Source organism: Nomascus leucogenys, chromosome X (assembly GCF_006542625.1).
Source record: "Nomascus leucogenys isolate Asia chromosome X, Asia_NLE_v1, whole genome shotgun sequence".
NCBI lineage: Eukaryota > Metazoa > Chordata > Mammalia > Primates > Hylobatidae > Nomascus > Nomascus leucogenys.
The window spans coordinates 68,912,269-68,984,357 of record NC_044406.1 but is presented as its reverse complement, the minus strand read 5'-3'; the positions used below and the strand labels follow the sequence as shown (position 1 = coordinate 68,984,357).

Sequence of the window (72,089 nt, the reverse complement as noted above, 5' to 3'; positions counted from 1 at the left end):
GAATATATATTCTATTCATCAGCACATGGAACTTTTTCCAAGATAGACCATATGATAGGTCACTAAACAAGCTTCAATAAATTTGAGCAAATTGAAATGGTTTCAACCACTCTCTCAGACCACAGTGGAATAAAACTTGGAATCAACTCCAAAAGGAACCTGCAAAGATGGAAATTTAAAAAATTCTTCAAACTGAACGAAATAGTGACACAATCTATCAAAACCCCTAAGATACAGCAAAGGCAGTGCTAAGATGAAAGCTCATAGCCCTAAGCACCTACATCAAAAAGTCTAAAAGAACACAAACAGAAAATCTAAGGTCACATCTCAAGGAAATGGAGAAACAAGAACAAACCAAACCCAAACCCAGCAGAAGAAAGAAAATAAGGTAGATCAGAGAAGAACTAAATGATATTGAAACAATAATATACAAAAGATATATGAAACAAAAAACTGGTTCTTTGAAAAGATAACTATTTGCAAGATTAACCATAAAAGCAGAGATAAAATCCAAATAAGCTCAATTAGAAACAAAACGGGATATATTACAACTAACACCACAGAAATAAAAAGACCATTCAATGCTACTATGAATACCTTTACATGCATATACTAGATAACCTAGAGGATATGAAAAAATTCCTGGAAAGATACATCCCTCCTAGCTTAAATCAGGTTAAATTAGATACCCTGAACAGACCAATAACATGCAGTGATATTGAAATGATAATTAAAAAAATACCAACAAAAAAAGAAGTCCAGGACCGGTTAGATTCACAGCGGAATTCTTCCATACATTCAAAGAAGAATTGGTACCAATCCTATTGACACTATTCCACAAGATAGAGAAAAAGTGAATCCTCCATAAATCATTCAGTGAAGCCAGTATCACCCTAATACCAAAACCAGAAAAGGACATAACCAAAAAAAGAAAACCACAGACCAATATCCCTGATGAACATAGATGTAAAAATCCTTAATAAAATACTAGCTAACCGAATCTAACAACATATCAAAAAGATAATCTACCATGATCAAGTGAGTTTCATACCAGGGATACAGGATGGGTTTAACATATGCAAGCCAATTAATGTGATACAACACATAAACAGAATTAAAAACAAAAATCACATGATAATAGATGCAAAGCACGTGACAAAATTCATCATCGCTTTATGATTAAAACTCTCAGCAAAACTGGCATACAAGGGACATGCCTCATTGTAATAAAAGCCAACTATGACAAACTCACAGCCAACATAATACTGAATGGGGAAAAATTGAAAGCATTTCCCCTGAGAACTGGAACAAGGCAAGGATATTCACTCTCACCACTTCTCTTCAACATAGCATTGGAAGTCTTAGCCAGATCACTCAGACAGGAGAAAGAAATCAAGGGCATCCAAATTATTCAAGAAGACAAACTGTCGCTATTTGCTGATGATATTATTGTATACTAGGACACCCTAAACACTCCTCTGAAAAGCCCCTAGAACTGGTAAAAGAATTCAGCAAAGTTTCTGGATACAAAATTAATGTATACAAATCAGTAGCTCTCCTATACACCAACAGTGACCAAGCTGAGAATCAAATCAAGAACGCAACGACTTTTACAATAGCTGCAAAAATAAAATAAAATTAAATAAAATATTTAGGAATATACCCAGTCAAGGAGGTGAAAAGCCTCTACAAGGAAAACTACAAAACACTCCTGTCAGAAAACAGACAACATAAACAAATGGAAACACATCTCATGCTCATGGAAGGGTAGATTAAATATTGTGAAAATGACTATACTGTCAAAAGCAATCAACAAATTCAGTGCAATTCCCATCAAAATACCACCATCCTTCACAGAGCTAGAAAAAAAATCCTAAAATTTACATGGAACCAAAAAAGAGCCCGCATTGCCAAAGCAAGACCAAGCAAAATGAACAAATCTGGAGGCATCACATTACCTGATTTTAAACTATACTATAAGGCCATAGTCACCAAAACAGCACAGTACTTGTATAAAAATAGGTGCATAGATCAATGGAACAGAATGGATAACCCAGAAACAAAGCCAAATTCTTACAGCCAACTGATCTTCGACAAAGCAAACAAAAACGTAAAGTGGGGAAAATACATTATTTTCAACAAATTGTGCAGGGATAATTGGCAAGCCACATGTAGGTGAATGAAACTGGATCCTCATCTCTCACCTTATACAAAAATCAACTCAAGATGAATTAAGGACTTAAATCTAAGACCTGAAACCATAAAAATTCTAGAAAATAACATCAGAAAAACCCTTCTAAACATTGGCTTATGCAAGGATTTCATGACCAAGAACCCAAAAGCAAATGCAATACAAACAAAAATACATAGCTGGGATTTAATTAAACTAAAGAGCTTTTGCATGGCACAAGAAACAGCAGAGCAAACAGGCAACCCAAAGAGTGGGAGAAAATCTTCACAATCTATACATCTGCCAAAGAATAATATCCAGAATATATAACAAACTCAAACAAATTAGCAAGAAATAAAACAAACAAACAATCCCATCAAAACATGGGCTAAGGACATGAACAAACAGCTCTCAAAATAAGATATACAAATGGCCAGAAACATATGAAAAAATGCTCATTATCACTAAAGACCAGGGAAATGCAAATCAAAACCACAATGCAATACCACCTTACTCCTGCAAGAATGGCCATAATCAAAAAATAATAGATTTTGGCACAGAAGTGGTGGACGGGGAACATTTCCACACTGCTGCTGGGAATGCAAACTAGTACAGCAGTGTGGAGATTCCTTAAAGAACTAAAAGTAGAACTAGCATTTGATCTAGCAATCCCACTATTGGGTACCTACCCAGAGGAAAAGAAGTCATCATACAAAAAAGATACTTGCACACACATCTTTAAAGCAGCACAATTCACAATTGCAAAAATGTGGAAACAACCCAAATGCCCATCAATCAACACGTGGATAAAGAAAGTGTGATATATATATATATTCGCACATATACATATATATAAACATATATGTTGGAATGTGTGTGTGTGTCTGTGTGTGTGTGTGTGTGTGTGTGTGTGTGTGTTGGAATACTACTTAGTCATAAAAAGGAACGAATTAATGGCATTCACAGCAACCTGGATAGAGACTATTATTCTAAGTAAAGTAACTCAGAAATTGAAAACCAAACATCGTATGTTTTTACACACAGGTGGAAGCTAAGCTATGAGGATGCATAGGCATAAGAATGCTACAGTGGGCTTTGGGAACTCAGGGGGAAAGGGTGGGAAGCAGATGAGGGATAAAAGACTACAAATTAGGTGCAGTGTATACTGTTTGGGTGACGGGTACATCAAAATCTCACAAATCACCACTAAAGAACTTATGGAACCAAACACCACCTGTTTCTCAATAAACTATGGAAATAAAAATTTAAATTAAAAAAAGAGACTTATGTTTAAAAAAAGTTGAGATTTGAACTCAGGTCTGTCCAATTCTAAGGTGGGTTCTCTTCCCACTGTTCTTTGCTGCCTCTCACCTGGTGGTCAATTAGCAGTAGATTCATAAGCCACGTACACTGCTCTGGCTGTTGTTCTTCCCAGAGGAAAGGTAATGGTTCCCTTCTGCATTCCAGCAGCAATACCTTTTGTGCTGAATGTTTTCTTTCACCAGATCAGTAGAGCCACCTTTCATTGCCTGAACCTTAGAAATGCTTCTGATAGAGTAAATTTCTCACCACAGAAACATTTTTTACTGAGAGATTTGATGTGTAGAAGTATCTGTAACTTGCCTTGAAAGAAAATGCACACACTATCGACAGTTTATGATGCAAATCCCACAGGCTTATGACAAGATTTTTAGGAGTTTCTTGAAAATGCTTGGTAGTTACATTATTTGCCAGGAGAAGGCAAGGAGATCAGAGTGGGATGGAGGGACTACTCGTGCTTTTTTTTTTTTTTTTTTTCAATTTTCACAGTTCTCTGCTCCATTCCTGTGCTATGTTTGACTAGGCCTTCTCCTTTGTCCACTCAAATGGAAGAAGGAATATGTTTCTACAATTAGAAATACAAAATACCATTTGACCCAGCCATCCCATTACTGGGTATATACCCAAGGGACTATAAATCATGCTGCTATAAAGACACATGCACACGTATGTTTATTGTGGCACTATTCACAATAGCAAAGACTTGGAACCAACCCAAATGTCCAACAACGATAGACTGGATTAAGAAAATGTGGCACATATACACCATGGAATACTATGCAGCCATAAAAAATGATGAGTTCATGTCTTTTGTAGGGACGTGGATGAAACTGGAAAACATCATTCTCAGCAAACTATCACAGGGACAAAAAACCAAACACCGCATGTTCTCACTCATAGGTGGGAATTGAACAATGAGAACTCATGGACACAGGAAGGGGAACATCACACTCCGGGGACTGTTGTGGGTTGGGGGGAGGGGGGAGGGACAGCATTAGGAGATATACCTAATGCTAAATGACGAGTTAATGGGTGCAGCAAACCAACATGGCACATGGATACATATGTAACAAACCTGCACATTGTGCACATGTACCCTAAAACCTAAAGTATAATAATAAAAAAATTAAAAAATTTAAAAAAAGAAATACAGAAGACATTTGTTTCTCAAGAAGGACAAACTTGCAGACGTTTTTTGCTTTTCCTTGAGGCAAGCAGTGGACAAACATGAGGCAAACACGAGCTATTTACACAAGGCAGGGGGATATTCAGAAGCAGAATTTGGAGTGAGTGAAAGCACATGTTGGTTTCCACAGGCCTTGCGCATATATAAAGGGTTCCACACATAGCTCATAAAGCTGCCTCCAGAGAAAAGTATAACTAGCAGATTTTCAGAGGCCCAGCACTCAATCTCTTCTCCACTTCTCACTCCCCATGATCCCACTTGCACGGTGACATTTAGAAGCAACCTCCAGATCCCACCAGAAAACATGAATACTCACTGACACTTCTGATTACTTGCTGAGGTAGCAGCCTGATCTCAAGCTGCAAGAGTCCTGGATTGCTGTTTTTTCTGAGAGCTCTTTTCCTGACAACTCCAGTGTTAGAGGGGTGGCAAGTTCATGTTTTACAGGTCTTGCAATCTGGATGGCAGTAGATATATAGTGAAGTGTGTCATTTGCAGTATCAATGGCGGGCTTGCTCCTGGGCATTGCTGAGAAATGTGTGAGTCCTGTGATAAAAGGGAGGGAGTCTATTATGGAGGAGGCAACCATGGCCTGGCCCCCTTTGGGTAGAAGTAGAAGAGGGGACACGTGTGGGCTGAAAATATACCCAAGAATGGCTGGGATTTGAAAGAAAACACAGTAAGTGAGTGTCTGTGTCAAGCATTAGAGTTATTACGCACCAACTATGTGACTTAGACTAATTATCTAACTTTTTTTAACCTAAGGGACCTCAGTTTCTCTGGCTATAAAATTCAGAAAATAATATATACCTTGCAAGATTGTTTTGAGGAAGTGTATTAAATGTGGTAAGCTACATAAAAATTTCTACCAATGTGTTTAATACATGGTAATGTCTGGCCCAGAGACTGTAACCATCTCTTTGGCAACCTCAGCCCTTCTTTGACCCTCATCCTGTCAGATAGATTCTCTAAGAAGGAACCCCAGATCCGGCCGCATGCCTGTCTTGTCTGCTCTTGACCATTTGCTTTTCAATATATAGACTTGTATTAATCCAATTCGTTAAGCAGTCACCAAAGTGCAACGGATAGATTACGAACCTTGAAGTAATATAAGCCTAACTTTGAAGTCTACCTCTACCCTTTTTGCAGTTATTCAGGCTGAGATGGAATCCCAACTCCAACCCTCTCAAACCTTGGTTTAGCCATTTTCAAAAACATGATTATATGTGTACCACAAAATGGTTGCAAGGTAAAATTACATGACATAAAGTACAGTAGAGTCTAACTACAGTGCTGGGCACATAATAGGCATGCAATAAATATTAACCCCTCCTCCTGTCACATCCGCCAAAGCCTGTGGCTGTCTGACTGATTGGTGAAAATGTATTTTCTGTACATGCAGAAAATAATGTATGTTATCCTTTCTATGTAAAAATATTCCAAAGAGTGAATTTTATGTCATCTGGGCTCACTCCATGTATTTCTGTACTACACAGTCCATGACTACAATATCCCTGGAGCATTACCCATCTTTCTGGGAGAATAACCACCAGCCTTCACCCTACAATGGAGGATTGCTCACATTTATCAGATCAAGTGCATGCTCTCTAATCTAAGCATTCTTTAGATTCTGTTTCTATGGCAGCCATACATATCAGTTTTTCCAGGACAGACCCAACTTCAAGTATTGTATCCTATGTCCTTAAAAATCACAGAGCAGTCCTGGCAATTACAATGCGTTGTCTGTCAAAATACATCTCCTACCTCTGCCACTTTTCCCCAGAAGCAGCATAAAATCATTTGATAGGCCACAGAAATTATGGTCACTGTGCCCAGACTTTTTTGTAGTATGTGCCACATGATGTAACACCTTCCCACTCACTCATTCTTTCACACAACAAGCATTTAGTGAGCAGTCACTATTTGCCAGGTGAATGGTCCCACAGAGGTAAATATGTTTTACAAGAGAGGCAAATGTAAAAGAAAATAAATTGTAATATAATATGACAAAGAGGATGCTGTGGTAATCAAGAGTAGAGAATGGCCAGCTAGTTCTACCTGAGGATAATAAAAAGACTTTCCAAGAGGAAGAGACATTTGGACTTGGACTTAAATGAGAATTATAAATAATAAATGAATGATAATTAGCTACAATTTTGCTAAATAGATGCTGTTGGGGAGTTGACTTGGGAGGTATTCCATTATATTATTGACTTTCATTTTAAAAGCTCATATAATATTTTATGTAATATTTGTTTCTTTAGAAAGCAACGCAGCAGAAATATTCCCATTATAATAGCCCTACCCTCACTCCTATCTTTCATTAAAGACGAATTTATAATACCTACTGTTTGTGGCCATCAGGTAGCTGAGCTGAAGTTGCACTTCTGTTAGAAACTGTCCTTTTCAAATATCATTACCTACTCACAAAACATGAGTTTTAAAGAAAGACATATGATATACATACCTCATATGGAGATACATATGTCTGTAACATATAATGGGTATTCTATGAGTACGTGCACATACTACATATACACATATACACACACACACAGTAAACTCCATGTGCAGAAACAAAATTGACAGCCAGGACTTCTTGAGTACAGTGTTTTAATTGGGGCTTAAACAACACTGAAGTTGATTGTTAAATGCTATTTAAAATTTTTAAAGGTTAGCTAAAAACAGTTACATTCACTAAAACAGTTTTGATGCCTTTGAACTCTGTGACTTTATAAAAAAAAGTATTAATTTCATTGCTGTTTAACTCACCATCTGTTAATTGAATGAAGATGGCCCTTCTTGTTAGCCTTAATTGTCATGCCCTGTTTTCCAACCTAGTAAAAGGGTTTTCTTCATTTACTTTTTTCTCTATAGCCTCAGCCCCAGCTTGCTGCCTAGCAAAGGCATGCCATTTGTCACAGGGGGCCAGGCAAGACAGAGTGAACGGCTCGTTGAAATCCATCTCAGCTTGTGAGAACAGCTAATCCCCAGGCATGCCCTGCTTTAGGGCGGGGTGTGTCAGGCACTCCCTGTATTAAGGCTTAAATGTGAAGCCAAAAATGCCCCAGAACAAACCAAAGCTGTGGACAGAAACATAACTGCAAGTGTTTCAGCAGGAAAAAAACCGGTGAATTAACAGTGGAATAAAAAGTCTTCATGACCAAGAAGATACTACTATTGGTTTTGCAATTTTCATCTTTTTCTTCTTGAGAATGAATCCGGGAGCAAATTTGGAGACTATGGTCAGAAATGAGTTAACTCCTGGCCAACGTTCAAAAGCCAAGCACCTTCAGCTGTCTGCAGAGATAGCCAATATGGAAGGTGAAAAAATAACAAAAACACATCCAGCTCTGCTTAACCAACACAGAATTTCTCTGTCCTTCAAGCCTTGGTCTGCTCGCACAATTCACCTTTGTTAGGAAACAGGCAGCTATACATATCCCATATAAATTCCAACTAGCCACTGCTCATTTGCATCTCCTCCTTCAAACTCAGTAATTCCAATTCCTCTGAGGTTAGCTGACCAGCAGCTGAGAAGAGACCTTTTCTCTATGAATGCATAACTGGTCATTGATGAACAAACAGACACTCAGTCTATCTGACCTAGGAAAAAAATCCCTGACCATCATTCCAGATGTCCCTGTCGGTCAACACAATCTCCATATAATTTATAAGGTATTAAATATCAAAAATAATGGATCTTTTCACTTAGCATCCTGGCAGATGATGATAGCAGTACATTTTATTTGAGAAACCAGCACAGACTTCTCCTAGTAAAACTGCAAACAGAAAACTGTGAGGACTGGCCCCAGAGCCTCCTAGAAAAAGGCTGCCATTATACTCCATTACAGTTAAAGCTATGTAAGCACTTCCTGGATGACATCCAGTCACATAGCACTTTCTCCTTCCTTCTTGCTCACTTTTTCTTTTTTTTTTTCTTTTTTAGTAAAAATATGTTCTTTCAATGGCTAGACAGTGGTTTCTAGCAAAGAAGTAGACTGCAAATCAACCAGGGGAATGTGTGCTGAAAGGAATGACAGATTTTTCAGAATCACCAGTAACAAGATACTTCTTTGTAGTCAACTTTATGTGCTATGTGACATGCCATATGGACCAAGAGCTCTAATATATAACTCAAAAGTGCCAACAAATACCAGAGGGCACAAATTAAATGACAGGAAACTGCAAAAGGAAAAGTGGAGTTTTTTACTTGGGACCTGAATATAGTTGAAGAGTTTCAAATATGTTCAAGGTCTGTCTTCTTTCTTTGATATCTTCCTTGAACATTTGGATATTTGGGAACCCCTATAATCTGCAAAATACCCCAAAGTAAGAAAAGATTGTGTGACGAAAGTAGCCATCTAGGAAATTAAGTATGTACTTTGCCAATTGTATTATAAAATGAAAACACTTTGCTCTTCAATGTTCATATTCTGCTGAAAGCTTGCATAAAGCCATGTGAAAAGATGTCGCATTTTGGTGTAAAGAGAAGGCTCAAGTGATAAATTGAGAGGCAGTAGAGTATAGAGCTAGAGGATTAAAGCCATACAGATGTGATTTCCCATCCCAGATATGCCACACTGATTCACTAAACAAATATTATTTGAGTGTCTATTTACTAGATACCGTATTGAAAAAGTAAAATGTGGTTTCTACCCTGATGGAGCTTACCTTTTATGTAGGGGGAGGGAGTGATGTAGACAGACACTGAACAAATAAATCAAAAAGATGAATGTCACAGAGTACTATGAAGAAAATTAAAATAAGGTAATGTGGTAAAAGTAACTGGGTGTCTACTGTAGATTGGATGATCAAGGAAGGCCTCTCTGAAGAGGTAGCATTTGAACCTAAATGATGAGAAGAAGCCAGCCACATGAAGACCTGATGGGAAAGTGTTCTAAACATAGGAAACAGCAAAGGCAAAGACCTTAAAATAAGAATGAGCTTCATTTAATATAATAAGAGAATGGAAAGAAGACTAGTGTACCCAGAGTTCAAATGTGAAGGACAGAGTAGTAAGAGATGAGGCTGACGACTTTTTAATGTTTTTTTTTCTTGTAAATTTGTTTAAGTTCCTTATGGATGCTAGATATCAGACCTTTGTCAGATGCATAATTTGCAAATATTTTCTCCCATTCTGTGTTTTGTCTGTATTTACTCTGTTGATAGTTTCTTCTGCTGTGCAAAAGTTTTTTTAGTTTAATTAGATCTTTTTTATCCATTTTTGCTTTTATTGCAATTGCTTTTGGCGTCTTCATCGTGAAATCTTTGCCTACTCCTACATCAAGAACGGTATTGCCTAGGTTTCCTTCCAGGGTTTATACAATTTTGGGTTTTACATTTAAGTCTTTAATCCACCTTGAGGTGATTTTTTTGTCTACAGTGTAAGGAAGAGTTCCAGTTTCAATCTTCTGCCTATAGATAGCCAGTTATTGAATACAGAGTCTTTCCCCATTGCTTGTTTTTGTCAGCTTGGTCAAAGATCAGATGGTTGTAGGTGTGTGGCCTTATTTCTGGGCTCTTTATTCTCTTCCTTTGGTCTATATGTCTGTTTTTGTGTCAGTACCATGCTGTTTTGGTTACTTGATCCTTGTAGTATAATTCGAAGTCAGGTAATGTGATGCCTCGAGCTTTGTTCTTTTTGTTTAGGTTTGCCTTGACTATTCGGGGTCTTTTTGGTTCCATATGAATTTTAAAATAGATTTTTCTAGTTCTTGGAAGAATGTCATTGGCTGTTTGATAGAAATAGCATTGAATCTATAAATTACTTTGGGCAGTATGGCCATTTATTTATTTTTTATTTTGAGACGAGTCTCGCTCTGTTGCCCATGCTGGAGTGCAGTGACGTGATCTCAGGTCACTGCAAGCTCCGTCTCCTGGGTTCACGCCATTCTCCTGCCTCAGCCTCCCTAGTAGCTGTGACTACAGGTGCCCACCACCATGACCAGCTAATTGTTTTTGTATTTTTAGTAGAGACAGGGCTTCACCATGTTAGCCAGGATGGTCTCAATCTCCTGATCTCGTGGTCCGCCCAACTCAGCCTCCCAAAGTGCTGGGATTACAGGTGTGAGCCACTGCACCCAGCCCAGTATGGCCATTTTAACGATATTGATTCTTCATGTCTATGAGCATGGGATATTTTTCCATTTGTTTGTGTCATCTCTGAATTTTTGAGCAGTGTTTTGGACACTTTTCAAAAGAAGACATGCATGTGGCCAAGAAGCATATGAAAAAAGCTCAACATCACTGATCATTAGGGAAATGAAAATCAAAACCACAATGAGATACCATCTCACACAAGTCAAAATGGTTATTATTAAAAAGTCAAAAAATAACAAATGCTGGTGAGGTTCCAGAGAAAAACGAACACTTATATACACTGTTGGTGGAAGTGCAAATTAATTCAACTATTGTGGAAAGTAGTGTGGCAATTCCTCAGAGAACTAAAAACAGAACTAGAATTCAATGAGAAATCCCATTACTGAATATATACTCAATGGAATGCAAATCATTCTATCATAAAGACGCATGAACATGTATGTTCATTGAAGCACTACTCACAATAGCAACAATACGGAATCAACCTAAATGCCCACCAATGGTAGACTGGATAAAGAAAATGTGGTACATATACACCATGAAATACTATGCATCCATAAAAAAATGAGATAATGTCCTTTGCACAAACATATATGAAGCTGAGGCCATTATCCTTGGCAAACTAACACAGTAACAGAAAATGAAATACCACATGTTTTCACTTATAAGTGGTAGCTAAATGTTGAGAGTACATGGACACATTGAGGGGAACAAGAGACAGTTGTGTGTGCCAGAGGGCGAAGGGTGGGAGAAGAGAGAGGCTCATGAAAAATAACTAATAGGTACCAGGCTTAATACCTGGGTGACAAAATAATCTGTACAACAAACCTCCATGGCACAGGTTTACCTATATAATGAACTTGCACATGTACCCATGAGCTTAATATAAAAGTTAAAAACAGAAAGATGAGGCTGAGCAATAGGTATGGGCCAGATCATGGGGCCCTTGCCTTGATTAGATGTTGTATTTCATATCAAGACCCATTTACTATTTATGATACTTTGGGCACATTTCTTACCTCTTTGTCTCAGTTCCATCACTTGTAAAGTGGAGACAGTAAGACTACTTACGCCTAAGATTGTTCTAAATATTAAAAGAGACAATATATGTAAAACACAAAGTCTAAGACATAGAAAGCATGCAATAAATGTTCGTTCTTGTTATTATTTATTAGAAACAGTCTATCCATGGCTGATAGGGGATTCGAATCAGATAGCCTGTGTTCAAGTCTTGGTTTTGCCACTTACTGGCTATGCAAGTTACTTAGGCTTCCTAAGCCTCATTTTTGTCATCAATAACAATAACGGTATTAATAAATACATTTTCAAATGCTCAATATGCATCAGAAAGTAGCACACAAAATTCTATGGCCTCATATTGAGCATTTGAAAATGCATTTATTAATATGGTTATTGTTATTCAAACTCCTTCTGGTCTCACCTATAAGTGAGAATAGGTAGCCATTTTTGTGAAATGTTTTCCAAAAAGTTTGACCTCAGAGATCACTGAGTCCAATCTGCTTATTCTGCTAATAGGGGAACTCAGGCACAAAGAAAGGAAGGGACTTGCCCAAGCTTACACAGTGAGTAGGAGAACTGAGTACAAAACCAGATTTAAGCTTCCAGCCCAAAGCTCTTTGTTACAGCACAGAGTTTGCACTCAGATCCTTCCCTGGGAGCATGTTCTACTGAGAGGAAAGGTGGGGAGACAGCAAGGGAAGGAAGAGTGGAGAGAAAAGAGACAGCAAGAAGGGGGAGGGTGTGTGTGTGGGAGTGGGGGTGAGAGAAAGAGAGAGAGAGAGAGAGAGAGCATCTTGCCTAAAGCAAGAGAAAGCACAAGAAAGGTGATGCTGAGGCCATTACATGATCAGCATTGCTGACCAGAGGTTGCCTAGGCTTGGGCCTTCATTAGTCTTCTGGAATCCCTGTGGCTTGAACCAGAGCATAAAGACCCCAAAATGTATTAACTAAGCACAAATTTTGGACAACAGCACTTCAGGCCCTCATAACCCATTTAAAAACAAATATTAGAAATGCGATATTTAAGAATCAACTTTTTTTGTACTTGCTTACGTGCATTGATAAATTTAGTATTGGTTTTCATTTTATGTATTTATTGAGAATGGAGCATCTTCATCTTATGAATGCTTACAACCATTAAAGTTAAACCCAGTCCTGCTGTGGAGCATGGCATTTTGATTCATGTATGTGTTTGCTCTATTTTTGCCTATAGCACTTATTATCATCTGTTCTTATTACATTTTTTATTTCAATCTGAGAGCAGGTACTGCTTATTTACTGACCAGATTAGAAAAAAATAATCATGGTAGACACCTTAGTTCATTCTCCTAATAAAACTGTTGATCTAGTCCTCCTGTTGCCAGCATCTTCACCTTCTACAAAATAGGTGGTCTTTTTCTTCATTCCACCTCATGGAGAGGATAATTTGAAGGGCCACGGAAAGTTATTTGCTTCTTTGAAGCATTTTTCAACAGTATAGATCTCATGAATCAGATCCTCCATGCAAATGATGCCATATTTACCAAGAGATCAAGCAGTCAAAGTGTTATCTGTTAAAGCAATTTGCTTCTTACTGATTTTGCCATAAGCACGCTTGTAGATTAGTTCATTTACTGACTTCAGATTTGGGTACTCTCATGCAATATATGGTTCTACAATCCTCAGCATGTTAATTGAAGCCTTGTTGAGCTTCACAAAGGTTCCGTTGAAGATGTGTTGAAGGCAAAGAAGCTGCAACACCTTTCAGACCTTTGGCCTCATACCATTAATACATCTGATCCTGATGACAAATGCCAATTTGGGTTCTGCAGGTACATAAAATTTGCCAGTTTTTCTTGCCATCCTAGTCATTTGAATTTCAGTTCTGTACACCTGCGTATATTCCTTGTGATAGTGCTTCGCTGTTTCATAGATAAGCTTCCTCCTTGTTTTTCAAAGCATCTTTGTGTAAACTTCTTTCTCAGGTGATTGATCTTCAGCTTTGCGAAATTACTTTACTTTTTCTTAAGGGTTTCTGGCACAACAGAAACCTTCTTCTTCTCTTTGACACTCTCCATGGTTCCAGCCAGAAAACACTGTTATTACTTTTTAACTTGTTTATTTGTTTGTTGGTGGCTTTGCTTGCTCTGACTCCAGAGCATAAGTTTTAAAATGACAAGGATTTTTTTTCTGTTATTGTCACCATTGTACCCCCAATGCCTAGAAGAATGTCTGACACATGGTTGGTATTCAAGAAATTTGTTGAATAAGTAAATGAATGAATTTTGGATCCCTAGGAATTCTCCCAGCCAACTTGTTTCTCAGGAACTTCAAACTGCCTTGAACTGGGTCTAGGCAAGAAGTTCCAGGTTCCCAATTGAGGAAATCGACCCATAGTTTTGGCTTTGCTACCACCAACGTGAGGAGGGAAAGCGACAATGTGAGGAGGAGACAGCTTACCTTGGAACATCAATATAAGGCATGAGGCCTCTTTGTGACTACCTTTCCATCTATAAGGTCTGAGCTGCTGCATGATAAACAGGAAGGAAAGCTGGCTGCTAGGGCCACACAAGGCATGTCAACTTGAGAACCTGTTTGACTTCCTTCACTGCCACATTTTAGGCCTCACACTAGACCTGCTCCTCTGAGGTCCTGAACTCAGTATCTCTCTGGATATTTGGTAAAGAAGAGCTTCATTCCCAGGCCCTCAGAGAGGGAAGGAAGCAAAACAGTAGGCAGTACATGGTTCTTAAAAATCTGCATACGGTGGAGATTTTGACTCAGTAGCCTGCGCTCTTTTGCTTCCTTGTTCATAAAATATAAACAATCTGCTTCTTATTTTACCTAATTTCACCAAATCCACCAGAATCGGGAGACATTTGAGGGAAATAATCCATGCCTTTATGAAATGAGAATACAGGCTCCCAGTCACTTCAGGTGGTTTTGGAAAAGAGGGCTGTCTAGAAACAGGTGGTATATGGTTTGGACTCAACAGAACACAAAGTGAGCTCAAGGGAGCAGGACAAGAAAGTCTGCAGTGCAGAAGCTCCACCGCAAGGCAAGAGAGGCTGAGGCTTAACAGATGATTTACCATTTACCAGGACAATCATCTCTTCCCATCCTGACCCTGCTTCAGTCATTTGAATTAACCAGACTCCTTTTCTAAGACACGAACACCAAAAGGTTAAAAACAGTCAAGGAGAGAAAAATGGGGGATCAATCATTCACACCTTAATGTAAATCTGTTCAGCCTGTCACTGTCTTGATAGAGCTTTATGTGTTGTGTTTTTGTTCAGGAAGAAACAATATTTCTGGAGAGGTGGGAAGAGATGTTGGAGAACACAAAGACCACAGGAAAAACAGGTAGAAAGTATGAAGTTTGGGAAACCATATTAAATATAAGGTACAGGGATTGGGAGTGAAGACAAAAGGTAGAAGAGGGCAGGTAGGGATGTGAAACCTACAGCTTCTGTCCCTATGTTTCTGGGGACCTGACCTAGGACATCATTAATGGCAAACTTCCTCTAGTTTTAAATGTAGCCTAGGGCTGATCATGCTAGTCATGATCAGAAAATGCAGAGTTTGCTGTCATCTCATGGGGAACTAACACAGCATATGGTGCTTGAGATGCTGACATTGCCTTCCCTGAGAGTTAGAGGCATGAGCATGATGACCAGAAATTCCCTGTCTTGCTACCTCGGGACCATCACCTGTTCTAGGTATTAATCTGTCAGCAGCTTAGCTCTACATTCATCTTATTGTTGTCAAGATGATCTGTTCTCCCTATCTTTTCCCAGGCTTCCCAGTTGTTGTCCTAGAATATTTTGTCAAATCCTAGAAATTAAAATCTGAAGTCAGCTTGGCTAGCGACCCCAAATAAATCAAACCCAAGTTAGAAAAATCAGGAAAAGAGGTCATCAGTCTTTCATCTTGATCCCTGAAAAGTTACCCAGGAATTTGCCATTTGCCAATTCTGCATTAGTCTTCAGATAGCCTCAGAAATGAATTATTGAAATTAATTTGAGAGCAAATATAGTCTAATAATTCCTTTATGAAAAGATGGAGGGAAGATAAAGGATAGATGCATTTGGGTGGCCACAAATAAAGTTGAATAATTGATCAAAGTATAACTGCTGGATAATTCAAATATATTTTATTACATTTAATAAACATTTAAAATCCAAGTTGCAATTACAGCTGCAAAATTGCTTTTCCTTTCGATGTAACATAGTCGCTTTTATATTTAGTTATACTTTACATTTTCTTGGTTACATTGTTAATGTGACAAGTTTTATTATTAGCAATTTATATTAACTATAAAAATGGAAATTTGAAAAGTGAACTATAAAAAAATTAAAACTAAACATGGAAATTACACAAGAAACATTTAATAATATATTTTATTTCAACTTAGTTAATATCCCATTAAATGGTTTGGTGTCATAATCATAACATTTTATAATGTTAAGAGGCAAGGGCACAAACAAATGTTCACATATATTTTATACTTAACAAAAAATGGAAAAACATGAATACTGAAAGAAACAAAAGATTATTCATGCTTTTATTACTGATTTGATCTTACCATATAATCTAACAACTGAACTTACCTTAACCTAATTTGATTTAACTGAATCTAATGCCTTATATATTCCATCTATAGCCTCTTTTCATAAGACTACATAATGCATAATTACTTTTAGGACTTTCATTGGGAAAAAGTAACGCCAGTTTTAAGAATTTATTTTCACTATTGTTTTAGCATTTTTTCACTTCGTTCCTAACCCAGACACAGATTTTACAGTTTTTAAAGTTACACTATGCTCACAGATTTTTACTTAAAAGTCTCAGTATTTTTAAGTCTGTATATCATCAGAAAGAAAAACAAGTTAGTGAGTTTTAAAAATTTGCTTATTGTTTTAGAAGTTTTACTTTTTTGTTATTGTTCTGTGCTTTATAATTGTTTAACCACTTTCTGGCACAAGTTCAGCAACTTACAGGATACATTTTTCCTCGAAGTTTTATTTTAAAATTCTTAGCATTTTTAAACTGCCATGTTATCCAAATATTTTAAAAATTGATTAATGCACATTTTAAAATATTTTTGTTGTTTTTCAGGGTTTAACATTTAATTTTGGTTTTTGTTGTTGCTGCTGCTGTGTATGTGTGTATACGAGGGTTTATTTCCACTGCTCCTGACTTGAGCACAAATGTAGCATCTTTCAAGTTCAGAAGTTATATTTACAAGTTTTAATATTCTTAAATATCGACTTTAGTTTAAAAAATAGTAAGAGTTTTAAAGATTTTTGCTGTTTAAGTAAATTATAAAAATATTTTCTCTTTTTTTGTAGATTTTAAAATACTGTTTTTAATTGCTTTTAAACTGGGTGCCATTTTAGCAGCTTCTTAGTTGCATTTTGATCCAAAGCATTATATGAATGTTATAGTGTTTTGTAAGTTTTGCAGATGCTCAGAAAATGCAAGCTCTAAATTTTGTTTGTGCTTGTTTTGTTTGTTTTATCGCAGTTTGATTTTTTACCTTTTTTTTCCCACAATTTGTTCCTAACCAGGAGACGAATTTAGCCACTTTGTAGCTGCGCTGTGCTTCAAAATTTTATGCAAATGACATAGTATTTTTAAATTTACAGAACCTCAACAAATAGTAATGAAAATGTTACAAATTATTTTTGAGGTTTTATTTTTATTTTTCTTGGGGTTCTGTAGTTTTTTTGTTTTGGTTTAGTTTAGTTTATGTGTTGTTTTTTTTCGATTTGCTTCCAATCCAGGGGCACAAATTCAGCAGCTCCTGGCTATATTATGCTCCAAAATTCGATAAGAAAGAATAAGTATTTTCAGGTTATATATCTCTACTCCCTCCAAAAAGGATCAATTCAGGTTTTAATAAATGTTTTTGCTTTATAGTTTGATTTTTTTGTATTACTTTAGTTTTTTTTTTTTTTCAATTTGCTCCTGACCTGGGCACAAATGCAGCCCCTTTCTGGCTGTGCTGTGCTCCAAAGTATAACAGGGAGGATAAATATTTTACAGAACCTAGTTTCCCAAAATGAAGATAACGTGACATTTTTAAGAAAAAAATAAATGGTGGTGTTGCTCAAGTTTTTTTATTGACACTTTCCTGTTTTAAGTAATTTTCCAGCTTTTACCTGCCAGACACGTATTTAGCAGCTTTCTGGCTTTGAAGTTTGATGTGAAATTTTAATTTGGTGTAAAAACAACGAAGTTTTTAAAACTCACACTGCTGGTGATTATAATTGTGTAAATCCCGTTAATTTCCTCTTTCTTCCCACCCACGTACATGCCAACTCAATTTGTTTTCTGTTTTCAAAATGCACATAACATATTTTACCAATGTTAAAAATTTGACGCATTTCTTATTAATAATGTTAGGCTAAAAATATTCTTGTGCTAAAATAAACTCAACAACAATTCAAAAAAAATAAAACTAGCATATATCAGTAGTAACACAGTTTTTTAAAAATCCCTGAATTTGTTCTATATTTATAGGCCCAACCTAATTACCAAATATCATTGGAATAGAAAAACCTTTTTGAAAGTTTCAAAGTCATCTCTATATTATCAAATGCCACTGGCCACCTGGATAATGCGATACAATGAAATTCCAACCAAGCAGAAGACTTTGGCAATCCATCTTGGTTGTTGTAATTAGACTTGACCTATAATTACTGAACAAAACAGCAATAAAAACTCTACAGTATACCTTCAAACAAATGTATCTGACTGGATTTGGTGCATTATTCTCAGTATCATTAGCTTCAAATCTTTAGTTTATAGCATAGGAAAAATTATAGGAGAAACCATATCTGGACCTGAACACATTTCTCATACTTAAAAGGTGGATTCTAGCATTAATTCACCACCATTATTTGTTGTTTGATCACTCACTTCCTCTTGAATAGCTGGAAGGGAAGGCTTTGTGGTCAAAGGTGTTTCGGTCTTAAACAGGGACTCCATTCTGATGTGGGTATTGATGTAGAAGGACTTCTGAAAGGACTCAAGGGTGAAGTAATAGATGAAAGGGTCAAAACAACAGTTCAGAGTTGCAAGGCACAAGGTGATTGGGTACATGATCTTTGCAAATCTTTCCAAAAAGCAATTAGTAATAGCTTGGGAGCGCACCAGGGCATACAGGAAGAGGACAGAGTTGTAGGGTACAAAGCATACCACAAAGACTGCCATATGTACTGTGATCATTTTCAGAACTTTTTTCTTATTGGTCCCAATTTGAGACAGAGTAGCAGGCTTGCGAAGAGTTCTCAGCACCACAGAAGAGCAAGAGACATTCAATATTAGAGGAATGATAAACCCAACAACTTCAATAAATATTGTGATCTTGGATAAATAAGTCTTCCAGACACGTTTGGAGAAGCCTTCAAAGCAGGTGGTGGTTGCATTGTTGACATTAGTGGTGGAAAACAGAGAGGCTGAAATACCGCCACTGAGGACTAGGATCCAGACACCAGCACACACAATGGCAGAATTCCTCCTAGTCCTAATAGTACGAGATCGAAAGGGATAGACAATGGCCAGGAAACGATCCACACTAATACAGGTGAGAAAGAGCATGCTCCCATAGATGTTGGTGAGGAATGCAGTTCCAGAGATCTTGCAGAGGGTGTCACCAAAAGGCCAGTGGCGGTTGAAGTTGTAAAATATTTTAAAAGGTAGGGTGCAGACAAAAAGCAAATCAGAGACGGCTAGATTGGTAATAAAAATAGCAGTCTCACTTCTCATTTTCATGCGGAAACAGAAGACAAACAGAGAGACACTGTTGGTTATCAGACCCAAGATGAATACAACACTGTAGACAGCACCATTGAGATTATACTTGAAGGAATCATCAACAATGCAAGTATTATTGGCAGTAGCATTGCCCAACCTGGGTCTGAGGCTTGAATTTGAATCTTGGAATTGGAAGTCAATGAATCTTCTGTCACCCATGGACTTTTCTTTTCAGGAGGCCTGCTGGCTGCAGGGGTTCACCACTCTGACACTAGGGACCGGTAGGAAATATTTTCCTCCTATGAGAGACAAGATGGAACAAATAATCAAGTTTGCCTTCCATCCATGATTTCTGTGTAATAAGATATTCTGTCCACCCAGATTGGAAGAAAACATGCACATTCCGTTTGGTTTGACAAGTATTTTTTGAACATCTATCATATATTTAAAGGTACTACAAGAGTATGTTGCAGGAGCAGGAAAGCTCGCACTCAATACGATAAGTGCAATACTATAGCATTGCAACGAATGTGACTAAGGTGTAGGTCACCCAAGAGTCCAAAAATATAAAATGATAGTTAAAACAGCATTTATCGGACTGCAAAACTTCTAACATTAAAGTCAGGCTTTATTCACTATGATTGGCTTGAACTTATCTTCTACAGTAAGTACTGCCAGTACAATTATTTTATTTGGAAAATGCTTTTATAATGGAAGCCTTTTCCCTTCTGCCCAGAGTCCCTCCAGTCTGCCCACTAGTGATCCTTTTACACAGCATGATTCTAGCTCACTGGCTATATATTATTTTGTGAGTCTCAAGTTGATACATTTCAAATAGATCTCCCCAGTTTTCCATTCAGATTTTTTATGATTTCAATCATTTTATTTTTTATTTGCATTATGTTTAACTGACAAATCATAATTGAATTACATGTTTTAATATATGTATACTACATGGATGATTATGTCAAGCTAATTAACATATCCAACCCCTCACTTCAGTTTTATGCTTCCAGGAACATATATATTATACCCACAGCAAGCAGCCTGCAAATGCCTGGCATTTCTGCTCTGCTGCTCTGAGTAATCAAACTTTGTGGGAGAGAAAGGACAGACAAGAAAGCATTACATTCTCAATCCTGAAGAGAGGGCATGGGAAAACTGCCACTGTGGCCCTATTCATAGCTCCCGTTGCTTGAACACACAACCACCTTTGCCGTCTAGAAGTGAGGGTGTGGTGCTGGGACTTAACACAGCATTAGAAGCAAGGAGTTCTATTTCTGACTCAGACACTGGTTCACTCTGTAACTTGGCTATACTCTCTTTCTTCCTTGTATAAACTTTACCTCTAAGCCTCACAGCTAAAGCTAGGAAGATTCAAAAGGGCTTGTGAATTGCTTTATGAGCTTGCCAGTATTCGGCCCTACCTAACTACAGAGAAACATTATATAAGTTTGTTTCCTCCTCCCTTCCTGAAACAACTGTAACTTTATATTTCTGTCTTTTTTGGTACGCTGAAGTTCACATTAGGAACACATCCTTCTAGTGTCATGTATATGTTGTGCCTCAGAAAGCTCCCCTTGAGTTTCAGCCTTAACTACATAATTTACTCAAACAGGACAATCCAGGAGTGGGCCCTCAAGGTAATATCTCCCATACAGGTATGATTAAAAAAACAGAAAGGCATTTGGCTCTTGAGATGATTCTGAAGAAGAATCAATATTAGCCTCTTTTCTTACTGGCTTCCTTTCTTTTGACTAAAAGAAACAGTGTTTCGAACTATTAGATCTTCCTAAATAGCCAACATATTGTGCACTAAATAGAGGCAAAGGACCAACACTTGAGCTTCAGATGAGATGAAGAAGGAAAAATATATGCTGATGCAGTTAATTACATTTTCCACTGCAAGAAGCATTAAACTACTGTCTTCTGCAAACCTCTGCTGCCAATTATTCTGACAATTAATCACCTAAGGGTGTCAGAGAGTGTTGGGTAGCTGCATTTTTATTGACAATGGACAGGAAGCAGGTCCCTTGGAGGTTGACCAAAAAGAAATCTGACCCTCAACTTTTAACTTCAATCTACACCTGGAGCTAATTCAGAGTGGCCACAATTGTTTCCTCTTTTTTTTTTTAATTTCTAATGATAGTAAAATACAGGTATACCATACTTGGGGTCCTTAAGCCCCCTGGAAGAAGTAAAGTTAGCCTTTTGACCCTATAAGGATGAATAACCAAATCACTTCACTTCGTGAAGTGCTAAACTTTCAGATGATACATTGAAAACAAAGCTCCGACTTCTGGCATAAATATGCCCAGTACCCTAGAAAAGCTGACTTGCTTTTGCTCCCTACAGAGGACAGTCCAGAGCTTAGGAAGATAAGGCCTTGAAGGAAGAGTATACTAAAATTATTTTTGCTTTGCTCCATTTTTAATAAGCGCAGGCCAGGTCAGAGTGCTTCTGATCCCCAGAGCATTTCCTTGTTCTACTCTGGTCAAAGTTTATGAAAGTTGACACAATAGTTTTCAGAGGAAGATGAAATCTATTGTGTTCTTATCTATAGATACTTAGCAGTGAAGCAGATTTAAAAATACACAAATGTTGTGAAAAATACAGCTCAAAACAATCCTGCTGGAGCAATAGAGAATATGTTCAAACTGTTGCTTCTCAAATTAGCGGTTCCTAACAGATAAGACTCCTTAAGGAAATTTTCTAGGTCAAGTCACAGGCATCGGTCACAATCATACAGGTTTTATATCAATGTTCCTATACATTGGTTGATGCTTCATAATAGTTTTTAAAACAAAACCTAGCTTTATGGCATTCCATATGGAGGGAACCACAGATAAATGTTTCACTCAAGAATGGAACTAGGACATTGATCTATATCAACCTCTTTTATTTTTGATGCAAGAAATATCCTTTTAAAAGTGGCTTATCTACACCTAATCTGGTTTTCACTAAGATTATTAAGGCTGCTTTGTCCCTCCATTTTATTTGAGGAAAACAGGAAACTGATATGGGCCTCAATTTGCTAAAATCCTGTTCTCAGTGATTAACTTAATATTTTTTTCCTTTCATCAAAAAAGAAAAAAATATTTCAGTCTCTCATTAACACTTCACTTGATAACATAGTCCAATCTTTGGGAAATAATGTGGTCTGGTGCTCAACATGATGGGGCCAAAGATTGCATCAGCCCTACTGAAGTAGAATTTTCCCTAGTACTTAGTTACAGAGTAAGACAACTACAGTTAAATTGCTCAACCTAATATTATAAAATTGTCTTGAGTCTTGAGACTCAATATCTCGTCTCAGCAGAAGCCCCAGATCTTTGGGGACAATTTTTGGGTGTTCCCCAAATAACTCATTTCCAATTTCTGTAAGGGTCATATATACCAGCCAGGATTTTGACATTATTCTATATATTTGAGCAGGCAAATCAGTTATCAAGTTGGACACCAATTCATGTGATATACTTAGACATTGAAACTGATAATAGCAATAAAAAGAGTCTCCCATATCTAAAGGTAAATCCCAGTGGCAGAGAGGGGTTGAGCTAAAGAATCAATATTCATCTTCATCAAAATTGCCTGGATTATAACAAATTACAATTCCTCCATCCATTCTAGATCTTCGGATGATACAATCTTTAAAAAGTTGGAACTATTTGTTACAACAAAAGTTGGAGAATTAAATTAGGAATTTGTAGTTTCTCTACAAATTTTCAGGTTATTATTATTATTTCAGTAATTTTCAGGCGGGTAGGACTCACCACATTAGTTCGAACCAAATCCTGGCACCAATTTTATCTAAGACTGGAATAACCAATGAGCTTCCTAGAGGCACTGTAGTCAGAGATTTCCTCCAATGGGTGCTGTGAAATAGAAATAGTCATAATAGTGTGCCATAAAGAGAGCTGATAGCTTTTCAATAAAATGTATGTTTTCAATAAAATGATCTTATAGAAGATCATAAGATAGAAAAAGTATTATATGATATAAACCAGAGTAAATGAGACCCAATAAATTTTAAAATACTATTTACATGCATTGGATTTCATTATTACAGAATTGCAGATAACAATGTATTTTCCAACCTGTCACTGCTGTGCTATATTTTATTAGTAGTATTGACTAAACACTAATGCATAAAATCCATATGTGGTAACCTATAATAATTTAAAGATAATGAGTGACAAAAGACATAAAAATACTTCCTCCACTTCCATAAGGTAATGCATTACATTAAAAATACCAAAACAAAGGAGAATTTTGTTTTGGCGTGAACTTACATTGGGTCTTTTTTTTTTTTTCTTTTTTTCTTTTCTTGGCAACAACTGTTACCATTGGGCAGGGTCCTTAATAAGGGAAGAGGGAAGAGGAAAGATGACTGGAACGACAGGGGGAGACTCCACTGTCTTGTTTTTTACCTACACACCACACAATTTCTCTCTCCACTGAACTACAGTGATATGATCAAGGCTTCAATTACTGGGTATTAGCAGACTGACTGACAATCACTGCACCTTTACCAGGATGTCCCAGGCCTACCCAATATAGCATGTCTGTAACATCTCCAATTCAAACTCTGCACAAAATATTTGTATAGAACCAGAAATACTCTGCGATGGAATTCTTACGAGTAGCAACCGCATTTAGAATTTACCCATTACAGTGCTTCCACCTGTAAAGTAGAATCATCCCCTAGCTCCAAACTTCCACTATTGTTACATCTCATCCTTTTCTAAACAGAGGTAGCCCAAAACAAAGCAAACTGCTAAATAGTATTACGACTCTCCTGAAATGATTTTTCTATAATCTAAAAAAACAAAATAAATACAATGATTAGATGATTTAAGATACATTGAGATCGCCTTAATATTAAGGAGAGTTGATTTTCACACTCCTCCAGAAATCTATATTCCTGGAATGAAATGAATATTATTTTATTGGTTTATTGTAAAGGAAAACAGAAGCATTAACATTATTTTATGCCTTTCGCAGTTGATAACGATTATACAGAAAACCTTTTATTCAAAATCCAAGCAAATTAGGAAGTTCAAATACCCAGAAGTTCTTATAACTGATATTAATTAAATATAGACACATCCAGCCCCATCACGAGCTCTGTGAGAGCAAGTCACAGTCCATTTCTGAGTCTCAGTTTATCTTCTCCTTTAATCTTCAGTCTTGACTGACAGAAAAGCAACCTTCAATGAGTGCCATGCTGGTGGCCTTACTGGCTGTTCTTTCCCATCATTTATTTTCACCTGCTTACACTGGCCACTGTAAAACATTTTTTATTTCCTCAAAGTCTGCAAGCAAGGAGGGTCATTAATTTTTATTAGACTTAATGAAATGACTGCTAGATTTATTTGAATATTAGAAATAAATAGTATTAATTAATACCAGAAGCTAAGAATCACAGAGAAAGATGCCACTAATATCCTAAAGTCTTCCAAATTCCCTTATTTTCCTCATCCTCTGTCCTTGTGCTCATTTCAGCAGGCATATCAACTCTAATTGTTTAGGTCTCAACCCTCAACCCTCAACCCTTCCCACCTGTTTCCTGGTCACTTCACCCCTCAGAATATGAGGTTATCGGCATACTTCAGGACATAACCATGTAGAATCATTAGATCATTTACCCTTTACATTGTTCTGATAACTGATTATTTATCCACTTAAAGTAAAGGTGGATTCCCAGTGGTAGGTAACCTTTTATCAGGCTCCCAATTTTCAGTACTAATATTCGCAAACACATTACAGGTTTTGTTCTTCCCCCATCAAGAAGGCCAAGGGCAGACTGTGTATGATGACCATATACACAGACAAAAGGTAGCTACACAATTAGGTGCTGAACAAACCACAGCAAGGGCAACAATTCTCACTTCATTTTCCCAAAAGGCAATTGAATAGATCAAGCTTTAGCTAAGCTTGGCCTGAATGTTTCTGTGAGGCATCTTCCTGGTTCTCCCTTTAACTTGCAGAGAGCACACATTCTGAAAGACTGGCCTGATTGTTCCAATAAGGCTTTCATTCCCATCTCTGATTGGCAGGAGAGACTTTAGAATGTAGATGCCATCAAGTTTATCAGGTGAACTTATCCTTCTTGGCAAGAGTGCAACTTTTCATCTGTGACAAGGCAAAGGGTTTTATAATCTATGTTGATGGGGTATGATGTTTGGAATTTTGTTCTGAAAAATAAACGTGTTGCAAAGCCATTGGGTATTCTGGATCTCAGGTTATTATTATTGTCTTCATGTTAGTCAAGATAAAGAAAGATGGTATAATTTTGTAAGGTAGCAAAGTGAATAACCCCACCAAGCTCTGAAATATTCTAACCTTTGAATTTGTCTGGTCTTTTCCACACTGAAATAATGATAAATTACATTGCTGAATTTCCTTTTAAAAGGTAACTGAAATACAGTATTTAGCAACTCAATAAGACCTTTTTACTGAAAATATTTAAAATTTACAAGAAGAGAGTTTAAAGATGACACATTGATGCATTTGTATGGCAAACAGCAATTAATTTCACATATAATAGCAAATTCAGTTTATGACAGAGTTTTTCATTCAAACATGATTCTTCCTTTATGGGCAAGTTCATGAATTATTCAATATAGCAAATGTCACATTCTCCATAAATCAATTAAGCATCAAAGACATGTCATGTATAGTTTTACCAGAAGAAACCTCATCATAATATAAGCCACGTTAGCTCACAATAAATTGTAAACCAAAGAAATACAAAGCTAGCCAACATACTTTCTAAATTGTTCTACACTGTGATTTTAAATTAGCTCTTTAGAACAACTGTGTTTACATGAAACAGCAGCCTGAAAATCCTGTATCTCTTCCACAGAAACAATATTATTGCCAAAACAATGGAAACTCTCGTTTTTTACCATTCATCACGAAGATCCTTGTTCAGTAGTTCAGAGTTGAAGTCTAACTTCTTTCCTTACACTCTCAAAGCATCAGGGTTTCCACTGTAGTTTGTTATGCTATCCCCCACCCCCAAACGCCAAAATCAAATCTTTTTCAAAGAGAAACTTACCCCAAGAAAGAGTGTGCTAGATGAGAGAATGTGCTGATGCCTGCAGATAATTAGATAATAAACATGTAAATGGGCAACTAGCCCTTTGGAAGTGCATATTTTTATCCATTTTTTTTTTTTTTTTTTTTTTTTTTTTTACAGGGAAAGGTTAGCCCAGCCTAAAGTAGCAGACTCTGGGCTGCCGCAGCTTCTTACTGCAAACTGCTCATTCTGTAAATGTGAGCTTATTTACATTTATCTCTTTCCCTTTGTTAACGACTCCCTCTCTTGAATGCTGTAGCCCGCATGCCTTTAGCAAACAGGACACAAAAAGGCCTGAAGTCCGAGCTGGAGCCGACGGCCAGGGAAACTCTTGGGGGTCTCAATAGGAAATGATTTTCATTGGCTAAGGAGGCATTATTAGGAGTCTAGATCCCGCCCAATTCCCTGTGCTCCATCGTTCCCTTAGTCACCAGTCACTGGACTGAATAAGTTTTTCCTTAAAGAGCATTGCCCAGGAAAAGCAGTTTCACAGTCAAGAATTAATGGCTTAAGTGCCACTTAACAATATAAAAAGTGTCTTTCCTGACCAATTAATCCACAGAGAAAGCCTGTGTGCTGTCTTTGCTGCAGGACTGCAGAGGAGGAGACAAAATTTCAAACAAGGAGGAGTGTTTCAATTATGCAAACCATGTTCGCTCCTACTTGTTTAAAATAATTACAACAACAATATTGATAATAATAAGTAGGGGGCAAGGAAAAGGCAAAAAGGAAAGGTACCATAAAAATATTCCTACCACACTATGCAAAATTCAATCTCCCATCATCACAAAAATATAAAGTAAAATTTAATACTATACTCACTTAAGCCAGATAAGTGACCTCATATAGAGATGTACTTGGGTCCCAGAACTCTGACACCCACCTTCCAAAGACTAGGGAGTGCTCTGTAGCAAAAGGAGGGTCTACGCTTCTTAAGTAACTGCCTCACAGTAAGTCTAATTACCATGAAAATTTCAGAGGTTTTTTAAAATACAAAATAAATAGCACAGATGCAATCTATTTATAACAGTGAGTTATCTGCAACCTCCGCCCACCTCCCCCATGGCAAGTTTTTCTTTTCTAATTTTCTACAGGTTTACTGCCTTGGTCACTCACAATTCTTTTTTTTTTTTTTTCCTTCCTATATTTTCCTCTTTACCTCCCTCTCCTTGATCTGATTTTGTGGCAGAAACCCACTCATCCATCTGTAACTTCATTGCTGGCCCTTCCCCTCTGCCAGCCCACCCCTGCAAGCCTTCTCTACTCTATCTCCACCCACTGCAAACGCCACCAACAGCAGCCCCTCCCCCTCCTCTGGAATGAAATTCTCTGTCCAGGGATAAGGTGCTTTCTTTCTCTTGGCAGAGCAGAGCCCCTGGAGTCTTGGAGGATCCTCCATTTGCTTCAAAACTTCAGTTTGTGTAATTAAGCTGCCTCCCAAGTAGGGCATGTTTCAAGCTTGTTTATTCTCCCTATTTCTTCAGCTCTATTGTGGCTTTTCTATCAGTGGAGGCCAGTAAACAAGTTAGTGTGAAGCTGACACTAGCCTTATTACTTGTGACTGGCTCTAAAAAAACACTTTCTCTGTTGCTTCCTCTTCTCTATCCCACCCCCAATCTCTGTTCTTTTTATTCCCCTCTCTGCTTATATCAAATATGTCTATTTCTGTCAGTTGCTGACATTGTCTGTGTCTTCATAAATGGTCTTTTACCAACTCTCATCCTAGACCAGTACTCGGTGCATTTGTCAGTCCACAGGCGAAAGATACAGTCTCTGCCCTGCAGTATGCCAGAGTCTAGGTAGGGACACAAAGACACATGAAAAAGGTGGGATACCAAAGGTAAATTTTGAAAAAAAAAATACCAAGGCAGTTATATGGAGATTGAGTTCTGTAATAGATCAGAGAATGGAGATGAAGTCCCATGGATAGGGCCAGGAGCGTTTCCTAGAAGAAGTGGGATTTGTGCTACATTTTGATGGATGATTCAGTATTAAATAAACCAAGAATGGAAGGGGATATATTTCTAGGTGGGCAGAGCAAAGTGATCAAATGCAGAAGATGTAAAGTGAGAGTAGGTGAGAGGGAAACCAGTTTGTAAAGGGAAAATAAGGGTAAGGAGAAAAGCCTTTGAGAGGAGTACTTTATTGTAGCAACTCAATGCACTATAGTGATTGAAGGGTTAACTTATAGTCATGATCACTGTCTCTCTATGTGATCAGCTCACTACCTTTCTCCTCTTCAAATTAATACCCATAAGTTTTCCAATTCTTCTGTCTTCATTTCTCCCTCAAGGACACAAGTACTTTGCTGATTAATCTCACCCTCACCAATGTAGCAGATCTTTTACAATGTCACTGGGTCACGTGCTCTTTTAGCATCAGTCTTCCTCCCTTCTTCTGAGTTTCAGCCTCATTGATCCTCCTCCAGCCCCTAGAATGAGATAGGATCCCTCATGCCATGGATATTTCTAAGTGCTATTTCCTCTGGCTGGAACACTCTCCTCCCTCTCTAAACTTCCTTTCACCAGTTTAATCCTTATTCTCCCTTCAAATCCTATCCCAATAATCACGCCTTCAGGGAATCCTTCCTTAACCCCTCATTTAGGTCATACCCACATACTATATGTCCTATAGCATCATGGACCTTTCATGTATTGCATTTTTTACTGGTATAATTTTACATATTGTTGTGTAATTTGTTTATGTGACAATTTTATTAACATTGATGTCTCCCAACTGTAAACTCCAAGAGGATAGGATTAATATCTGCTTAATCCAAAATGGATAGTGGTGTTTGCAAAAAATTATTCTCCCTGACCTTCTGTTTTACCCAACCAAAGCAACAACTAGACTTTTTTTACTTATCAGCTGAAAATATATATCATTTTGCCCATTTTTGCACAAATTTACACCAAGACATTATTTTAGGCCAAAGAATACACACAGATAAAGAAAGAAAAATCCCATTAACAAGAAAGTACTAAGGCTTAACCACTACCATCCCCTTTTTCCTTTAACTCACTTATTGCTGCAAACCTTATAGTTTTCCTTGCTCTAACATTTGTAAGGTGGAAGGGGGAAAACAAAAGTCTTCCCAGGGTTTTCTCCAATCAGCCAGTTTATATCTGTAAAACTTAACTCAAAATCTCCTTTAAAAAAAAGACACTCATTGAGTTGTTGATGTTTATGCTACTGGGGAAGGAAATGAATATGCAGCTTAAAAAGTGCATTCAGAACTATCTGGGGGAATATGCATTTCATTTTTTTATCTGTTTGAAAAGGAAGTAACTGAAATATGACTAACTTCCAAATGGAAATTTACACATTTGATTAAGAACAACCAAATGCTTGGGACCTTCACACTTCAAACCCAATCAATTTTTCTTTCTGCCAACAATATCAAAGGACTGGGTGAAATCACCCATAGTGCAAGTAGTTGAGCACTATGCCAGGTTCCCTAGAAACAGTATAAATGTAACCAAAGGATTTTAACCATGCCTGTATCGTTCCAGCTAACAGTTTTGGTAACTCTGATAGTCTTCAAGTGAACACAGTACCTGGACCATGTTCTAGGGAAAGGGAGCCAGTTAATTACTAACTTTGCATTAATTAGTGGATGTCTTTTTTTTTCTGAGACAGGGTCTCATTCTGTTGCCCAGGCTGGAGTGCAGTGGTGCAATATCTGCTCACTGCAACCTCTAATTAGCGGATATATTGAAGTCTTCCAGGAAACAAAGAAAGGCAAAATCCTGGATCCTGCAGCCATTTCTTTTTTATACAATCTTCTTTTTTGCTTCAGTGGAAAAAAAGGATCACAAGGCCAGGTTCCCAATCAGCTCATTTAAGACACTAAGTCTCTGAAAGGGCATAAAATTTATTTTCAAGCAAATTCCCTAGAAGATTTTTAGCTCATCCTTAACACTGGATTACCTTTACTTCCTAGTGTTTTCTCAAACAACTGAGCTTTCCTGCTCACTCACTGAACCAGCTTAGAAAACAAGTTTCTATTGCTAGAAGTGGAGTTGGTAGTTACAGAAAATGAACATTTTAACCAAAGAACTTTGGGAAAAGCCCAGGAACTTTGCATGTTTGATATAGGTTAGAAACATTTCAAGGTAACTGTAAAAATAATGACTGTAGAAAACATTTTGTCAGCATTATTATATGTCAGGTAATATTCTAAGCCCTTTACATATATTTATTTACGTAATTTGCACAACTCCATGATGTAGTCACTGTTATTCCTATTTTATACTAGAGAAAAATCAGTCACAGAGAGTTTAAGTAAATTGCTCAAACTCACACAGCTAATAATTCCTCCATTAATTCTGATAATTTCTAGGTTAATAGTTATAATCATACCTTCATTTGGTAGTGCACTCAGAACTCTGTGCAAATCATCTTGTTCATGAGCAAATATAAGGATGCTATCTTTTGTGATGCAAACTCCTCACTAGAAGTTGACCGACCTTTCTAACAAAATGTGTAGCTTTTGAACTGTTCAAAGGTTTGAAAATCTGTTAATATTCCTCAGGGATCTAGAACTAGAAACACCATTTGACCCAGCCATCCCATTACTGGGTATATACCCAAAGGACTATAAATCATGCTGCCATAAAGACACATGCACATGTATGTTTATTGCGGCACTATTCCAACCCAAATGTCCAACAACGATAGACTGGATTAAGAAAATGTGGCACATATACACCATGGAATACTATGCCACCATAAAAAATGATGAGTTCATGTCCTTTGTAGGGACATGGATGAAACTGGAAATCATCATTCTCAGTAAACTATCACAAGGACAAAAAACCAACACTGCATGTTCTCACTCATAGGTGGGAATTGAACAATGAGAACTCATGGACACAGGAAGGGGAACATCACACTCCGGGGACTGTTGTGGGGTGGAGAGAGGGGGGAGGGACAGCATTAGGAGATATACCTAATGCTAAATGACAAGTTAATGGGTACAGCACACCAACATGGCACATGGATACATATGTAACAAACCTGCACATTGTGCACATGTACCCTAAAACCTTAAGTATAATAATAAAAAGAAAAGAAAATCTGTTAATATGAGACCTAAAATTACAGTCTGCATGGGAGAAAAGTGACTTACCTAAGACAACAAAGCTAATAAATACTGCAATCACATCAAAATGCGAGTGTTTTGGAATTATGTTAATGTAAATATGAGGTCAATTTTGGTAAGTTAAGCCATATATTCAAAACCCAAGAGCAACCACTATAAAACTTCAAAAATATAGTTTAAAATTATTAAAGTAATGAAAAAGTTGCACAGAAAATAGCCACTCAAGACAATGAGAGGAATACAGGACAAGAGTAGTCATTACACATATAGAAACAAAAAAGGAAAATTGCATGAAAACATAAAGCCATGTCAATGATAACATTACATATTATTGATTACATAATTGAATCAAAAGACAGATTGTAAGACTGAATTATAAACAAGGTTAAAATATATGCTATTTGTAAGACAAATTTAGATTCAAATACACAAACGCATTGAAAGTAAAAGGATGGAAAAAGATATTCTTTAAAACAATAGCCAAAAAAAGGAACTGGAGAGGCTATGTTAACATTGACAAAAATAGATTTTAAAATAAATAAGCACCTATTACTGAGATTTTAAAATAAATAATCACATATTACTGTGGTATATTTTATAATGATAAAATGATTAATCCATCAGTAAGATTTTATGATTATACATATATATGCACCCATACACAGAGGCACTAAATACATGAAGCAATAACTTATATAATGGGAGGAAGAAATAGACAATCTCATAATAATACTTGGAGACTGCAATATCCCAATTTCAATAATGGAAAGACCAACTATACAGAAGATCAAGAAGAATACAGAATAATTGAACAACACTCTACCCCAACTAGACCTAATAGAGCTTTATAGAACATTTCAGTGAACAACAATAAAATATATTATAGTACATTCTTTTCCAGTGCCAATGGAATACATGGCAAGTAGACCATATAGTAGGCCATAAAGAGGCCTCAATAGATTTAATAAGATTAAAAATAATACGAAGTATGTTGAAGATCCACAATGGTTTTAAATTATAAATCATCAACAGAAAGAAATTTGGGATTTTTTTAACATGTGGAAATTAAACAATACACTCTTAAATACCACTGGGTCAAATAAGATATTATAAGAGAAAATAAGATGAACAAACATGAAAATACAGCTTACCAAAACTTTTGAAGTTCAGGAAACTTATAGTTGAAGTAAACTTATGGTTGAAGGAAACTTATGGTTGAAGATAACTATATTAAAAATGAATACAGGCCAGGCACGGTGGCTCATGCCTGTAATCGCAGCACTTTGGGAGGCCGAGGCGGGTGGATCACGAGGTCAGGATATCGAGACCATCCTGGCTAACATGGTGAAACCCCGTCTCTACTAAAAATACAAAAAATTAGCCGGGCGTGGTGGTGGGTGCCTGTAGTCCCAGCTACTCGGGAGGCTGAGGCAGGAGAATGGTGTGAACCCAGGAGGTGGAGCTTGCAGTGAGCCGAGATTGAGCCACTGCACTCCAGCCTGGGTGACAGAGCAAGACTCCGTCTCAAAAAAAAAAAAAAAATGGATACAAACATTGATTCTTTGACTAAATCAACAAAATTGACAAATCTTTGGCTAGACTGACCAAGAAGATAGAAAACTCAAGTTACTAAAACCAAGAATGAAAGAGTAAACATTATTACTGACCTTACAGAAATAAGAAATTATCATAAGGAAGCATTATGAACAATTGTATTCCAACATATTAGATTACCTAGACTAAATGGATAAATTTCTGGAAATGCACAAATTACTCAAACTGACTTGAGATAAATGGAAATATAAATGGACATATCACAAGCAAAGAGACTAAGTTAGGATTAAAAAAAAGTCATGCAAAGAAAATTCCAGGAGGAATTGGCTTCACTGGTGGATGTTCCAATCCTTCGCAAACAAAACTTCTCCACAAACATTTCTTAAAAATAGAAGAGGAGAGGCCAGGTGTGGTGGCTCACACCTGTAATCGCAGCACTTTGGGAGGATGAGGTAGGCGGATCACAAGATCAGAAGATGAAGACCATCCTGGCCAACATGGTGAAACCTCATCTCTACTAAAAATACAAAAATTAACTGGGCATGGTGGCATGCGCCTATAGTCCCAGCTACTCGGGAAGCTGAGGTAGAAGAATCTCTTGAACCCGGGAGGCGGAGGTTGCAGTGAGCTGAGATGGTGGCACTAAACTCCTGCCTGGAGACAGAGTGAGATTCCGTCAAAAAAAAAAAAAAAAAAAAAAAAAAGAGAAGAGAGAACACATCCTATTTCACTTTATAAGGCAAACACTATTGATATATTTTGGATCTGTATCCCCACCAAATCTCATGTTGAAATGTAATCCCCAGTCACCCCAGCCTGTTTGAGGTGATTAGATCATGGGGGCGGGTTTCTCATGAATGGTTTAGCACCATCCTATTGGTGCTGTCCTCACAATAGTGAGTTCTCCTGAGATCTGGTTGTTTAAAGGTGTTTGGCACCTATTCCTGCCCATGGTTCCTCTCTTGCCATGTAACATGCCTGCTCCTGGCTCACCTTTTGCTATGAATAAAAGCTCCCAAGGTTTTCCTGGAAGCTGAGAAGATGTCAGAACCATTCTTCCTGTACAGCCTGAATTTCATGAGCCAATTAAACCTCTTTTCTGTATAAATTACACAGTTCCAGGTATTTCTTTATAGCAATGCAAGGATAGTCTAACACAGAAAATTAGTACTAGGAGTGGGCATTGCTACTACAAATACACCTGAAAATATGGCAGTGACTTTGGAACTGGGTAATGGGCAGAGGTTGGAAGTGTTGGAAGGCTCAAAGGGCAGGAAGATGAGAGAACATTTGGAACTTCCTGGAGATTGGTTAAATGGTTGGGACCAAAATTCAGATAGTCATATGGAAGGTGAAGTCCAGGCTGTTGAGGAGGTCTCAAATGGAAATAAAGAACTGTTTGGCAACTGAAGCAAAGGTTACTCTTGTGCTTTAATGAAGAACTTGGCTGCGTTGAGTCATATTCTAGGGATCAATGGAAGTTTCAGCTTAAGAGTGATGACTTAGAGTATCTGGTGGAAGAAATTTCTAAGCAGTAAAGCATTCAAGAGGTGGCCTCGCTGCTTCTGATTGCTTATACTCAGAAGCAGGAACAAAGAAATGGTCAAGTTGGAACTTAGATTTAAAAGAGAAGATTGTAGAAGTTTGGAAAATTTACAGCCTAGCGATGTGGCAAGAAAAGAAGAGCAAATTTTCAAGGGAGGAATCTAAGTAGGCTGTGGAGCAACCACTTGTTAGAGAGATTTACATGACCAAAAAAGAGCCAGGTGCTGATAGCTTAGACAATGGAAAAAAAGCTTAGAAGGCATTTCAGGGATCTTTGAGGCAGCCCCTCCCCTGACAGGCTCAGAGGCCTAGGAGGGGGTCCAGGCCCAGGACTCCACTGCCCTGTACAGCCTCGGAACACTACTCCTTGCATCCAGGTCGCTGTGGCTCCACCCTTACCTCAAATAGCCCCAGATACAGCTCCAGCCACTGCTTCAGAAGGTGCAAGTCACAAGCCTTGGCAGCTTCCATGTAGTGTTAAGCCTATAGGGGTGCAAAGTATAAGAGTGAAGGAGACTTGGTAGCCTCCATCTAGATTTCAGAGGATGTATGAGAAATCCTGGGTGCCCAAGCAAAAGCCTGCTGCAGGGGCAGAGACCTCACATAGAACCTCTGCTAGGACAATGTCAAGGTGAAATATGAGATTGGAGGCCCCACACAGAGTCTCTACTGGGGCACTGCTTAGTGGAGTTGTGGGAAGGAGACCACCATTCTTCAGACCACAGAATGGTAGAGCTATCATCAGCTTGCACCCTGCACCTCAAAAAATTACAGGCACTCAACTTCAACCCATAATGTCAGCCATGGGAGCTGTACCTGCAAGGTCATGGGGCAGCACTGCTCAAGGCCTTGTGAGTCCACCCCTTGCACCAGTGTGCCCTGGATGTGGAACATGAAATCAATAAAAACTATTTTGGAGATTTAAGATTTAATGACTGTCCTGCTGGGTTTTGAACTTGCATGGAAGTTTTAGCCCCTTTCATTTGGTTGATTTCTCTCTTTTGGAACAGGAGTGTTTACCCAAAGCCTATATCTCCATTGTGACTTAGGCAAAAATAACTTGTTTTGATTTTACAGGTGCATAGATGGAAGGAATTCATCTCCACATGGCACTTAGGAATTGGGACTTTGGACTCTGAGTTACTGTCAGAATAAGTTAAGACTTTAGGGGACTACTGAGAAGGCATAATTGTATTTTAAAATGTGAGAAGGGCATGAGGTTTGTCAGTCTAGAGGCAGAATGATATGATTTGAATCAGTGTCCTTGCCAAATCTCAACTTGAAATGTAGTCTTCACTATTGGAAGTGGGGCCTGCTGAGAGGTAATTGAATCATGAGGGTGAATTTCTCATGAATGGTTTAGCACCATCCCATTGGTGCTGTCCTCATGATAGTGAGTGAGTTCTCACAAGATCTGGTTGTTTAAATGGGTGTGATACCTTCCTCCTCTTGATGCCTCTCTTTCCATGTGATGTGCTTGCTCCTGCTGCTCCTTCTGCCATGAGTGAAAGCTTCCTCAGGCCTCCCCAGGAGGTGAGAAGATGCCAGTGCCATGCTTCCTGTACAGCTGGCAGAGCTGTAAGCCAATTAAAACAATTTCTTTATAACTTACTCAGTATCCAGGATTTCTTTATAGCAACGCAAGAGCAGCCTAATACAATTGCCCAGATACCAAAACAAAGATTTCCTACGAAATGAAAGCTACATACTATTATCACCTGCGAATGTAGACATAAAAATCTTTTGAAAATATTAGCAAACCAAAATCTAGAAACATATAAAAAGGATTATAGACCATGACTGAGATTTACCCTAGCAATGAAAAGTTAGATTAACATATAAAAATCAAAGTAATTCTTCATATTACTTGGATAAATGACAAACTACATGAACAACTCAATATATGCAGCAAAAGCAGTCAAAAAAACCAACATCCTTTCAAGATAAAAACCACTGAACATACTAGAAATATAAAGCAAATTCCTTAATGGGATAATGACATCTATAAAAAATCCACAATTAACATTATACTCCATGGTGAAAAATCGAAAGCTTTTCCACTAAGATCAAGGACAAAATAAAAATGCCTGTTTTAACCACTTTTATTCAATATTGTACTGGAAATTATAGTCAGAGCAATTAGGCGAGAAAGAAATAAACAGCATCCAAATTGGAAAGGAAAAAGTAAAACTATGCCTATTTACTGAGGATATGATTTTGGGAAAAAAATCGAAAGAATCTAGAAAATAACTATTAGAGATTGTAAACAGGGTAAGCAAGGTTGTAAACTACAAGATTAATACACAAAAATCAGTTTAATATCTATTTGCCAATAACGAACAATCTGAAAATAAAATTGAGAAAAAATCATATTTATAAATGAAACGAATAAATTTAAACAAACAAATGCAAGACTTGTACACTGAAAACTACAAAGGATTGCTAAAATAAATTTAAGAATATCTCAATAATAGGAAAACAACTCATGTTTATAAATTGAATAGCACAATATTTTGAGGATAGGGATACTACTCAAATTGATCCACAGATTCAACACATTTTCTATCAAAACCCCAGTTGACTTTTTTGTAGAATATTAAAAGATAAAATTTATATGAAAATGCAGGGAACCCAGAATAGCCAAAATAATCTTTAAAAAAGAATTAAGTTGATGGACTCACTCTTAATCAATTTCAAAACTTACTACAATGCTATAGCAATCAGTATTGTGGTACTGGCATAACAACAGACATATATATATATGTCGATGGAATAGAAATGAGAGCCCAGAAACAAACCAATACTTGTATGGTCAATTGATATTTGACAAGGGCACCAAGAAAATTAAATGAGGGAAAAATATTTTTTTCATGAATTGCAGTGGGCCATCTGGATATAAACACTCAAAATAATAGATCCACACAACAAAAAAATCAAAGTGGACTATCTGCCTAAAATTATAAAACTCTTAGGAGAATCAAGTATAAATCTCCATGATTTGGGGTTAGGCAATGATTTCTTACATTTGGTATTAATAGCATAAATTACAAAAGAGAAGATTTGGCCGGGCGCGGTGGCTCACCCTTGTAATCCCAGCACTTTAGGAGGCCGAGGCGGGCGGATCACGAGGTCAGGAGATCGAGACCACGGTGAAACCCCGTCTCTACTAAAAATACAAAAAAAAAAAAAAATTAGCCAGGCGTGGTGGCGGGCGCCTGTAGTCCCAGCTACTCAGAGAGGCTGAGGCAGGAGAATGGCGTGAACCCGGGAGGCGGAGCTTGCAGTGAGCCGAGATCGCGCCACTGCACTCCAGCCTGGGGGACAGGGCGAGACTCCGTCTCAAAAAAAAAAAAAAAAAGAGAAGATTGAAAAGTTGAACTTCATCAAAAGTAAAACTTGTTTGCCAAGAACTTAGTAAAGTGAAGGGTCTTAAATTGCCAAGGCCACCCCACCCCCAACCCCTGGCAGTGGAGGCAGCATGGTGCAGAGAGCATCTCTAGGCACGGCGAGGCAGAACACAACAATTTTGAGACATTGAACTCAGTACAGTCCAGTTAGAGCAAAAAGGAAAACCGGACCAAACTCAGCCAACACCCATTCACAGAGGAAGCGTTTAAACCAGCCTTAGCCAGAGGGAAATTGAGGATACCACTGGTTGGAATTTGAGTTCCCACAAACATTGCCACCAAGAGCTAAAGTGTTCTATGTCTCCAAGTAAACTTGAAAGGCAGTCCAGGCCATAAGGATTGCAACTGTTAGGCCTCGTAGTGCTCAATTAGGTTCAGAGACAGTAGACTGGAGGGGGGCATATGACATACTGAGATGCCAGGTGGGGTGTCTAAGGGAATGCTGACAACATTCCCCCAACCCAAGGCTGCACAGTTCATGGGTCCAAAAGAAACCCCTACCTTCTGCTTGAGGAGAGGAGAGGGAAGAGTGGAAAAAACTTGGTCTTGCATCTTGGTTATCAGGCCTGCCATGGCAGGATAAGGCACTGGTCAGAGTCATAAAGCCCCCATTTCAGGCCCTAGCTCCAAGATGACAATTCTAGACACACCCTGGGCCAGAAGGGAATTCACTGCCTTGAAGAAAAACATCCAGTCCTAGCAGCATTCAACTCCTGCTAACTGAAGAGCCTTTGGGCCCTGAATAACCAGCAGTGATACCCAGGTACTATGTTGAGGGCCTTAAGTGAGGCTCTGTTACTTGCTAGATTCAGGTGAAACTCAGCTCATTACCAGCTGTGATGGCTACAGGGAAAAACTCCTTCTGCTTGAGGAAAGTAAAGGGGATTTTGTCTTGCACCTTAGGTACCAGCATGGCCACATGGTGATAGAGCACCAAGTAGGCTCTTGAAGTCCCTGATTCCAGTACTTAACTCTTGGATGGCATTTCTGGACTGCCCTGGGTCAGAAGGGAGCCCACTCTTCACCACCACTTAGTGGTGACGGATGAGTCCCAGGCCAGGTAGCATTCATCACAAGCTGACTGAAGAGCCCTTTAGACTTAAGAGAACATCGATGGTAGTCTGGCAGTATACCTCCTGGCCTGGGTTGTTGGTGGCTAATGGGCGAGGCTCCTTTGCTTTAGAAAGGGGAGGGAAGAGTGAAAAGAACTGCATGTTGTGGTTTGAGTATCAGGTCAGCTGTATTACAATGTAATGCCAGGTAGACTTCTAAGATTTTTTACTCCAGTCCCTGATTTCCAAACAACACGTCTTAACACACTCGGGCCTGAGGAACCTCACCACATCACCCTGAAGGGAAGGACACAAACCTGTTTGGCTTCACCACTGGCTACTTGTAGAGTGCCAGGGCCTTGGGCACACATAAGCAATTGCCAGAGAGTGGTGAGAGCAGGGCTTGTGTGAGATCCAGTGCTGTGCTGGCTTCAGGTCTGAACCAGCAGAGTCACAGTGGTGGTGGTCACAGAGGTGCTTGTGTCATTCCACCCCCAGCTTTAGGTACCTCAGAACAGAGAGACTCAGTAACTTTAGGAAAAATAAAGGGAAGAGAGCAAGAGTCTCTTCCTGGTAATCCAGAGATTTCTCCCAGATCTTGTCCAAGACTATCAAGACGATACCTCTACAAGTCTGCCAGAACCACAGAGTTACTGGGCTTGAGGTGCCTCCTAAAGCAGATACAGCTTAGATCGCAACACCTAAGTCCTTTCAAATACCTGGAAAGCCTTACCTAGTAGGGCAGATAAAAATAAGTCGTGAAAGTGGAGACTACAATGGATATCTCAATGCCCTGACACCAAAGAACATCTACTAGCATCAACACCATCCTGGAAAACATGACTTCACCACATGAACTAAAAAGGCACCAGAAACCAATCATGGAGAAACAGAGATATGTGACCTTTTATACAGATTATTCAAAATAGTTCTGTCAAGGAAAATCAAAGAAATTCAAAATAACACAGAGAAGGAATTCAGAATTCTACCAGATAAATTTAACAATGAGATTTAAGTAATCAAAAAGAATCAAGCAGCAGTTTCCCAGCTGAGAAATGCAGTGGCATACTAAAGAATGTTTTGGAATTCCTTACTAGCAGAATTGATCAAGCGGAAAAAAGAATTACAGAGCTTGAAGACAAGCTATTTGAAAATACACAGTCAAAGGAGAAAAAAGAATAAAACACAATGAAGCAACCCTACAGGATCTAGAAAGTAACCTCAGAAGGACAAATCCAAGAGTTATTGGCCTTAAAGAGGAGATAGAAAAATAAATAGGGATAAAAAATTTATTCAGAGGGATAATAGAGAACTTCTCAAACCTCGAGAAAGATATCAAATCCAACTACGAGAAATGTATAGAACACCATGCCAATTTAACCCAAAGACCACCTCAAGACATTTAATAATCAAACTCCCAAAGTTCAAGGATAAAGAAAGGATCCTGAATGCAGGAAGAGAAAATAAACAAATAACATATATAGAAACTCCAAAACATCTGACAGCAGACTTTTCAGTGGAAACCTTACAGGCAAGGACAGAGCAGCAGGACACATCTATCGTGCTAAAGAAAAAAAAAAACTTTTACCCCAGAATAGCATATCTGCTGAAAATATTCATCAAACATAAAGAAGAAATAAAGACTTTCTCAGACAAATAAAAGCTGAGGGATTTCATCAATGCCAGACCTGTCCTACAGGAAATGAAATTGGGAGTACTTCAATCAGAAAGAAAAAAACAGTTATGAGCAATAAGTACAGCTGAAGGTATAAAACTCACTGGTAATAGTAAGTACACAGAAAAACAGAATATTTTATAAAACTATAAGTTTGCTGTGGAAACTACTTTTATCCTAAGTATTAACAGAAAGACTAACTGATGAACCAATCGAAACTCATAATTATTCTGGACATTGTACAATAAGCTATAAATAGAAATTACAAAAATTAAAAATTTGGGGTACAAAGTTAAGACATTGAGTTTTTATTAGTTTTCTTTTTACTTGTTTGTGGGCTTTTTTTTTTTTTTACCATAAAAAGTGTTAAATTGTTATCAGGTTAAAATAATGGGTTAGACGGTAGTATTTGCAAGCCTTTGGTTTGATGTTACCATCAAACCAAAAATCATACAATGGATACATAAAAAATAAAAAGCAAGAAACTATATCATATCACCAAAGAAAACCACCTTTACTAAAGGAAGACAGAAATGAAAGAAAGAAGGAAAAGACCACAAAACAACCATAAAACAAATAACAAAAAGGCAAGAGTAAGTCCTTACTTATCAATAATATTGAATATAAATGGACTAAACTCTACAATCAAAAGACACTGGCTGGATGAATGAATAAAAACACAAGACCCATTTATCTGTTATCTGCAATGAACCCACTTCACCTATAAAGACACACATGGACTGAAAATAAAGGGATAGAAAAAAACACTACATGCCAATGGAAACCAAAAATGATCAGGAATCACTATGCATAGACAAAATAGATTTTGAGACAAAAATAAGAAAAGACAAAGAAGGTCACTATATTATAATAAAGGGGTCAATTCATCAAGAGAATATAACAATTTAATGTAAATATGCATGCATCCAAGACTGGAAAACTTAGATGTATAAAGCAAATATTATTGGAGCTAAAAAGAGAGATAGGCCCCAATACAATAATACCTGGAGACTTCAACACCCTACTTTCATCATTGGACAGATACTCCAAACAGTAAATCAAGAAAGAAAATCAGACTTGAACTGCACTATAGACCAAATGGATCTAATAGATATTACCAGAACATTTCATCCAATGGCTGCAGAATACACATCCTTTTCATCAGCACATAGACGATTCTCAAGCAGAGACTATATGTTAGGTCACAAAACAAGTCTTAGAACATTCAAAAAATTGAAATAATATCAAGCATCTTCTTTGACCACATGGAATAAAACTAGATATCAATAAAAAAGATGAATCTTGGAAACTATACAAACACATGGAAATTAAACAATATGCTCCCAAATGACTGGAGGATCAATTAAGTAATTAAGAAGAAAATTGAGAAATTTATTGAAACAAATAATAATAAAAACACAACATACCAAAACCTATGGGATACAACAAAAGCAGTACTAACAGGGAAGCTTATAGCTATAAGTGCCTACATCAAAAAAGAAAAAAAAAACTTCAAATAATTAATTTAACAATGCATCTTAAGGAACTAGAAAAGCAAGGGCAAACCAAACCCAGAATTAATAGAAGAAAATAAATAATGAAGTTCAGATCAGAAACAAATAAAACTGAAATGCAAAAAAAAATACAAAAGATCAATGGAACAAAAAGTTGAGTTTTTTGAAAAGTTAAACAAAATTGACAAACCTTTAGCCAGACTAAGAAAAAAAGAGAGATGATCCAGATAAATAAAATTAGAAATGAAAAAGGAGTCATTACAACTGATACTGCAGAAATTCAAAGGATCTTTAGTGGCTATTATGAGCAACTATATGTCAATAAATTGGAAAATCTAAAAGAAATGGACAAATTCCTAGACACATACAACCTACCAAGATTGAGCCAGGAAGAAATCCGAAACCTAAACAGACCAATAACGTAACGAGATCAAAGCCATCATCAAAAGGCTCCTAGTAAAGAAAAGTCCAGGACCCAATGGCTTCACTGCTGAATTCTACCATACATTAAAACAACTAATATCAACCCTACTCAAACTATTCTGAAAAACACAGGAGGAAATACTTCCAAACTCATTCTACGAGGCCAGTGTTACCCTCACACCAAAAACAAGGACACATAAAAAAATACAAACAAAAAACACTACAGGCCAATATCTCTGATGAATATCGATGCAAAAACCCTCAACAAATTACTAGTCAACAGAATTCAACAATACATTTGAAAGTTATTTATCATGACCAAGTGAGAGTTATCTCTGGTGTGAAAAAATGGTTCAACATATGCAAATCAATCGGGGGACACATCACATATGAATGAAGAATAAAACTACAATGATCATTTCAATGAATGGTGAAAAAGCATTTGATAAAATTTAACATCCCTTCATGATAAAACCCCTCAAACAACTGGGAATATAAGGAACATACCTCAACATAATAAAAGCCATATATGACAGACCCACAGTGAGTATCGTACTGAATGGGGAAAAACTGAAAGTCTTTCCTCTAACATCTGAAACACAACCAAGATGTCCACTATCATCACTGTTATTCAACACAGTACTGGAAGTCTTAGCTAGAGCAACCAGACAAGAGAAAGATAAAAAAAGCATTCAAATTAGAAAGAGAAAAGCCAAATGATTCTTGTTTGCAGATGATATGATCTTATATTTAGAAAAAACTGAAGATTCCACATGAAAAAACTATTAGAACTGACAAATTGAGTAAAGTTGCAGTACACAAAATCATATGCAAAAATCAGTAGCATTTCTATATGCTAACAGTAGACAATGTAAAAAAGAAATCAAGAAAGTAATCACATTTAAAATAGCCACAAATAAAATTAATTATCTAGGAATTAACCAAAGAAGTGAAATATCTCTATAATAAAAACTATAAAATAGTGATGAAAGAAATTGGAAAGGACACCAAAAAAAGAACAATAGTCAATGTTCATGGATTGGAAGAATCAATATTATCGAAATGTTCATACTACCCAAAGCAATCTGCAGATATAATGAAATGCCTATCAAAATACCAATAATATTCTTCACAGAAATAGAAAAAAAATCCTAACATTCATCTGGGCCCACAAGAGACCCAGAATAGCCAAAGCTATCCTAAGCAAAAAGAACACAATTGGAGGAATCACATTTCCTGACTTCAAAATAGCCTACAGAGCTAAAGTAACCAAACAGCCTGATACTGGCATCAAAACAGAAACATAAACCAGTGGAACAGAATGAAAAACCCAGAACGAAATCCACACACCTGCAGTGAACTCACTTTCGACAAAGGTGCCAAAAAAATATACTGGGGAAAAGGCAGCCTCTTTAATATATGGTGCTGGAAATACTGGATATCCATAGCCAAAAGAATAAAACTAGACCCCTATCCCTAGCCATGTACAAAATCAAATCAAAATCGACCAAAGACTTAAATATAATACCTCCAACTATGAATCTACTACAGTAAAACATTGGAAAAATCCCTCAGGACATTGGTCTGGGAAAAAATTTCTTGAACACAAGCACAGGCAACCAAAGCACAAATGGACAAATGGAATCACATCAAGTTTAAAAGCTTCTTCACAGCAAAGGAAACAATAAATAATGTGAAGAAACAACCCACAGAAGGAGAGAAAATATTTGCAAACTACCCATCTGACAAGGTATTAATACTCAGAATATATAAGAAGCTCAAACAACTCTATAGGAAAAAAAATCTAATAATCTGATCAAAAGATGGGCAAAATATTTGAATAGACATTTTTCAAAAGAAGACATACAAATGGCAAACAGGCATGTGAAAATGTGCTCAACATCATTGATCATCAAATAAATTTAAATAAAAACTACAATGAGATATCACTTTACTGCAGTTAAAATGGCTTAGACCCAAATGACAGGCAATAACAAATGCTGGTGAGGATGTGGAGAAAAGGAAACACTGTTGCTGGAGATGTAAATTAGTTAAAACCACTATGGAAAACAATTTGGGGGCTCCTCGATAAACTAAAAATGGAGCTACCATATTATCCATAAATCCCACTGCTAGGTATATCCCCAAATGAAAGGAAATCAGTAAATAAAAAATATATCTGCTCTCCTGTGTTTGCTGCAGCACTGTTCATAATAGCCAAGATGCTGAAGCAACCAAAGTATCCATCAACAGATGAATATATAAAGAAAATGTGTGATACGGTTTGGCTGTGTCCCCACCCAAATTTCATCTTGAATTGAGTTCCCATAACCCCCATGTGTGGTGGGAGTGACCCCATGGGAGGTAATTGAATCATGGGGGCGGTTTTCTCCATGCTATTCTCATGATAGTAAGTTCTCACAAGATCTGATGGTTGTATAAGGGGTCTCCCCCTTTGCTGGGCTCTCATTCTTCTCCTTCCTGCCACCATGTGAAGAAGGACATGTTTTCCTCCCCTTCTGCCATGATCATAATTTTCCTGAGGTTTCCCCAGCCATGCCCAACTGTGAGTCAATTAAACCTCTTTCCTTTAGAAATTACCCAGTCTCAGGTTATGTTTTTATTAGCAGCATGAGAATGGACGTATACAATATGGTACATATACACAATGGAGTACTATTCAGCCATAAAAATAAATGAGATCCTGTCATTTGCAACAACATGGATGGAACTGGAGACAATTATGTTAAGAGAAATTAGCCAGGCAGAGAAAAAGAAATAACACATATTTTAACATATTTGTGGGATTTAAAATTCAAAACACTTGAATGATGGATACAGAGAGTAGAAGGATGGTTACCAGAGGCTGGTAATGGTAGTGGTGGGGGACGTGGGGAGGTGAGGATGGTTAATGGGGACAAAAACTGGTGGAAAATGATGAATTAAACCTACCATTTGATAGCAAATCTGGGTGACTATAGTCAATAATAATTGTACATTTAAAAAATAACTGATACCAATGTAATTGGATTTTTTCTAACCCCAAAAATAAATGCTTGAAGGGATGTGTACTCTATTCTTCCTGATCTGCTTATTTCACATTGCATGCCTGTATAAAAACATTTCATGTACCCCAAAAATATATACACTTACTATGTACTCCACTTACTATATACCCACAAAAATTAAAATTTAAAAAAGTTATAGCAGAAAAAAAGCCAAAAAACTCCTTGAACATTCCATGCAGATGGTTCCCAAGCCCACCTCAATGGGAAAGGAGAGTTTCTACAGCATTGGACTTTTTAATAATGAAATTGAACCCAGAAATCTGTGTTTCAATTCTGTTGAAACTTTCTCAGCTTCAGATAGTCAAGTGTAGAGGAAACACATATGAACCTTCTGTAATTTGCAGAGCTTTAGGGGTTGGTGTTCTAAACTCAGTTTTCACTCTTTATTAAACTTTCCCTCATTGTTTCGTCAATAGGCACTGGGTACATACTGTCTGTTATTATTAATGATTTTTTTATCGGATGACATACCTTTCCAATTAGGCTGCCAACTCTTTGAAGGCAGGGATCCTATTAATCACATTTATTTCTCCTTTATGGTATCTGGTATGGCAACTTACTGTTTCAGTTAGGTCTCTTTTGTTTGCAAGGAGAAAGACCCAATAATTCTAGCTCAATTAAAAGGGGGCAATGGGTGGGTTGAAGATAAACAGGAATCCCAAAGAAAGTGAAGGGCACAAAGTATTTATATCCAGGTTGGCAGGAACTGGAGCTTGGATAGGAGTAAAGAAGTTACAAGTGCTAACTCTGGAGTTAGGCCACCTGTGTTCAAATCCTGGTTTTGCTGCTTACTAGCTGTGTGACCTTATGCAAGTCACTAACAAATTGGTGTTTCAATTTACTCATCCATCAAATAAGAATAATAATTATACCTACATCATAGTAAGTGTGTGAAGCCCAAATAAATTAATATATGTAAACAGCTAAGAAAAGTGGCTGGCACATAATGAGTGTTTTATAAATCTTAACTATTATTATTATCAAGTGCCAAGGTGTAGGTGTAGTTCTCCCTCACTCGCTTGCTCTCACTCTCTCTCTCCTCTCTTTCTCCCACCCTTTCTCTTGAGTTTTATAGTATCTTCTTTTTTGACATCTTCCTTCATCTATGGGTTTCCACAGTTCTCTCTCTGTGAATCATTTTCCTCTTCCCCTACTCTATATTATTACTGCTGTCTCAAAATTTCAGCTTGAATGCTGTCCTTTAGCTTAGTATAGTTCAAAGCCATGCCCGTGTGTTGTAGCAATTAAGAGCACCGACTCTAGAGCCAGACTGCATGGGTTTCAATCTCAGCTCTGCCACTCACTACCTGTGTGGCCCTGAGTAAATTACTTAGTTTTCTGTTATTTCATCTCCTCATTTGAGGAGATTTATGTGATTTTATCTCCTCATTTGAGGATTGTCTCCTCCTTAAATTAGTGATGATAATAATAGAATCTACCTCGTAGACTGTTGTGAGGATTAAATGAGATAAGACTTTACCTAGTAGATACAGAAAGTACGACATGAGCATTTGTCATCATTATTATGGCAGTTCTCAAAGCATTTCTTGGCTTCTGTTCCTGCTGCTAACTGCTTCAGAGCAGAGTTTCTTTGGATTAGGTCATCTTTTCTATGCTGGGATTCATGGGTCACAAATTGATGCCAAACCTAGGAATAGAATCCCCTTGCTTAGGTACCCATGTATGGTCCAGTTATGGGCAGGGCGATGGGGTCAAAGAATATAAAACATTGCTGGGATAGCAAGGGTGAGAAGTTTATATTTCCTTTAGAGTGTGAACAGTTAAATGCTGTAGATATATCTAATACACTTGCATAGAGTTCCCAATAAATATTGCTGATGCTAAATAAGCTGGATGAATAATGCAGATATACATTAGATTGAACATGTATCAGGTCCAGAGCTCTCCTTGGAAATATGTTTGAAACTAAATCCTAGAACCACAGAATGTCAAAATTGGCTAGAGTCTTAAAGAGATCTCCTAAATGCAACCTTTCCTCATTTCTACCATCTTTTCCCTATGTTTTACAGCTTGAATAACTGAACCCCTGAGACTAAACATGACAGCTCAAATCATACATTGATTTATCAAGAAATTTTAGTTATGCCAGAATTATTGCTATACCATTAATTGACAATTTAATGCAAGTACTTCTATAAAACCATTTATCCCATATCTCAAATCATACTTCCCACCTAATTTTGTCAGTCCTATGTCCAATACTTAAGCAAATGTCTACCTTTATTTAGGTTCCCATACTCCTTCATATTGGTTTCTACCTAAAGATAGTACCTCATAATATAATATTTTTTAAAGAGTCTTCCAACCTGACCCCTGCCATGTCAAGGAACTACAGCCAGAAATATTGGAAGAGCCAAGTTATGACATAATCTCATCCATAATTTAACTTCAATGCATAAGGCACCTGTGTATTATATATTGTTAAATCTACCAAAATGATTAAAAAATTAAAGGAAAATGTAAAATATTTATTTAATAAAAAGGACGACATTTCAACAAAAGGTTCTACCTTTGAGGTTTTGTTATTTCATCCTTCACCTGATTAGATATATTATAGCACTTAATCTTATTTCCTTATTCTTCACGTATTATCATCTGTAAACTTGTGACACTGAAGATAACATTAAACCCAAAAAATTCACATAACCATAATAATGGATAAAGGTAAATATAATAAACTCTCCTTCAATCAAAGCCCTTCAGTTCCCTCAAACACCCTGTGCATATCTGCCTCTACATCTTTCTCTATCTTAATGCACAAATTCCTTTTTCCCTGATCAACATTTCTTCTGATCTGAATTAACAAATCTTCTCATTATTTGAAAGAGGAAAGCTATAGCATCCATTAATGAATAACTTTCAAATAATTTTGTCTTCAATAAAATACCCAATACATTAAAATAATACTAATGTAAACAAGTCTGTCTGTGATATATTCACATAAACAAACTCCTTGGCTTTATTTTTAAAGGGACTACAAAACGGCTTGAACCCATCATTCTAAGCTTCTCATGCAACACTGTCCTCCATGAATCTGTCACTCAAGTTGGAAAAGCTTACTTGTTTCTCTGTTAAAATGCCTTGCACATTTCAGCCTCCCTAATGATACTCACTTACAATGACATCCCTGCTCCTCACTGAGGATTTTAACCATCTAAATCCTACTGGTTGTCATAGGAGTTTGGCAAAGTACGAAAACCATGTGAATTGGCTACTACACAGAAAGGCTTCATAGAGGAGAAGAGGCATTAAATGAGCCTTGAAGCCAAAGTAAGGTTTGAAGAAATAGAGAGTAGAGGAAAAAGCATTTGGTTTGGGCATTAAGATAGACAAAGTTGTGGGAGTAGAAATGCACAACAATGGGCCAGGCACGGTGGCTCACGCCTATAATCCCAGCATGTTGTGAGGCTGAGGAGTGTGGATCACCTGAGGCCAGGAGTTCGAGACCAGCCTGGCCAACATGGTGAAACCCCATCTCTACTTAAAATACATAAATTAACCAGGCGTGGTGGTGGGTGCCTGTAATCCCAGCTACTCGGGAGGTTGAGGCAGGAGAATCACTTGAACTCAGGAGGCGGAGTTTGCAGTGAGCTGAGATGGCACCACTGCACTCTAGCCTGGGTGACAATAGTGAAATTCTGTTTCAAAAAAAAAAAAGAAGAAAGAAAAGAGAGAGAGGCAGGGAGGGAGGGAGAGAGGGAGGAAGGAAGGAAGGAAGGAAGGAAGGAAGGAAGGAAGGAAGGAAGGAAGGAAGGAAGGAAGGGAGGGGGAATGTTTGGGGGATGAAGAAATCAGTTTTGCTAGTGAGAAAAAAATGAGGGTCTAAATCAAACAAATGTATCAATTATGTAAATCCTGCCTTCTTCCACAAGCTGTCTGAGGCAGGAGAGAACATTGGAGATAGAAAAGAAATTATGGATCTGAGCAATAGGAGGAGGGCGAATCAATGAAAGTTTCAGGGTTTTAAGCCTGTAAGTACAGTGATTATATTTTCACATTAGAAAGATTGCTATGGCAACAGTGTAGAGAATGCAGTGGTTGGAAGCAAAGTGATTAGTTAGGAGACATTGTAGCATTTCAGGCATGAGTTGATGAGGGCTCAGCCTTGACTGGGGTAGTGAAAGTGACAGGGAGAAGAAAATGCAAGTAAGAAAATGTGCAAGAAAACTGGAAGAATAAGATGTCACTGATGAAAACAAGAAAGTTTCAAGAGAGAACCAATCTGAGGGATAATAAAGAGCTAAGATTTGGTCAATGTATAAAGGTTATAGCACACGTGTGTGTTTGTGTGTGTGTGTGTAATATGATTTTTTCATAAGATACACTAGATACATATTAAATTGTATAAATCCTAACTTCAAAAGAGACTGGTAGAAGGAGATTCAGGAAGAGGGAAGGGAAGAACTGGGAGAGGTAGTTTACCATCTATCAAGATATAAAAATGTAGCATCCCATTTTTCACCAGCACAAAACCACCAGCTTTTTAGACATGTTAAGATTTAGATGACAACAGGACCTCAGAATGAAAATTTTCTGGAGATGGTTTGAGAAACTGTATTGGAGCTCAATTAAGAGGTTCGGACTGTAGATAGATTTCAGAGTTATTTCTATGGGGAATAATTAAAGCCTTGAGTCTTCACAAGAGAAAGCACAGGGGATGAAGAATGAGTTTGGTGAATTGCCTGTACTTAAGGGTGAGGAAGAAAAAGATGAACGAGTCATTGGAAAGATTGAGGTACACACCATTGACCCCAAATCAACCAAATACTTTCAAGAAAGGGAGGTCAACCAGCAGTGTTTGTTAAATGCTGAAGAAGGTTCCTGATTTGCTTGGGTTTGAGCATTAGGGCTGTTGATTAGGAGATAATTGATGGCCTTTGAGTTCACTAATTCTATAAAGCCACAGGAAATAAAGATGAAATGCAGTGTGTCAGGAGACAGAAAGAGCTATGGAAGGTAACTCTAGGAGACTGACAGGGTTAAGTAAAGGAGCTGTTTCCCCAATCCAAAAAGTGGATGAGGCCCCGTGAAAACTCCATTAATTAGCATTGCATCTTGTTGCAAAAAGAATCTAATTATTTTCACTTAAAATTGTTTACATAATGCAAATATCTGAATTTATTGTAACATATTTGAAAAGTTCACTGATATAAATTGAAAAATAAATGTCAATTTGTTCTATTACAATAGGTTAAGTCAAAATAACCTTAATTAAGCTCACATGTATTTCAAGGAACTGGCAGTAAATTATTTATGAATGGTCTATTGGGCAGCTATATAATAGCATGCATCTTTGTGTCTATGTGTGTATACATGTGTACGTGTGAACATGCATGTGTGTGTACCCTCAAAATATAAATTGTTAAATGCCAAATTCAAATTTCACCTCTTTCATAGATCTTTCATTGATCACCCCAGTCTGCGTTCTTGCAACCGCTAAGCTGACATCTGTATGTTTTATTTAGCTTTTATATTAACTGCCTTATTATATCTCTTTTGATGTTTTCTGAAACAGCCCTCTAAATGTTGCTTTTGAGATTTTATTCAGTTGTCCTGTCTCCCCCTCCCCTCCATTAATTTGTAAGATTCTAAGACAAGAGCTCTTATTTTATTAATCTTTGTGTTCTTCATTTAGCATAAGTTTTGCACATAGTAGAAAATTAGTAATTATTTATTGATTTCACCATTTATTGTTTAAATAGCCTGAAATTTTGCACATAAGTTCCATGTATTTCCATATTATTTGTTCATGTAGTGCCATCATTTTATACAGTAAACTAATATTGAACAGAAGTGATTTGTAGCCTTCATGCTCTTTTACATTTTAACTTACTCTATATTTGAAAGGTAGTAGACTTTGGAAGCCCTGAATCATTATTGATCTTTTTGGACAGTATTCTCTTTGTGTTTTCTGGCATCTTTTATCCTTCATCTGTTACAGTAATTTTACTCTTAGCTTCTAAATATGCATCAATGATTCAGTCAACATTTCTGGTTCTCCACTGAGGTCTAAGTCGTTTTCAATCTGCTCCACTCACGTACAGATAATTTTTCCAAGTTAGTTAGAAAGGAACACAGACGAAATGGAGTGCCCAATGTCATTAGACTTTACAAGCCAAGGAATTATGCATTTGGGAGAATAGCTACAAATCCAAGGATCGATCTTGTATCTCCTCCCCGCACCACACATGTGTGTACCTAAAACATAGGTGCAGTTTCATCACAAGGACCTAGGATGAGGGATTCTGAGAGGTTGGCAAAGGAAGGATGGAAAAAATAAATGAGAGAAGAAGTAGCAAGTAAAGCAGAATTCAAATGGCAAGGAAAGAATTCAAGACAAGAAGGAAAAAGAAGGAGAAATCTTGTCTTTTTAATGTTGAATACTTATTAGGCATGTGTTCTACTTTTATATGAAGCTCCCATTGTTAGGAAAGGAATCAACTAGGAGAAAACGTTATTCTTCCCTCTACCTAAAAAACAGTTTTCTAATATACCCATTTCAATAAAAAATGGAACATTAAATATGATCAACTCATCTCTCCTATAATATAACTATCTACTGGTAGTTACAACACAAGAATACCATAGTACTAGTTCTCACAAGGGGTCACAATGACTTCCACTGGGCGGTTACTATATACCTAACAGGACACATTATACTCTGGCTATCCCTCTCGGGACCTCAAAGTACCCTTTATAAAATGAAATGTTTATACTCAATAAGGACTAAGGTGTTTCAATTTCTATCAATCCCTTGGTTGATGGTGTTTGTTGGTATTCTTCCCCAATCCTATTACTTTTTAAACATTGACACAATATGATAGCATGGAAAGAACACCAGATTTGTCCTCAGAGGAGCTCAGTTCCTATCTTAGCACTGCTGTTAAATGATCTTCAGAAGATAACATCATATTGCTGCACCCAATAAGTAAGAGAGAGGAGACATTTCAACTAAGTATATTTCATTTTTTAATGTTTTTAATCACTCATTTTTTTTAACTTTTAAGTTCAGGGGTCCATGTGCAGGTTTGTTACATAGGTAAACTTGCATCCTGGGGGTTTGTTTTACAGATTATTTCATCATCCAGGTGTTTAGCCTATTACATTAGTTATTTTTCCTGATGCTCTCCCCGCTCCAAAAGGCCCCAGTGTATGTTGTTCTCTGGGTGCACTTGTGCTCTCATCATTTAGCTCCCACTTATAAGTGAGAACATGCGGTATTTGGTTTTCTGTTCCTGTGATAGTTTGCTAAGGCCTCCAAGTCCACAGTGGTTCCTGCTAAGAACATGACTTTGTTTAAAAAAAAAAAAACCTTATATTTTAAGTTCAGGGGTACAAGTGCAGGTTTTTTTTTACATAAGTAAACTTATGTCTTGGGTTTTTTTTTGTACTGATTATTTTATCTCCCAGGTATTAAGCCTAGAGAAGGGAGAGGATCAATAAAAATATCTAATAGATCTCCTTCTTTTTTATGGCTGCATAGTATTCCTTGGTGTATATATACCACATTTTCTTTATCCAGTCTATCATCAGTGGACATTTAGGTTGATTCCATGTCTTTGCTGTTATTAATAGTGTTGCAATAAATATACACATGCATGTAACTTTAAAATATAGTGATTTATATTCCTTTGGTTATATACCCAGTAATGGGATTGCTGATTCAAATTGTATTTATGTCTTTTTATTATCTTTTTTTAAATTTCAGTAGTTTTGGGAGAGCATGTGGTGTTTGGTTACATGAGTAAGTTCTTTAGTCATGCTTTCTGAGAGTTTGGTGCACCCATCACCTGAGTAGTGTACACTGTTCCCAGTGTGTAGTCTTTTATCCCTCACCCACCTCCCACCATTCACCCTTAGTCCCCAAAGTCCATTGTAGCATTCTTATGCCTTTGTGTCCTCATAGCTTAGCTCACTATTATAAGTGAGAACATACCATGTTTGGTTTTCCATTCCTGAGTTACTTCACTAAGAATAATGGTCTCCAACTCCATCCAGGTTGCTGCAAATGCCATTGTTTTATTCTTGTTTATGGCTGAGTAGTATTCATATATATATACACACACACACACATATTCTTTATCCACTTGTTGATTGATGGGCATTTGAACTGGTTCCATATGTTTGCAATCGCGAATTGTGCTGCTACAAACGTGCATGTGCAAGTTATTTTTCATATAATAACTTCTTTTTTCTCTAGGTAGATACCCGGTAGTGGGATTGCTGGATCAAATGGTAGATCTACTTTTCATTATTTAAGGAATCTCCATACAGTTTTCCGTAGTGGCTGTACTAGTTTACATTTCCACTAGCAGTGCAAAGGTGTTCCTTTTTCACCACATCCATGCCAACATGTATTTTTCTTTTATTTTTAAAATATGGCCATTCTTGCAGGAGTAAAGTGGTATCACATTGTGGTTTTCATTTACATTTCCCTGATCATTATTGATGTTGAGCATTTTTTTAATGTTTGTTGGCCATTTGTATATCTTCTTTTGAGAGTTGTCTATTCATGTCCTTAGCCCACTTTTTGATGGGTTGTTTTTTCTTGCTGATTTGAGTTCCTTATAGATTCTGGATATTAGTCCTTTGTCAGATGCATAGTTTGCAAAAATTTTCTCCCAATCTGTGTGTGGTCTGTATCATTTTGCTGTGCAGAAGCTTTTTAGTTCAATTAAGTCCTATCTATTTATCTTTGCTTTTGTTGCATTTGCTTTTGGGTTCTTGGTCATGAAGTCTTTGCCCAAGCCAATGTCTAGAAGAGTTTTTCTGATGTTATCATGTAGAATTTTTATTATTTCAAGTCTTAGATTTAAGTCTTTGACCCATCCTAAGTTGATTTTTACATAAGACAAGAGATGAGGATCTAGTTTTATTCTACATATGGCTTGCTAATTATCCCAGCACCATTTGTTGAATAGAGTTTTTTTTACCCACTTTATGTTTTTGTTTGCTTTGTCAAAGATCTGTTGGCTATTAACATTTGGCTTTATTTCTGGGCCATCTATTCTGTTCCATTGATCTATGTGCCTATTTTTTATATCAGTACCATGCTGTTTTGGTGACACTAGCTTTATAATATAGTATAAAGTCCGGTAATGTGATGCTTCCAGATTTGTTCTTTTTGCTTACTCTTGCTTTGGGATGTGGGATCTTTTTTGGTTCCATATGAATTTTAAGGTTTTTTTTTCTAGTTCTGTGAAGAATAATGACAGTATTTTGATGGGAGTTGTATTAAATTTGTAGACTGCTTTTGGTAGTATGATCATTTTCACAATATTGATTCTTCCCATCCATGAGCATGGGCTCTGTTTTCATTTGTTTGTGTTGTTGGTTTTCTTACAGGAGGGTTTTGTAGTTTTCCTTGTAGAGGTCTTTCACCTCCTTGGCTAGGTATATTCCTAAGTATTGTATTGTATTGTATTGTATTGTATTGTATTGTATTGTATTGTATTGTATTGTATTGTATTGTATTGTAATCTTTGCAGGTACTGTGAAAGGGGTTGAGTTCTTGATTTGATTCTCAGCTTGGTTGCTGTTGGTGTATAACGGTGCTACTAATTTGTATACATTGATTTTGTACCCTGAAACTTTACTGAATTTATTTGTCAGATCTAGGAGCTTTTTGGATGAGTCTTTAGGGTTTTCTAGGTATATCATTATGTCATTGGTGAACAGTGACAGTTTGACTTCGTCTTTACTAATTTGGATGTCCTTTCTTTATTTCTCTTGTCTCATTGCTCTGGCTATGACTTCCAGTACTATGTTAAATAGAAGTGGTGAGAGTGGGCATTCTTTTCTTGTTCCAGTTCTCAAGGGGAATGCTTTCAACACTTCTCCGTTCAGTATAATATTGGCTGTGGTTTTGTCATAGATGGCTTTTATTACTTTAGATATGTTAATTCTATACCGAATTTGCTGAGGGTTTTAATCATAAAGAGATGCTGGTTTTGTCGAATGCTTTTTCTGCATCTATTGAGATGGTCATACTGTTTCTGTTCTTAATTATGTTTATGTGGTGTATCACATTTATTGACTTGTGTTTTTAAACAATTCCTTCATCCCTGGTATAAACCCACTTGATCATGGTGGATTATCTTTTTTAACATGCTGTTGGATTTGGTTAGCTAGTGTTTTGTTGAGGATTTTTGCATCTATGTTCATTAGGGATACTGGTCTCTAGTTTTCTCTTTTTGTTATGTCCTTTACTGATTTTGGTATTAGAGTGATAGTGGTTTCATAAAATTATTTAGAGAGGATTCCCTCTTTATTTTATGGAATAGTTTTAATAGGTTGGGTACCAATTCTTTGAATGCCTAATAGAATTCATCTTGTCCTGGAGTTTTTTCATTGGCAATTTTTTAGTTAACATTTCAATCTCACTGCTTGTTACTGGTCTGTTAAGAATTTCTATTTCTTCCTGACTTAATCTAGAAGGGTTGTATATTTCCAGGAATGTATTCATATCCTCTAGGTTTTCTAGTTTGTGTGTGTAAAGGTGTTGATAGTAGCCTTGAATGATTTTTTTTTTTATATTTCTGTGGTTCTAATACCTCCTGTTTCATTTCTAATTGAGCTTACTTGGATCTATTCTGTTATTTTCTTCGTTACTCTCACTAACGGTCTATCAATTTTGTTTGTCTTTTCAAATAACTAACTTTTGTTGTATTTATTTTTTGTATTTTTTTGTTTCAATTTGATTTAGTTCTGCTCTATTTTGTTCTTTCTTTTCTTCTGCTGGGTTTGGGCTTGGTTTGTTCTTTTTTCTCTAGTTCCTTGAGGTGTGACCTTAGATTGTCTATTTGTGCTCTTTCAGATTTTTGATGTCGGCATTTAATGCTATAGTCTTTCCTCTTAGCACCACTTTTGTTCTATCCTAGAAGTATTGATAGGTGGTATCACTACTGTCATTCAGTTCAAATAATTTTTTCATTTCCATCTTGATTTCATTGTTGACCCAAAGATCATTCAAGAACAGATTATTTCATTTCTACTTATTTGCATGGTTTTGAGAGTTCCTTTTGGAGTTGATTTCCACTGTGGTCTGAGAGAGTACATGATATAATTTTGATTTTCTTAAATTTATTGAGACTTGTTTTGTGGCTTATTATATGGTCTGTCTTGGAGAATGTTTCATATGCTGATGAATAGAATGTATATTCTGCAGTTGTTGGATAGGATGTTCTGTAAATATCTGTTAAGTCCATTTGTTCTAGGGTATAGTTTAAGTCTATTGTTTGTTTGTTTACTTTCTGTCTTGATGACTTATCTAGTGCTGTTAGTGGAGCATTAAAGTCCTCCACTGTAATTATCTTGCCATTTATCTCATTTCCTAGGTCTAGTGGTAAATGTCTTATAAATTTGGGAGCTTCAGTGTTAGGTATATATATATTTAGGATTGTGATATTTTCCTCTGGGACTAGTCCTTTTATCATTATATAGTGTCCTTCTTTGTGTTACTTAACTGTTATTGCTTTAAAGTCTGTTTTGTCTGTTATAAGAATAGCTATTCCACTTGCATGGAGTATCTTTTTCGACCTCTTTACCTTAAGTTTGTCTGAGTCCTTATGTGATAAATAACTCTCTTGAAGACAGCAGATACTTAGTGAATTCTTATCTATTCTGCCATCCTATATCTTTTAAGTGGAGCATTTAGGCCATTTGTATTCAATGTTAGTATTGAGATGTGAGGTACTATTCTATTCATCACGCTAGTTGTTGCCTGAATATCTTGTTTTGTTTTCATTATGTTATTGCTTTACAGGCCCCATGAGAGTTATGCTTTAAGGAGGTTCTATTTTGGTGTATTTCAAGGGTTTGTTTGAAGATTTATAACTCCTTTCCATGGTTTCTGGAGTGCTGGCTTTGTAGGGGCAAATTCTCTCAGCATTTGTTTGTCTGAAAAAGACTACTTTTCCTTTGTTTATGATTTATTATGTTTACTTTCACTGGATACAAAATTCTTGGCTAATAATTATTCTGTTTATAGAGGCTAAAAATAAAACCGCAATTCCTTTTAGCTTGTACGGTTTCTGCTGAGGCATCTTCTGTTGATCTGATAAGTTTTCCTACGTAGGTTACCTGATGCTTTTGCAACACAGCTCTTAAGATTCTTTCCTTCATTTTCACTTTAGATAACCTGATGACTATATGTCTAGGTGATGATCTTTTACAATGAATTTCTGGGGTGTTCTTTGAGCTTCTTTTATTTGGATGCCCAGATCTCTAGCAAGGCCAGGGAAGTTTTTCTTGATTTTTTCCTCAAATAAGTTTTCCAAACTTTTAGATTTCTCTTCTTCCTCAGGAACACCAATTATTCTTAGGTTTGATTATTTAACATAATCCCAAACTTCTTGGTGGCTTTTTAATTATTTTTTTCTTTATCTTTGTCAGACTGGATTAATTAGAAAGCTTTGTCTTTGAGCTCTGAAGTTCTTCTACTTGTTTGATTATATTGTTGAAACTTTTCAGTGTATTTTGCATTTCCCTAGGTGCATCTTTCATTTCTAGAAGTTGTCACTTTTTTTATTTATGATATTGAATTCTTTGGAGATTTTTCATCTATATCCTGTATTTTTTTTAATTTAAGTTGGTTTTCACCTATCTCTTTTGCCTCCTTGAGTAGCTTAATTGTCAATGTTCTGAATTCTTTTTTCTAACAATTCATAGATTTCCTCTTGGTTTGGATCCATGTCTGGTTAGCTAGTGTGATCTTTTGGGGATGTTACAGAAACTTGTTTTTCTGGTCTATTCTTTTTTTGGTAGACTAGGTCACAGGAAAAATCTAGAACTCAAGAGCTGCTGTTCAGATTCTTTTGGACCATGGGGACAAAAGATTCATGATGTGGTGCTCTCCCCCTTCCCCTGGGAATAGGGCCTCCTGAGAGCTGGACTGCAGTGTTTGTTATTGCTCTTCCGAGTCTAGCCAGCCATTGGAGCTACTGGGCTACAGGTTTGTTCTGCAGAGTGTGTGCATATAATCCTGTGATGTGATTTGTCTTCAGGTATCTCAGCTGTGGATACCAGCACCTCCTTTGGTGGAGGTAGCAGGGGAGTGAAACAGACTCTGTGAGAGTCCTTGGTTGTAGTTTTGTTTATTGTGCAGGTTTTCTCAAATGCTGGTTATTCCAGCAGTGAAGTAGTCACGTGGGCAGACTCAGGACCTCTGTTTAGCCAGGATGTTACAAGCAGTGGAATTATCTGTTGTTTTCTCCTGACTTGGAGCAGGATTGTTCTGTTAGGCATTGCAGTAATGGCTTAAGTTGATTGGCCTCCGGCCAGGAGGTGGCACTTTGAAGAGAGCATAAACTGTGGTAGTATAGGGGGGATACAAGCTTGCTCTAAGTTTGCCTGAATAAGTATTTGGGTTTCTCAGGCTGTGGGTGAGGCCACAGAGCTCCCACGAGTTTATGTCTTTTGTCTTTGGCTACCAGAGCATCTAGAGAAAAACCATCAGGTAGGGGCAGGGTTAGGTCTGCCTGAGCTCAGACTCTCCTTGGGTGGGGCTTGCTAGGGCCACTGCTGGGGATGAGGTGTAGTTCTCAGGCCAGTAAAGTTATGTTCCAAGGGCGATTATAGCTGCCTCTGCTGCTTTGCACAGGTCACCAGGAAAGTGGGGAAAAGCTGGCAGTGACAGGCTTCACCAAGTTCTGTTGCAGCCAGCATGGATAGTCTCACTCCCGCTGTGCTCCCTCAACAGCCAACACAGATAACTTTAGATCCAGACCTAAAGTGCACAGGGCTGATATCTTGTCCCTGGCAACAAGCTTCCTGGCTGAGAAAGCAAGCAGGGCTTTCAGGCCCCATTCTAGTGCCATTTGATCTCTGTGCTCATATCTGTACTTCCTGTTCACCACACCACTACTCCCCCAGATTCTGCCTAGGAAAACTGGTGCTCCGTTGAAATTATTACAAAATTCAACTGGAAGTCTCTTTCTCCCTGTGGCCCTTCCCCAATTCTACTGGCTGCCCTCCCCAAGGACCCCTGTGATATAAAATTAGAAATGGCTTCCCTGGGTACCAGGAGTGCCTCCAGGGCTCTTCCTGCTGCTTCTCCTATTTTTATATTTTGCTTGCCTCTCTAAATTCATTTCAGCTCTAGGTTAGGTTAAATTTTTCTCTTGTGATCTGGATTTTAATGTTCCCCAGTGAGGATATGTGTTTGGAGGTGGACTTTCCTCCTCTCATACTTTGGGCACTCACAGTTTTTCAGCTATCTCATGGAGATTGCAGTGGCAAGCTGCTTCATTCAAAAGGTCTGTGAATTCTTTGTTTTCCTGGTATCTTTCTGCAGTGGCTCTTGAAGCAAAAACTCATGATGTGAGTCCACACATTGTTCTGTTCATCCAATTGGAAACTGCAAGTTAGTCCTGCCTCCTTTCTGCGTTTTTTGTTTTTTGTTTTTTTGGTATTTCTGTCTTTAGGTCCTTGAGGAATCACCACATTTTCTTCCACAATTGCTGAACTAATTTACACTCCCACCAAGAGTGCATAAGCATTCCCTTTTCACCACAACCTCACCAACATCTGTTATTTTTTGACGTTTTAGTAATAGCCATTCTTACTGGTATATGATGGTATCCCATTATGATTTTGATTTGCATTTCTCTAATGATCAGTGATGTTGAGATTGTTTTCATGTGATTGTTGACCAAATGTATGTCTTCTGAATCCTACTGAATTTTTTAGCTTGTATATTGACAGAACCACTTTATTGATTACCCAAGATTTCTACAATTCCCTATATCCAGTCAGTAACTAAGTCTTCCCAAATATCTCTTGCAAACACCTCCTTCTCACCTCCTAATATTTACTGACTCGCTTATGTTCTCATTACATTTTTGGACTATTGGAACAGCCTCTTAACTGGTGTCTCTGCCTCGAAGTTTAACCCTGTCAAGTTCTTCCCTTGCACTGTTGCCAGAGCAATCTTTCTAAAGAACATCTTGAAATACGTCATTCTAGTGCTCAAAATTCTTCAATGGCTCCCCATTGCATCCAATAAAATGTCCAAAGTGTTTATCCTTGCCATTCAGATCCATGCTACCATTCAACTAATGTATTCACTCTTTCCTGAGTGTGTCTTGCACTTTCTCACTTCCATACCTATATTCAATGCTGTTTCCCCTATAAGACACACCCTCTCTAGATTATTCCTTTTTGCTTATTGGACTCCATCCATCCTTTAAGGTTCAATTTACATTCTTACTGCTTCCATGAAGCTTTCTCTGATTTCTCAAATAAATATAATTTCTCCCTATCCTGTGCTCCCACAGCACTGCTTCTAAACCTCTCTAATCATGCTTATTACATTCTTCTGTGTATCAACTCATTCATGTCCATGATCTTGTGTCTCACTGGACTGTAATTTATTTAAGGACAGGGTTCCTGTTTTACTCACTCTACTGCTGCTCTGACACACTCAGTATAGCCTAATATAGGATCCTGCTGCTCTGCACATAATCAGAAAACAAAGAAGTTTAAAATGCATGGAGCCGACTCCAAATAAAGAACAGAAACAGTTTTAATACAAGTCAATGTACTAGAGCTGTCACAGATCAAATGAATTCTTACTCTCACCACTAAGAAGAGAGAAAAATAAGACATGTCAAATCTATACAAAAGGCAATGACCTGTAACCTGAGGATCCTAAAGACTTAGCTAATGCACTGGGAATTCAAGGGCAAGAAGCTTTATAAATTACAAGAGACCAGAAAAGTGAATAAATAAATGTAAACGTGAGTTTCACTCCCATAAAAATGAAGCAAGATGTGTCCTGATAGTTACTCCCTGATAGGTAAAATCCAGAAAAAAAGACAGCCTTTCAGGCCTAACACAAAATTAAATCACAAGTTATCAGAACTGTAGATACTAACCAAAAACACATTGTACTAAACAGATTAATCATTTCACCTTGGAACAAATTAGAGTAATTAACAAATGAAGGCCTTCATAAAGTATCCCTGGATTTAGGTAAAGCAATCAACAGGGCTTTCTGGTTTGACCTTGGGGACACAATTAGTTTCAGGGCTGATTGGCTGTGAGGGCCATATGTGTGCTTAGATGAATAAGAAGGGAAACATTCTGATAATGGTTTCAAGTCCCACAGTGTCAAATAACGGCCAGGATTTATGGCCCAACTTATGAAAAAAAAATACAAATCCTCAGATGCACAAAAGCATTTCTCTAAATCCCAATTTGGCCATATTAGTAGAAGATAACAACAAGCAAAGTTATAAAAAGGCACTATTGCCTAAAGCCAGTACTATGGAGTTGGCTGAGCATATATTCATTGGCCATGCACTGCTATTTTCTATTCCCTCTCTCATTTTGTGCTATCTCTCTCTTCTCCATAGCTCCCCAAGTGCCTTATACCTTCAAACTGCCCCATAATGACCCAGAATCTTTTATTATTACCATCCTCCCCAGCAGTCAGGGCCTTGGATTTCTCTCTTCCCCACTCAAAATTGCCTTGTCTTTCATTCACCACCTTACTTAGCCTACAACTGGCTCTCCAAGGAGAGGCTGAGAACTCACAACAGAATGAGTTAGCTACCTCTTCTAAGAATATCAGTATATTAGTGGATAGTGACTAAATCCAAAAGTGTGAACCTCCCATTTTCAGGCATATCAGCAAGTGAGGTGAATAATTTTTTCCTCTTAAAACAAGAGAACCTAAAATAAAGATATAAGTTCTAGTGCTGTGTCTCTTGCTCATTGACACCATGGCTTTGAAATGGTCACTTTGTTTCTATGAAATGTGGTTTTCCTCTCTGAAAAACTGAAGAGTTAGTGTTATAATAATCTGTACTCAATAACTCTCAGTATATTCACTACTCTACTTATTCAACCTCTGCATAAGACTGGCCCTAGTTGTCACCAATCACATTGACAGATGGAGAAACCTATATTTCTATTTCTTGCCACTGCTACCAAATATATTTGCACTCAACTCAATAGAACTAATTCCACCATAGTGGGCACTAAGTAAAATATTACTGATTAAAGTGATATAAGATTTCATCTGCACATAAGTGCAAAAGAGTAGCTGTTGAGTAATGAGTTTTTATTCTATAATGGGAAGAATACTGGACTTAAAGTCAAGCGACTGGGATACAAATAAGTCTACTACTTATTTGCTCTGTTATCAGTTATAGATAAGTTTCTTAACTTCTCAAACATCCATTTCTCTGGTTTGTAAAACAAAATGCCAAATATTCTTAATTTCTACATCTGGGGGCTACAGAAAGCATTAAGAAAATATATGTGAAGTCTGTGGCATAGGGTATGGAAAATAGCAGGGGTCCAGTTTACAATGCTCGCAGCTGGAAACTGTAATTGCTCAAGATTTCATCTAAAAAATAAATCTTGATGCAAATTGAATGTGCATAATCAAAATTAACAGGCTCATCTGGAAGGATGGATCCATGAATGAATATCCATAAGTGCATATTCTCCTCATAAAGTTACGAAAGAGAATAAGGAAAACTTTTTTTTTCTTGTGATCTCAGATTTTAAGAGTTTATTGACATGTTGTAAGAAATTAATAATTTACCTAAAAATGCTTTTTCAAAAGTTCATTGGAGAATTTCATTCTTGTTATTTTGCTGTCCTTATTATAATAAGGACTACAACTACATAGAAATGATTTGAAGTACTAGTTATGTTTTCACTGACAGCACTATGATCAGTGGAAAAAAAAAGATCCTGTTAAAATACCTAAGTATTACTTTTGTTTCTTTAATCATGGGCACTCTTTCTGTGTGTGCATGTTAAACCAGCTTAGCATTTGCGCATGCACATGTATGTATACCTTTTTATTCTAGGTGAGACAATAAGTCATTGATATATTAGTAACGGGGTCTTCAACTATGTCAATACTTCTGCCAATGCCAATTTTCATTACTAAAGTTAAATTTTATCGTATATTTCATTGACAAATGTTCGTTTTTTGTTTGTTTGCTTTAATAGAAGGAAACAGTTTATTCCAGAGCTTACATCTTTTATTTTTGCAAGGCTGTCACTATCTTCTCACATATTTTTTTTTAGGAATTAGGAGAAAGTACCTGTTTCTGAGCAATCCTCTCTAAGGTTTGTTGACTGTGATGATTAGCAGTATAGACTGATATTTCCTGTGAAGGCAGCAGTTTAGGCTGAAATGCTTTCTAATGTATGAAGAAAATAACTTTCAGTTTAAGAATTTCAGAGGAAGGAAAAAAATTGCTTAAGCAACATCTGTTTCAAGTAAAAACTCTGTCACTACCTCCCGACCATCATGGTCCTTAAATTTTCTTTTCATTGATTAGATATTTTCAAATTTTGTTTTACTTCATTTTACTATTTTTTTTTATTATTATACTTTAGGTTTTAGGGTACATGTGCACAATGTGCAGGTTTGTTACATATGTATCCATGTGCCATGTTGTTTTGCTGCACCCATTAACTCGTCATTTAGCATTAGGTATATCTCCTAATGCTGTCCCTCCCCCTCCCCCCACCCCACAACAGGCCCCGGAGTGTGATGTTCCCCTTCCTGTGTCCATGAGTTCTCATTGTTCAATTTCCACTTATGAGTGAGAACATGCGGTGTTTGGTTTTCTGTCCTTGCGATAGTTTACTGAGAATGATGTTTTCCAGTTTCATCCATGTCCCTACAAAGGATATGAACTCATCATTTTTTATGGCTGCATAGTATTCCATAGTGTATATGTGCCACATTTTCTTAATCCAGTCTATCGTTGTTGGACATTTGCGTTGGTTCCAAGTCTTTGCTATTGTGAATAGTGCCACAATAAACATACGTGTGCATGTGTCTTTATAGCAGCATGATTTATAGTCCTTTGGGTATATACCCAGTAATGGGATGGCTGGGTCAAATGGTATTTCTAGCTCTAGATCCCTGAGGAATCGCCACACTGACTTCCACAGTGGTAGAACTAGTTTACAGTCCCACCAACAGTGTAAAAGTGTTTCTATTTCTCCACATCCTCTCCAGCACCTGTTGTTTCCTGACTTTTTAATGACGGCCATTCTAACTGGTGTGAGATGGTTATCTCACTGTGGTTTTGATTTGCATTTCTCTGATGGCCAGTGATGATGAGCATTTTTGCATGTGTTTTTTGGCTGCATAAATGTCTTCTTTTGAGAAGTGTCTGTTCATGTCCTTTGCCCACTTTTTGATGGGGTTGTTTGTTTTTTTCTTGTAAATTTGTTTGAGTTCATTGTAGATTCTGGATATTAGCCCTTTATCAGATGAGTAGGTTGCAAAAATTTTCTCCCATTCTGTAGGTTGCCTGTTCACTCTGAAGGTAGTTTCTTTTGCTATGCAGAAGCTCTTTAGTTTAATTAGATCCCATTTGTCAATTTTGGCTTTTGCTGCCATTGCTTTTGGTGTTGTAGACATGAAGTCCTTGCCCATGCCTATGTCCTGAATGGTAATGCCTAGATTTTCTTGTAGGATTTTAATGGTTTTAGGTCTCACATTTAAGTCTTTAATCCATCTTGAATTAATTTTTGTATAAGGTGTAAGGAAGGGATCCAGTTTCAGCTTTCCACATATGGCTAGCCAGTTTTCCCAGCACCATTTATTAAATAGGGAATCCTTTCCCCATTTCTCGTTTTTGTCACGTTTGTCAAAGATCAGATAGTTGTAGATACGTGGCATCATTTCTGAGGGCTCTGTTCTGTTCCATTGATCTATGTCTCTGTTGTGGTACCAGTACCATGCTGTTTTGGTTACTGTAGCCTTGTAGTATAGTTTGAATCAGGTAGCGTGATGCCTCCAGCTTTGTTCTTTTGGCTTAGGATTGACTTGGCAATGCAGGCTCTTTTTTGGTTCCATATGAACTTTAAAGTAGTTTTTTCCAATTCTGTGGAGAAAGTCATTGGTAGCTTGATGGGGATGGCATTGAATCTGTAAATTACCTTGGTCAATATGGCCATTTTCATGATATTGATTCTTCCAACCAATGAGCATGGAATATTCTTCCATTTGTTTGTATCCTCTTTTATTTCACTGAGCAGTGGTTTGTAGTTCTCCTTGAAGAGGTCCTTCACATCCCTTGTAAGTTGGATTCCTAGGTATTTTATTCTCTTTGAAGCAATTGTGAATGGGAATTCACTCATGAATTGGCTCTCTGTCTTTGATTGTAATTTTTGTACATTGATTTTGTATCCTGAGACCTCTCTGAAGTTGCTAATCAGCTTAAGGAGATTTTGGGCTGAGACAATGGGGTTTTCTAGATATACAACCATGTCATCTGCAAACAGGGGCAATTTGACTTCCTCTTTTCCTAATTGAATACCCTTTATTTCCTTCTCCTGCCTGATTGCTCCGGTCAGAACTTCCAACAATATGTTGAATAGGAGTGGTGAGAGAGGGCATCCCTGTCTTGTGCCAGTTTTCAAAGGGAATGCTTTCAGTTTTTGCCCATTCAGTATGATATTGGCTGTGGGTTTGTCATAGATAGTTCTTATTATTTTGAGATACGTCCCATCAGTACCTAATTTATTGAGAGTTTTTAGAATGAAGGGTTGTTGAATTTTGTCAAAGGTCTTTTCTGCATCTATTGAGATAATCATGTGGTTTTTGTCTTTGGTTCTGTTTATATGCTGGATTACATTTATTGATTTGCGTATGTTGAACCAGCCTTGCATCCCAGGGATGAAGCCCACTTGATCATGGTGGATAAGCTTTTTGATGTGCTGCTGGATTCGGTTTGCCAGTATTTTATTGAGGATTTTTGCATCAATGTTCATCAAGGATATTGGTCTGAAATTCTCTTTTTTGGTTATGCCTGTGCCAGGCTTTGGTATCAGGACGATGCTGGCCTCATAAAATGTGTTAGGGAGGATTCCCTCTTTTTCTATCAATTGGAATAGTTTCAGAAGGAATGGTACCAGCTCCTCCTTGTACCTCTGGTAGAATTCGGCTGTGAATCCATCAGGTCCTGGACTCTTTTCGGTTGGTAAGCTATTGATTATTGCCACAATTTCAGAACCTGTTATTGGTTTATTCAGAGATTCACCTTCTTCCTGGTTTAGTCTTGGGAGGGTGTATTTGTCAAGGAATTTATCCATTTCTTCTAGATTTTCTAGTTTATTTGCATAGAGGTGTTTGTAGTATTCTCTGATGGTAGATTGTATTTCTGTGGGATCAGTGGTGATATCCCCTTTTTCGTTTTTTATTGCATCTATTTGATTCTTCTCTCTTTTCTTCTTTTTTAGTCTTGCTAGCGGTCTATCAGTTTTGTTGATCTTTTCAAAAAACCAGCTCCTGGATTCATTAACTTTTTGAAGGGTTTTGTGTGTCTCTATTTCCTTCAGTTCTGCTCTGATTTTAGTTTTTTCTTGCCTTCTGCTAGCTTTTGAATGTGTTTGCTCTTGCTTTTCTAGTTCTTCTCATTGTGATGTTAGGGTGTCAATTTTGGATCTTTCCTGCTTTCTCTTGTGGGCATTTAGTGCTATAAATTTCCCTCTACAAACTGCTTTGAACTTGTCCCAGAGATTCTGGTATGTTGTGTCTTTGTTCTCGTTGGTTTCAAAGAATATGTTTATTTCTGCCTTCATTTCATTATTTACCCAATTGTCATTCAGGAGCAGGTTGTTCTGTTTCCATGTAGTTGAGCGGTTTTGAGTGAGCTTCTTAATCCTGAGTTCCAGTTTGATTGCACTGTGGTCTGAGAGACAGTTGTTTATAATTTCTGTTCTTTTACATTTGCTGAAGAGAGCTTTACTTCCAACTATGTGGTCAATTTTGGAATAGGTGTGGTGTGGTGCTGAAAAAAGTGTATATTCTGTTGATTTGGGGTGGAGAGTTCTGTAGATGTCTATTAGGTCCACTTTGTGCAGAGCTGAGTTCAATTCCTGGATATCCTTGTCAACTTTCTGTCTCGTTGATCTGTCTAATGTTGACAGTGGGGTGTTAAAATCTCCCATTATTATTGTGTGGGAGTTTAAGTCCCTTTGTAGGTCACTCAGGACTTGCTTTATGAATCTGGGTGCTCCTGTGTTGGGTGCATATATATTTAGGATAGTTAGCTCTTCTTGTTGAATTGATCCCTTTACCGTTATGTAATGGCCTTCTTTGTCTCTTTTGATCTTTGTTGGTTTAAAGTCTATTTTATCAGAGACTAGGATTGCAACCCCTGCCTTTTTTTGTTTTCCATTTGCTTGATAGATCTTCCTCCATCCCTTTATTTTGAGTCTATGTGTGTCTCTGCACGTGAGATGGGTTTCCTGAATACAGCATATTGATGGGTCTTGACTCCTTATCCAGTTTGCCAGTCTGTGTCTTTTAATTGGAGCATTTAGCCCATTTACATTTAAAGTTAATATTGTTATGTGTGAATTTGGTCCTGTCGTTATGATGTTAGTTGGTTATTTTGCTCGTTAGTTGATGCAGTTTCTTCCTAGCCTCGATGGTCTTTACAATTTGGCATATTTTTGCAGTGGCTGGTACCAGTTTTTCCTTTCCATGTTTAGTGCTCCCTTCAGGAGCTCTTTTGGGGCAGTCCTGGTGGTGACAAAATCACTCAGCATTTGCTTGTCTGTAAAGTATTTTATTTCTCCTTCACTTATGAAGCTTAGTTTGGCTGGATATGAAATTCTGGGTTGAAAATTCTTTTCTTTAAGAATGTTGAATATCGGCCCCCACTCTCTTCTGGCTTGTAGTTTCTGCCAAGAGATCAGCTGTTAGTCTGATGAGCTTCCCTTTGTGGGTAACCCGACCTTTCTCTCTGGCCGCCCTTAGCATTTTTTCCTTCATTTCAACTTTGGTGAATCTGATAATTATGTGTCTTGGAGTTGCTCTTCTCGAGGAGTATCTTTGTGGCGTTCTCTGTATTTCCTGAATCTGAATGTTGGCCTTCCTTTCTAGACTGGGGAAGCTCTCCTGGATAATATCTTGCAGAGTGTTTTCCAACTTGGTTCCATTCTCCCTGTCATTTCAGGTACACCAATCAGATGTAGGTTTGGTCTTTTCACATAGTCCCAAATTTCTTGGAGGCTTTGTTTATTTCTTTTTATTCTTTTTTGTCTAAACTTCCCTTCTCGCTTCATTTCATTCATTTCATCTTCCATCACTGATACCTTTTCTTCCAGTTGATCGCATCGGCTCCTGAGGCTTCTGCAATCTTCGCGTAGTTCTCAAAACTTCGCTTTCAGCTCCATCAGCTCCTTTAAGCCCTTCTCTCCATTGGTTATTCTAGTTATCCATTTGTCTAATTTTTTTTCAAAATTTTTAACTTCTTTGCTACTGTTTTGAATTTCCTCCCGTAACTTGGAGTAGTTTGATCGTCTGAAGCCTTCTTCTCTCTACTCGTCAAAGTCATTCTCCATCCAGCTTTGTTCTGTTGCTGGTGAGGAACTGCGTTCCTTTGGAGGAGGAGAGGTGGTCTGCTTTTTAGAGTTTCCAGTTTTTCTGCTCTGTTTTTTCCCCATCTTTGTGGTTTTATCTACTTTTGGTCTTTGATGATGCTGATGTACAGATGTGTTTTTGGTGTGGGTGTCCTTTCTGTTTGTTAGTTTTCCTTCTACCAGACAGGACCCTCAGCTGCAGGTCTGTTGGAGTTTGCTAGAGGTCCACTCCAGACCCTGTTTGGCTAAGTGTCAGCAGCAGTGGCTGCAGAACAGTGGATTTTCGTGAGACCACAATTTCAGCTGTCTGATAGTTCCTCTGGAAGTTTTGTCTCAGAGGAGTACCTGGCCGAGTGAGGTGGCAGTCTGTCCCTGCTGGGGGATGCCTCCCAGTTAGGCTTCTCAGGGGTGAGGGACCCACTTTAGGAGGCAGTCTGTCCATTCTCAGATCTCCAGCTGTGTGCTGGGAGAACCACTACTCTCTTCAAAGCTGTCAGTCAGACAGGGACATTTAAGTCTGCAGAGATTCCTGCTGAATTTTTGTTTGTCTGTGCCCTGCCCCCAGAGGTGGAGCCTACAGAGGCAGGCAGGCCTCCTTGAGCTGTGGTGGGCTCCACCCAGTTCGAGCTTCCTGGCTGCTTTGTTTACCTAAGCAAGCCTGGGCAATGGTGGGCCCACCTCCCTCAGCCTGTCTGCTGCCTTGCAGTTTGATCTCAGACTGCTGTGCTAGCAATCAGCGAGATTCCGTGGGCATAGGACCCTCTGAGCCAGGTGCAGGACACAATCTCCTAGTGTGCCGTTTTGCAAGCCCTTTGGAAAAGCGCAGTATTACGGTGGGACTGACCCGATTTTCCAGGTGCCGTCTGTTACCCCTTTCTTTGACTAGGAAAGGGAACTCCCTGACCCCTTGCACTTCCTGAGTGAGGCAATACCTCGCCCTGCTTTGGCTCACGCACAGTGCGCTTCACCGACTGTCCTGCACCCACTGTTTGGCACTCCCTAGTGAGATGCAACCGGTACCTCAAACAGAAATGCAGAAATCACCCATCTTCTGTGTCGCTTAGGCTGGGAGCTGTAGGCCGGAGCTGTTCCTATTCGGCCATCTTGGCTCCACCAACTTTTTTTTTTTTTTTTTTTTGAGAGGGAGTCTCGCTCTGTCGCCCAGGCTGGAGTGAAGTGGCGTGATCTCGGCTCACTGCAAGCTCCGCCTCCGAGGTTCACGCCATTCTCCTGCCTCAGCCTCCTGAGTAGCTGGGACTACTGGCACCTGCCACCACGCCTGGCTAATTTTTTGTATTTTTAGAAGAGACGGAGTTTCACTGTGTTAGCCAGGATGGTCTGGATCTCCTGACTTCGTGATCCACCCGCCTCAGCCTCCCAAAGAAAAACTTTTAACCATTGTGACATCCAAAGAAATGTCACTAGGATATTCATGTGTACATTTTTTTTCTGCTTAGAGATAAGGAGAAGAAAAAGTAAAAAGAGCATTTTCTTCTTATATATTGTCTACTTCACTCCTATATGTCCCAGAGGCAATTACCATTGTTCTTATTTTATATTTATCAAAATAGAACTGTGGAATGCCTCCTGAAAGAAGTAATAGAAAGCCATATTGGAAGCATTTGCAGCTAGCTAATAGTTGACTAGAGTCTCTAAAGTAAAAATTTCTGCTGCTTTTAACAAAGAACTTTTAGAGGTCTTCATTAAGACACAAGAAGTTTTGAATCTCTAAACCAGAATTTTGCTTACAAAGATATGTAGAGTGAGGCAGAGGTTATACAATTCCTTTTATTTCTATGCACACTCAAGTATTTTAAAAACGAAGCAAGAGAGATGCTTTCAATCATAAACAAATCGTGCATAACTTGGGTTTCATGTCAAGTAAGAATTTCATGAAATAAGCAATTTAACCACACGTGAGGTAAACACATTGTTATGTATTTCTTTGTCTGTATGGTAACTTTATCCTTGCACTATATTTAGCCTCCAATAGCAAGTTCCCATCAATTCAACACACTATTATTATGTGAGAGCCTGGGCTAATGGCTATGAGACCCAGAAATGAATGAGACTTTATCTCTGCCTTTCATGAAACACATCAATTCCTTGTTGGGAAGTCAATGAGCATGACTCTACATATCCTAGCTTAAATGACTAAGTGATATCATTAGCTAGGAGAAGAAAGGAAGGAGGGAGAACAAATTTGGAGGGGAAAAGATGAGTTTGGTTTTGAATAGGTTGTATTGACATGCCTATAGGACACCTACCTGGAGAATTCTAGTGCCATAGATAGATGGCCTGGAGATCAGAAAAAAATTCACAGCGGGAGATATATATTATTGAGTCATATTCATAAAGGACGCAGTTGAAGCCAAGGGAGTGAATGTGATCACACAAGAAGAACAGGTAGAATGAAATGAGAAAGGAAGCTGAGACATCACTGATTGAACCTCAGTATCTACTTTTGTTCCCTCCCCAAATTCCTCTAATACAGCAGTATGGATTTTTAAAAGTCATGAACCCACAGATGCAAAGAGAGAAAGAAAGGAGACAACCATATAATTTTAGAAGCTGGAAAGCAGGTGGTTTCATGTTAACTAATTTAACAGCTAGAAGAATTGAAAGTGATTGCCTCTGGAAAGCAGGAAATGTTAGTGGAGAGATGCAAGTGTACTACTGATTTTTATAACTCTTTTGTGACAAGCCTAGCAGAAATCTGAATACATGTGGGTTGAGAAGTAAATTCAAG

The 72,089-nt window shown here is 37.6% G+C and overlaps 1 protein-coding gene across 2 annotated transcripts; it reads right to left on the bottom strand.

Annotated features, from left to right (window-relative positions):
* Nucleotides 1-17,515: 17,515 nt before the first annotated feature.
* LPAR4 (lysophosphatidic acid receptor 4) lies at nt 17,516-26,925 on the bottom strand. Of its 2 annotated transcripts, XM_012498781.2 has the most exons (5): nt 26,602-26,925; nt 24,413-24,462; nt 23,831-23,896; nt 23,312-23,413; nt 17,535-19,837 (listed from the first exon to the last, which is right to left on the bottom strand). In XM_012498781.2, exon 5 carries the CDS (start codon nt 19,755-19,757, stop codon nt 18,645-18,647), a length of 1,113 nt encoding a protein of 370 aa, XP_012354235.1. In that variant the 5' UTR covers nt 19,758-19,837; nt 23,312-23,413; nt 23,831-23,896; nt 24,413-24,462; nt 26,602-26,925; the 3' UTR covers nt 17,535-18,644. The 2 variants fall into 2 exon arrangements, with proteins under 2 accessions (XP_003269043.1, XP_012354235.1); XM_003268995.4 differs by lacking the exons at nt 23,312-23,413; nt 23,831-23,896; nt 24,413-24,462 and having other exon boundaries at nt 17,516-19,837; nt 26,602-26,918.
* Nucleotides 26,926-72,089: the final 45,164 nt, after the last annotated feature.

What these genes read in the sequence shown, in the direction of transcription:
- LPAR4 (XM_012498781.2), bottom strand. Translation starts at nt 19,757, where the DNA reads ATGGGTGACAGAAGATTCATTGACTTCCAATTCCAAGATTCAAATTCA.